Source organism: Anser cygnoides, chromosome 3 (assembly GCF_040182565.1).
Source record: "Anser cygnoides isolate HZ-2024a breed goose chromosome 3, Taihu_goose_T2T_genome, whole genome shotgun sequence".
In the NCBI taxonomy this organism is placed as follows: domain Eukaryota; kingdom Metazoa; phylum Chordata; class Aves; order Anseriformes; family Anatidae; genus Anser; species Anser cygnoides.
In genome coordinates this window covers 29,011,963-29,083,481 of record NC_089875.1, presented here as the reverse complement: position 1 = coordinate 29,083,481, position 71,519 = coordinate 29,011,963, and the positions used below count along the sequence as shown (strand labels likewise).

At 44.6% G+C, this 71,519-nt stretch overlaps 1 protein-coding gene and 1 long non-coding RNA gene across 9 annotated transcripts; one reads left to right on the top strand and one right to left on the bottom strand.

Moving 5' to 3' along the window:
* Positions 1-18,287: 18,287 nt before the first annotated feature.
* On the bottom strand, positions 18,288-23,175 carry SIX3 (SIX homeobox 3). Of its 2 annotated transcripts, XM_066993803.1 has the most exons (3): positions 22,028-23,175; positions 19,643-19,802; positions 18,288-19,218 (listed from the first exon to the last, which is right to left on the bottom strand). In XM_066993803.1, the coding sequence occupies exons 1-3, from the start codon at positions 22,789-22,791 to the stop codon at positions 19,117-19,119; spliced, it is 1,026 nt and encodes a 341-aa protein (XP_066849904.1). In that variant the 5' UTR covers positions 22,792-23,175; the 3' UTR covers positions 18,288-19,116. The 2 variants fall into 2 exon arrangements, with proteins under 2 accessions (XP_066849904.1, XP_047913734.1); XM_048057777.2 differs by having other exon boundaries at positions 18,288-19,802; positions 22,028-23,112.
* Positions 23,176-26,021: 2,846 nt separating this feature from the next.
* LOC106029800 (uncharacterized) lies at positions 26,022-62,512 on the top strand. Of its 7 annotated transcripts, none has more exons than XR_010830158.1 (6): positions 26,022-26,850; positions 41,585-41,669; positions 42,693-42,795; positions 43,419-43,531; positions 54,288-55,321; positions 57,823-62,512. It is a non-coding gene; the product is annotated as an uncharacterized lncRNA (long non-coding RNA). The 7 variants fall into 7 exon arrangements; XR_010830157.1 differs by lacking the exon at positions 26,022-26,850 and adding an exon at positions 29,150-29,271; XR_010830159.1 differs by lacking the exon at positions 26,022-26,850 and adding an exon at positions 29,313-30,541.
* The last annotated feature ends 9,007 nt before the right edge of the window (positions 62,513-71,519 follow it).

Below are 71,519 nucleotides of genomic sequence, written 5' to 3'. Positions count from 1 at the left end.
TTTAGAGCAGAGCCTGGGCTGTAGATCGAGTATGTGTTTTGCTCTTCATGACTCCAGGCACGAATGGAAGAGCCTGGTCCAGCTGCCAGGTTCAAAGGGAAGGGGCTCAAATGTGGTTTTGTATTTTTATCTGGGAAACTGGAGTGGAAGAGTAGCCACTGGGCAGCTATCATTTTATTTAGAAATGCAGACTGTAACAAAGATCCATCTAGGCCAGTAACGTGTCTCTAAGAGAGCAAACTCCCACAACAGACTCCCATAACAGTCTGATAGCTTGCTGCTCAGGGACTTCCAGACCCAAAATTACCTGTATTTAATGGGTTTTAATGGGCTTCTCTTTGATTAATTTGCCCTGTCTCTTCTTGAATTAAGGTCAGGTTTTGCTATTCACAGCATCCTGCAGCAGAAAGTTTCCACAGTTTCCAGACGTTGCGTAAGGGAATAATTTCTTCTCTTTGCTTTGAATCTTCCACCTTCATTTCTTGTACAATATTATTCTGTACACTTGACTGTCTACCATTCTCTGAAACTTTTCCACCTTTGCTGTATCATTTTAGAGTTCAGGGGGCTCAGAACAGCACAGAATATTCATGACAAAGACACACTGTAGGTTTAGGCCACGGCCTTATACATACTGCTTTTTCCCCATAAACATCGCTTCACATTTATTTACATTGAATACCATTCTCTGTCTCATGGCAGATTTATATTACCTGTAGTACATGAAAGAATGTGATACTTGTCAGTCTATGCATGTTCACAGCAACAAGAAGATTGTCCTGAACAGGCAGACACAGCATCATCTGCCATTTTAAGTACGTTAAGAAAACTGGATGGGTGGGCCTCAGACCTCCAGGAATGCTGGATTTCCAGATTGAAAATTTTGCAAAACATGAAAATTGGTACCAAGTTTGTATAGGAAGCTAGGTACACAGGATGATTTTATGGCAAACTGAAGATTAGTTTATCATCTCCTTGGGAGAAAAAGGTGCAATAGTCCATCTAAAATATTGCATGTCCATTGGGATAGATTACCGTGTCTAATAAGTACATTTATCCCTTACTTAAGACAGATAATCACTCTGGCATCCATTTGTAACTTTGCAGACAATATCAGTTGTCAGGCACTGAATAGACAGAAGTCAAGGTCACCTGCACCGCAAACATGGAACATTTGATATCAGTATCACACACCAGAGTTGGTATTATTTACCTCCAAGTCCTTGTTCATTGCAGGCACCCAGGATATCCAGGCACTACAGCTCTGCTCCAATATTAGCTAAATATATTTATTTATCATTTAATATCAAAAGCTTATCAAAGATTGATTTTACTGTTAAGTTAGAGCTGACTTAATATTGTCCATCACAAAAGGCCAGAATTACATCTCAGAAGGCCCTATTCTTCACACTTAACATTGTTTTATCTTCTTGGAAGCCTGAGTACTTCATCTGGTCTTTTTGGAATTATCTAGTAATAACCTGTGCAAGAATTTGAAAAATCAAGGTCTTGCACAAAGCCTGATGAATCACTCCATCCTAGCGTTGCCTGCTAAAATTCTGACAATAGAATATTTTTCCCTGGTGAATCCTGATAACCACATGAGCCTTTTGTTGCAGCTTATATAAAAGAATTCAAGGAGAAACCTAAAGCAATTAATCCAAAGAGTGAGAGCATCTGAACTGTCTGGGAAAGGGTCACAATAATGACAGAGAACAGCACTGTCCAAGTACTCAACGAAAATAGGAAGCCAGACAGACAGACAGACTAATGGAAAATGCAGATGTCAGGATCCAATGGAAAGCAAGAAGGGGAAATGTTCAGCCTATAAGCAATCATGGAAAAAGCAGAGCATTGCAAAAAGAATCATATAATATTCCAGCATCATGATTATCCTGCAGTAATGAGGATCTAGCCTGGGGTTGGTCTTCTGACACAGTATCTTCTGTATAACTGTACCAGCTCTGAAGATACTCTAGATGCACACAGCGTAGGAGAAACGTATTGACCAAATGATTGCACCTCTTCTACTGGATGCACTTATAGCACTTACAGGGTAATGGATCGAGTCAATTCTAGGTGGATGGGAATCCCCTGAAATTCGTTCCCTGAAACACTGCTGAACAACAGTAATAGACTACAAGGAGAATATATATATATAAACAGAGTCAGCAAGGCCCTGGAAAACTGTGAACAATGATTGGCTGTTTTCAACAAACACAATTTAGCTTTCTCACTTGGCACATGTATAACTGAGTCTCTGGAGTACAGTCCATTGCTGGACAGCAGGGCACTGAAAGGCTTAGATCTGATTGCTATATGAGTCTGTATTAGCGTGAAAAGAGAGAAAATCATCATACTCAGCTTTGCCCAGGATGCTAATGCATCCTGGTCACAGCGCATCTCTACAACTTGGACTGAGTCTTCCCAGAGGTTTCAGAGAAGCATCAGCTTCCATCTTCTAGTGTTTCCTGTCTTATGACGGACATGCAATCCTTTTTTGTACTGCCCACTCAGCAGTATATGAACAATGCAGATCATTTTTTTCCAGTGGGCACAAGCTCCCAGAATTTCTCACAGGAAAAATGTATTTCTGCTATTCCCTATTACATGCTTTAGCTACTCTCAGGGTCAATTTTGGTACCAATACCTGTTTCCATGCAAAAAAAATAAATGCATGCACAAAGGCACATTTAGTATTAAGGCAAGGGCAACTGAAATTTAGTTATCAATTTTGATAACATGTTCCAAGCATTTGTTTTCTATGGATTTAAAGCAGGTTGGATAAACACTACTTAAATGTTATAAACTTTAATTTTAAAGAACAGTCTTCCTTTGGGCACCATCAGAGCAATGGAAACAACTACAGAAAATACAGAGGAATCAGGTATCACTTGTAAGAAAGTAACTAGGGATGTAGTATTCCATTACACAGGATGCATTTGTACCATTTTAGCTTGCACAGATGGAAATATAGTTCAATGTTTCAACATCATTTGACTTTCACATGTTAAAATATTGATAAGTGCTGCACAGGATAATGCCCCTATGGTTTCAAGTAGTAACTGGAGCATGATGTTTATTGAAGTGAAATACAGCAAAGCCTTTAACAAGTATTTAAAATTCTGGGAATCATTCTCAACGCTGTCATAGATTATTTCTTTATTTTTTTCCAGCTAATCTTTGTTGATGACTTCCAGTTTGTAGGTATTAAAATAGAGTTCATCTTCTGATCAGCTCAATGCTTCTGTGATACAAGAAGCTCGATAGACAGAAATACAAATATTTCCTACTTGAAAACTAAAATGCTGCAGTCATACATGACATAGAAAACACCAGTAAAGAAAAACAATGCTACATAAAATAGCCATAAATGGGCCATAGACTCCCTATTCTAAATATTTGTGGACCTTTGTGCTGAAGCAAGAACATCTGAAAGCCATAAAACACACAATTATTCAGATTGCTCAACAAGGTCTAACTTGTATCATGTCAAAATTTCTGTTCTAAAATGCACAGTATTTCCTATACCACTTATGATTGCTAGGACTAAATTAGTCCTACCAGAAGCCAATGGAGACCGGAAAATATGTCACTTCAATATATTAGAAGGGGAGATGGGCCATGGAGTATTTTATGAAAGTGCATATCACCAGGGCAAGACTGGCATTCATTCAGAATTAATCTATTCAGTCCGCAGCATCAAATTTAGCACAGATATGCTTTGGTCCCCTATGAAAGGCAGGCTTCATTTTATGCTTCCCACTGGTAAAAGCACAGGAAAAAATCAAAGAGGAAGGTAGCTCACCAGATCTAGTTCAGGTGAATGGACAGAAAAATGTTTAAATTCTACGAGTATAGTTTGGAGGGAATGGTGCAGAAAAGTTTTCAAGCACTTGAGCAGTTATGCATCAGGGTATGCAACTCCACAAGGGGTTTAGAAAGCTGACTTGCAAGCAGATGATTCTTTAGGATGTACTGTTTAACTGCATCTTCTCTGGAACGAGACTCCCAGCTGAACACTGTGTAGGCCAGATCTACATGGGAAGCATTAGTCATTCCTAAATAGACGCTCAATACCAGGAGTAGGGTTTTCAACTTATGTGTGAAGGTGTATGGCAAAGCTGCTGTTTATCCAAATTCACTTTAATTTTAAACACCTAGAAGCATTGTAATACTGTAAACAGGATACTGTTTTCCTCTTTTCAAAACAAAATAAATAAGAGAAATAAATATTGTTGGCTCCATTGTGCTTTATCTGATTGTAGGAATCTCAACTTACACAGGATAATGCTTAAGGAGTTCTTAAGATCTCAATATCTCAATAGTTCTCCTCTGAATACTATTTAAGTTAAATGTAAGTTCCCATTTCATAATTTAAACACAAATTTCAGCACATAAATCATAATGAGTGATCAGTTTCAGTGTAAATGATTATTTTGTAGAACAGTCTCCAATCCTTCTATCCACTTTATTATCTAGTAATTAGAGCTAGTAAAAAATGTTATAATTTGTCAATTTCAAAACTGGTTGCCGAAATTTGCAAAGAATATTGGAATATTTCATTTCTAAGTTGTAGAAGTGCTTCCCTTTGATTTTGTATTTCAGATTAACAGAGTAGAAAATTTAAAATTATTAAGTCAAAAGAAAGCCATAACAGCAAGAAGTGTTCCAGCCTTACTAAAATGGAATATTTTGATAGGTCACATATATATTCCTGGGTATCTAAAATTTCAGAATTTTGCCTTTTTGATGTCATGAGAGAAAAGTTTGAAATGTTAACCTTTCTGTAGAATAAAATCCCTCAGTTTTGAAATCTTCTAATTATGTTGTATTGTAGGCATCAATTGACATAAAAGTACCACTTACATGTTAGCACAAGAAGTACTGCAAACCATCTTGGAAAAAAAGAATTATATTACTATGAATTAGAGATGCAGCAAGATGTTCAGACTGCTCATTATGTTTCACTGTGTCATATGTTGAACATTATTTAAAACAACAATAGCATCCTTTTTTCCACTGGGCTTTTCAGAATCCCTCATGATGTCTTCACTTATACGAAATTCTGGATGATTCCCTTGAATAAAAATAATCTATGTTTAATAAAACTAGACAATGGTCTGAACACAGACCCCATTGCCATGATTTCTGAATCATTCGGATACAAAATTATAAAATGACACAAACCTTTCTCATCTACCCCAGCTCAAGCTGAGAAAATGCCTCAGCTGTGCTCTCCGTCCAGAGACCAAGCTTGCATCTCAGGCACAGAGGACCCATCTGATCATATGTTATAATGCCCAAAAATAGCTTTCTCATGTGCAGAGAGGCATTTAACTAGAGATATCATGTAACATCTACAGCCATCTGTTCCACCTATGAGGCACAGGTATTTGAGAGCAGCACACAGGTTAAATGTGCGCAGCTAGTCTATGCTGCATTACAGCTGTCTATCATAGTGTGTTAGTGCATTTTGCAAGTATAAGTGAAAGTGACTATTGGATTAAAAAACAATGATCATGGATCAGAGCAGTTGTGGATAACACAATGTGGATGTCACGCAAGCAGAATGTACCACAAATATATCACATTTTGTCAGGAGTCCTGCTAAATTCTTTTAAATATAGTGTTCTGTTTGTATAATGATGCTGTTCAAATATGCTGAGAGAGAATCTCCACAGATGTTGAAACTCAGGCTATCAGCAGTAAAAGAAAAGCAGATGTCAAGTACCTTCCCACAGTGGCTAGCTAGACCAAAGTCTCATAGGAGTCGAAAGCTGTCACAGCTGCTTCACACAGGTACGGCTAGCACCATATTGCTTAATCAGAAACAAGCAGCACTTAAAGATGGAGTGACACCCAGAGACCTCAGAGAGAGGGATGTGCCTTTCTGTTGGCTCATGAAGGCCATGTTTTCCTGCTCAGTGCCTCAAATACCTCGCACTGGACCACTCCTCTGCTTATATGTCGTGGACACAATGTACTTGGTACCAAAGGACAGGTGCCACAGGAGCTAGGAGATTGAGCAGGAGGGTGGCTAAACCAGTCAGACAGAATTACGAATAGAGCAGGTCAGGCAACTCAGAAATGCTTCCAAAGAAACCTGTCTCCAAAAGATAAAACCTAAGGCATTACAGACCTTACGTAAGTCACTGCTTAAGACTTAGGTAAGTCACCGCTGTAGGGGGATGCAGCCTGTCCAGTCAATGCTCTCAGTCAGGAATCCTCTCCTTAATTCAGGCTACTGTCACATGGAAATTAAAAGATTTTGAACAGTTAACTCTGGTTATACCCTACCTGGTTTGCAGTAAGAATCAGTTACCCACTTTTCTCATGTCCTAAGAGGCCATGGAGATGGCAGTATTTTTAAGAGGACAAATCAATGTCCCCTGAGTGAGGTTCTGTGGGTAGACTCTGAAAATTGGTGCTTCGCTTGAGGTGTCTGCTGGGCCCAAAGCTGCTTGATTCCCTCAGAACAGAGGCAGTTGCTATACAACGAGCACCTGTGCTATACAGTGAGCACCTGCAGGGTGCTGTGATGGTTTTACTGGAGCTTAGCTCGAACCTCAGTAATTAGTTAATTAACAATTAGTTAACTAGTAATTAGTTACTTAACAGTTAAGGTCTCTGTGGCTCTGACCCGGGCAATCTACAGGTGGAAATGTTAAGTATTACTCTACCCATTTCTCCTAATACACTGTCCTTGAAGGAGTCATTTATGTACACCATGGGATAAAATTACTAGATGGTGTCATTATTTCAAATCAATCAGCAGTCGTTTGGAAACAAACAGACAATAATATGAGATGATACCTCAGGGAAAGCACCTCTGCTATAAAAACAAGGCACTTTACAGAAAGAGTTGACAAAATACAGACTAAGTCACAGTGCTGTTACTTAAGTAGTATGGCACACCTCATGGCATGGTTTGGAGTGGGATTCAGGTGGGAAACTTTGAGAATAGCTGCCGTTAATTATGGCATTGGTAATCATACAGGGTATCTGAAACATGGGGGTTTGTTTGTTAGTTTCTGCAAATCAAACAGTCTACAGGGAATACATTATTGGAATCTCTTGGCATGAAAAATAAAAAAATATCCAGACTTCTTTGCACAAAATCACCTTATATTTAGAGCTGGTGTTTGTAAAGGTTCCTTATAGCTTAGCTCTGGGCAGGGAGTATAGCTCCGGTGAAGAAAAAGGAGCCATTCCTGTGCTTAAAATGAGTGGCGTGGCGACCCCCCAGACCTACTGGCGACATTATCGAGCTGCATTACCCATCGTTTGCCGTAGACCTTTTCCTCTTCTCTCTGAAAATAAGAAAAAGTTTTAAGACACTAGGAAGTCGCTGACAGTTGTGTGACCAGTAGATGGCAGCATGAACACGCCGAAAATGCTCTCCTCGCCCGCCCGTTCCGCCTTATCACTGTACAAGTTTAAATGGATTCAATATTTGTCTTTCATATTTGGAGAGTGAAAAGTATATGTGGCAATTAGAGGGTAAAGCAATATTACAGTGCAAATAAGAGAGTGAAATGACTATGCAACCACTGAACAGTCCCCTGATTTAATTTGTTTGAACTGACCAAACTTCTTTACAATAGCGAGCTCACCTCTGAGAGATTTGAACAGGGGAAGGATGGAGATCTGACTCCTGGCAGTCTCCAGAGCTATGTTGGAAACTTCCCTGGGCCTCCTTGCATCACTTTCTATTCTGAATAGAGGCGAACTAACACTATTTTTAGGCTGAGAAGTTGCAGCAATCTGCTGCAAAAGAAATACCTCCTCATCCATCATGAGTTTATTTGTCCTCCATGGGGGATTCTACTCTCTGCCACAGATACTTCTGAAAAAAATAAAATAAAATAAAACGTGAATCAAATAGATCTGTATATATGTGTACATAGACAAGTATCAATTTTTTTTTTATATAGGAGCTCGAGTCTGGGCTGACAACCCGTGCGTTACAGTAATTAGATGGAATGCAACAGCTCCAGAAAACTGCCAAGAAGCAAGCATAAAATCTAGGCATCCGGGAGGCAGCTGGGCTTCTTAATTATTGGCAAATATATTTATATATAAATATTTTGCCAAGCGTGATTTGGCTTAAGAGTTCCTGTGAAGTGACCTTTTGCTTTCCTTTGTTTTGTGTCTGTACACATGTCCTAGATAGATACATGGAGAGAGAGGCAGAGACGCACAGACGGAGATAAATAAACGGATTTCACACAGCCCTCCAAAATCCCCAACGATGCTTAATTTAAACGAAGAGGGATATGAAGCGAGGCACAAGTGCAAGCACAGATTTTAGAACTGTGAAAATATGTCAGCAGAGCATCATTTTTTTGGTTCAGACTGATAATCACTCCCTGCTCTCATTATAAGATCAGAAGGGCCATCTGTCCTCTCTGGATAATTTGGAGCTCAGATACAGTGAGCACCCTTGTTAGAAAATGACCCTCCCACTCCATGTAATCACAAGCACTTGCAGCCCTGGGATCCGCACGCAGCCAGCCAGGAACAGATTGGTTCCAGATCAGTATTGATTACATATAGATTCGGGCTCTATTTCGTGCTTTATTTTGGTGAGAAGGTTTTTATTCTGGAGGGGAGATGTGGCTTGTTTCCTGTCTGCGTTTTCCAGCCTTCAGTTCTTCGGACTTTCTTCTCCCCTCTCGAGGTGTAACGCTAGCGTGTTGGATGAGACCGAGGAGCATCTCGATTTTGTAATGGGAGAAGTAAGCATCGGTCTGAACAATGCAGCTCGGAAAGCTCTTTCCTAATACGCAGTCCCCATTTGTCTGCAGTGAGCTGTTTCCCCTCTGACACACGGTAATTCTCAGAGTGAGCGCCTGAGTCATTGACAGCCGCAGCAGAGAGATGCAAAATCCGAGGATTCTTCAACATTTGCTCTGGACCTGCAGATAAAAACAAGTCTTAGCGACTTCACTAGTACCAGACAAAGTCATTAGCCGGAGGGAAGAGTCTTGGCAAGAGAGCATGAGCTACCTTCCTCTAGTGACCCAGATTCAGTGAAAAAGTGCCGCGTTCCACCTTCCTCCCCTCTCCTCCCCCCCGAAAACTGCAGTTTCCAGACAAGGAGAAAACTTGCCGCATGTGCGGAGCAGAGCGAGTGTACCCTTTTTCGGGGGAGAGCCCTTGTGGAACTAATTCATCCGGGATCATTCCTGTGCAGATCAATGCGTATTGTATTGCTAATAGCAGAACAAAGATTACAGATAGGACGGACAGTTTCAGGACATCAGGACACGGGGAAGTCGCAAGCGGGAGGAATCCGATTTTAGCGCTAAAAGCCCCGTTGCCTCTGGCGACCCGCTAAAAGAGACTCGCGTTTTCAAGAAGTGCGTTGTTATCATTCTGATGGTAGCGGTGTCTCCTCATTTGTAAGACAATGACATCTAATAGGCACTGCGGAGCGGGGTGCCACAGGAGCCCCCGGAGTGCCCGATCCGCCGGGCGCGTCCCCGCCAGGCGCGCTCCCGGCGCCTCCTGGAGCTGCTGTCCCCCCGTTCCTCTCTGTGCCCCCCGTTCCTCTCTGTACCCCCCCAGCCACGGCATTTACAAAATCAGCCGCTCTGGGAGCCCGGTCCTACAGCAGCCTGCGGGGACGGGCGCTGGCCCCACGGGGAACGGGGGGGAGCACCCCCGAGCTGGGGGCAGGCAGGAGCTCGGCACCCCCGGGGGGAGATTTAGCAAGCATCCCAGGACCGCTTTGTTTTGCGACTGTCATCCACAAAAGATCTATGCTAAAAATCAGAACAAAGCCAACGCCAAAGCGAGCTGAGCCCAGGTAACTCTCGCTGCAAATGCTGGCGGGCGTGGGAACGGGTGCGCTTTGGGGTAATCAAAATAATGTCTCAGTTTATCTCAGTTTATGCCAAATAGGTTTCTTTATCCAGCAGCTAAATCATTTCAAACGCTGCTTTTTTTTTTTTTTTTTTAAAGACTCCATCTCTACCTGGTCTTCCGCCTCCCTCTCTCTCTTTCCATAATTTTCTTCTCTAAGGAGAGCTGTTCGCGTATAACTCAGGCACGTTGTTGCGAAGGAAAGGGAGAGACAGTGAGTGCCGTTACGTGAAAACTAGAACGCAAGGTAGCTCCAAATGTCTGAGGGAGAAGCATATGCCTACCCTCACCGAATATTTCTGCATTTCTGGTAGGTCGGGCTCTGCGCCTGCTTACCTCTGTGTAGTGCTCTGGAAGAAAACCCTGTAAAATCGCTTTACGCCTGCCGGTGTGTGTGGATACCCAGACAGATAGATAGATTGCACTCACGTAATCTGCCCGTGTCTATCTATCTGGGAGGATTAGTTATCTCTGTATCTTTTGAGAATTAACAAGGGCGAGAGATTATGTGTCAATGTACAGGCAAGGGCTATGAATATGAAACCCTCTGTACATCGGCGGGGCGCATTCAGGCAGCCGCTCAGCTGGAAGCTCATCCCCAGGGCTGCTGCGCCTCATCCCCGCCGAGCCTTTGGACAGTTTCCTCCGACTGCCTCCACCGGGGGACGAGGAGGGGACTGCTCGGCGATGCACACCCCTGCTTTTCGCATCCGAAGTCTCCAGAACATGACATATGTCACCGCCGTGCCTGCGCTGCGCTGCAAATTGGCAGCTCCCCCCCCACACCCCGCCGCACACACCTTTTGTTCCAGGAAAAAGAAACGTTGAGGGGGAGCCGGGGAAGGAAAGGCAGGGTGCCGGGCCGGCAGGGGACACAGGGGGCCGGGGGTGCTCCAGGGCCACGGCGGGAGAGATGTGGCGAGGAAGGAGCAGGGTCCGTCGAGCCGGGCCGTGCCGTGCCGGGCCGGGCCCGCCAGGTGCAGGGAACGGACGGGGGCTCCCGGGGAGGCAGGGGATGTGGGAGCCGTGCGGGAAGGACAGCGGCTGGGGCAGGAGAAGAGGCTCCCAGCGAGGTCTCCCCAGCGGCGAAGGACCGCGTTTTGCGGCAGCAACTCTCCTGAGCGCAGACAATGGAGCGGGATGTTTACTGCGGGCGGGGAGACAATTAGCAATTCATCGGGAGAGATGTGTCACCCAAATGTCACGGGGAAGCTAACATGACATCTGTTTTAATGGCTCCGTGCTAATAAACTCCTCTCGGAGGGCGGCTTTGTGGGGACGTCAAAGATTATTTACAGAATGAGTCACTTTCCAAACGGGCTCAGGCGCCGTCGGTGGCGGCGGGAGCGGGGCCCGGCGGGGCCACGGCGCCCGGGCCAAAAGGGAAATGGGAAGGCCCGGCTCGGGAGGGGGCAGAGCCCCGGCACGGCTCGGCACGGCTTGGCTCGGCACGGCAGGGGGGCCCGGAGGCCCCCCGCGCCTCCTGCCCGCCTCCAGGTGTCGCCCGGGGCGGCCCGGGCGCTGCTTCCCTCCGCTCACGGGCTCCCCGCCCGGCACGGCACGGCTTGGCACGGCACGGCACGGCACGGGCCGCCCCGTCGAGGTGAAGGCCCCGGAGACCGGGAGGCCCCAGCGCCGGTGCCGGGCTTGCAGCGAGCGCCCCGGTTATGGAAGGAGAGCCGCTGCAGCAAAACCGGGAGGATCCCTTTGGAGCAGTTACCGCGGTCTGCCTCGCAAGCACACGGCGGGGGAAGACAGTTTAATTTCCCTCAAATCCACGCCGACATGTTATGTTCGGGTTGGTGGTTAGATGGCACGAAAGGGTTCTTGAAAAGAGAAGGAGAAGGAAAAGCCTCTCCAGCCCCCGGCCGCTGGTCTGTGTCCCTGTGCCTCCCTGCTCTGTGCGCTCTGTAATGCCACGCTGGGGGGAAAAGTGGAAAACAAGAACCCGCGTTTGCAAGTACGTGCGTGTGTATAAAGAGGAAATGCGTTTGTGTATTCCTGTGGATATATATACGTGCGTATATCCACAGAAAGGAGAGATAATGCACCTTTTAAAGATAGGCAGAGCGAGCGAGCCAATCCAAAAAGTCTGTACGCGGGCAAAGCTGCCATTGAACGTAATAGCAGGTTATTGCAAACCTGTCTTCGGTACTTATTAATCGTCCGGATCAAATACATTAATGGATAGCGAGAATGAGAACAGGCTGAGAGCAGTCTGTCGTCCTTTCAAGGGCAACGAAAATCCGGCACTGACACCGGGGCTGAGCGCAACAGCGTGCTCCGTAACCTGGAGAGAGGGGGGAGGTGGGCTGGGAAGTGGGTGGGGAAGGAGAAAATTGCCATTGTCAGGGGAAACTAAATGTAATTTTAGGTGGCCCACGTCGGAGATGAGTAAATAAGCACTGGCTCTAGGGAGCCTCACAGTCTGCAGGGCTATTGTATTTGCGAAGCAATGGCGAGGGCAGCGGAGTGCCCGAGCCGCACGTGCAGCCTGACCCGGGGGACAGCGGCGGGGAGGCTCGGGAGGCCCGGCGGAGGCTGAGCCGCGGAGGCTGAACGAGGCCGGGCCGGGCGGCGCCACTTCCCGGCTCCTGGCGGGGCAGGGCAGGGGGCTCGAGGCCGGGAGCCCCTGGCCCGTAGGCTGGCTCCCTTCTTCCTTCCGACGGCGCAGCCCCACGCCTCGACGTGAGCACCCGCACACAGGGACCCGCCGTCACCGGGGGAGAATATGGGGGGGGGGGGGGGGTGTCCCACCAAATCCGCGCCCCTCGCCCGGCTTTGTGCGGCAGCCCCAGCGGACTGCCTGTCTGTGGCTTTTGCGGGGAGCGGGACAGGGGCAGCCCTCGCTGGGGAGCTCCCCCCCGCCTCTGTCCCCGAGGCCCTTTTGGTGGCAGCGGGCCCAGGCTGCCCGCCGCTGCCGGGGGGGAGGACGGCAGGGGGGAGATGCTGCTCCCGACTCCGGCTCTTTCCAGGGGCTGGGAGCCCGGTAAGCAAATCGCTGTCGCTCTCTCTTCTCCCAGATAAGGCAAGAAGTGGCTTTCTTTAATAATATGATTGAAATGTTAGGGGTATGATGCCTCCTCGTTAGTAATATTGGCTTTGCATGCAGAGCACAATCCCATCCCTCTAGACTGCTTAGCCAAAACAGAGCGTAAACTCTGTAATTAGTAACGTGTTCCATCATTAAAGAGCCCTGCTGAGAATTTCTATTTAATAATGGTCTTAAATTAGTTATGATGGTAAATACTCATCTGGAAATTCAACATCTAAAACCATCTACAATCTGGAAATGCTCCAGTGTTGCTGTAATCTCCTGTAACACAGAAATGACTATCACATTCAACCATCGCATTAGAAATCCGCTGTACCGTTTGGTCCACGCATATACAGTACGGATGTGTTAATTAGGTTAACCCATCCACTGTCTGCTTCACAAATATTTAGAAATAAACAATGAAAGCTCCTTTTTAATACGATACAGCCGGGGCGGGGGGGGGGGCGGGGAGGAGGATCTGACTCGCAGTTGGGAAGTCTTTTGTTTTCAGATAAGATGGAACTACACCGGCTTCGGGCCTAAGAGTTGGCCAAAATGCACCCACGGACGGGCACCCACGGAGGTGCCCACGGAGGTGCCCACGGAGGTGCCCACGGAGGTGCCCACGACCCCCGGCCGCGCTCAGCACCCGCGGTTCCCCCTGCAGAGCATCGCTTTTACCGCTCGCCTTCCGGCTAGGGGAGGTCAATTCACAGGGCGCTCTTTTATCCCTTTAAGCTGCAAACAGCTCCTTCCCTTCTGCTGTGCCCGCAGCTCGGCACCGGGCTTGGCTCCGGCACCCCTCTGAAGGAGACGGCTTTAAAAGGAGTCAAACGAGGCGCAGGGGAGAGACAGAGGAAGGGTAAATAAGAAAATAAAGCTGGCTTCCCCCAGGCCGAAAGTGGAATAAAAGTTTCGCAGATGGACCGTGATTCGGGTATAAATAAGTCGTTCAGGTACACTTATCCCCACTGGGGATGTAAAGGAAAGTAATTTGTAATAACAATGGAAAATCGGTAACTGAGATACTTGGGGGTTACTGTAGGAGGGAAGCGACGGGAGGAAAGAATATTTCAGTATTTACCTAGACGTCTAAACGTTTATCCTCTCTTCCACTAACCTTTCATGTTTAATGAATGAATCTGCATTGCAGTTTTTTTGTTTTTTGTTTTTGTTTTTTTTTCTCCTCCATGTGCCGGCTAGTTTTAAATCTGCAAGCACCACAAAGAGGCCGTGATCCCATCTGCCTATGATTCCAAATTAAAGTTCAAACGGACAGCTTACACACTGCTGATCCTGTATCATAGCCTCTCGCGACCCTTCAATTACTATTTAATAGAATTACAGTGTAAAATCCCAATAGTCTTAAAGAATGTTTTATCACAGGCTGAAGAGAGAGAATATACGGGCACCTCCAATGTTATTGAACTACATTACTGACCTATTTAGATATTAAAGGGGAATATGCAGTGTTCTACAAGACATTACAAGAGCTACTTTAATCCGAAAACATGCACATGTCTATGTGTACGTGTGTCCCCATACATATGTGAGCGTGCATGTGTGTATGTTGTACACAAAGACTCCACCTCAGCAGCATGTGCACACAGCCACGCTGCGTGGACGTGGGAGCTCACACGTGTTCGTGCACAGCCACCCACCCACCCAAACACACGCACCCCTCTGGGCCCGTTCACAAACCAGCGTGCTGTGGTACACTGCAGCACTACTTTGTTGTTGCCAGGTATTGCTGGAGAGGTTATTCCAGTAGGAAAGAAATTTTTCCTCCACTCATTGAAAAATACTCTTTAATTGACCTTATTATTAAATGAACTTCCCCTAATGATGTTTCTATGGGGACAGAAAAGCAAATATTTGCTGTAGAGCTAAACCTCCCTCTAATAGCTAGGAGTGGAATTAAAGTCACTCGCAGTCTGGCGTTAGATATTGTAAATCTTGACTTCCAGTGTAGTTTTCTTCTTTCTTTCGACCTGTTCAGCAAAGGACCTGCCTGCCATACGGGGAGCAGATCCTGACACTTCCTCTCGGTTACAGCAAGGCGACTCAAAGCACGCTCTTCCAGATATTTACATCTAGCCTTTATTTATTCATTACTCTTATGCATCTTGCTTCTCTCACCGATCCCGAGGTGCCGAGGCGCTTTGAAGCATACTGCTCAGAAAACACCTCTTTTCCAAATAAAAAAGACCAGCGCCGAAAACAAGCCAGAACAGACTTGCTTCCCCAGACAGAAACCCTTTAGCATCATTTAATCGTAGCTCTGTCCCCACAGCCCGTGCCCTTTGTTATTGCCGTGCCAGAACAGAATACTTAGCCCGGCCATCGGTTGTATCCTCAGTGTTTTTTCTTCCCAACTCTTTCCCTCTCCCCTCCCTTTGCTTTCTCCATCTGCAATTGGATGGTTTGGTTCATTTCCCCCCTTGCTTTTTTATACTCCATCTACAAACTTGTGTGTGTCAGGGCTCTCTCTATAGGGTGGTGATGCAGCTACAGGCCACGGGGGCATTGTGGACTCGCGTGTGTGCACGCCCGTGTGAGTGTGTGTGTGTGTTCGTGTGCTCTAGGAAAAGGCCGTGTTTGTCTATCTTCTCCCTACACACGGAATCCAGGCCAGTGCGATGTGGAGCTCAATAAGAAACTGCATGAATAAACACGAATGGAAAGTTGTGCTCAGCTAACCGAAGAAATCAGAGCAATACCAGGGCACCAACGTCCACATTTTCTTTTCACTTCGGGCCGGGGCAGCAACCTCATCTGGGGATGCTAAAAATTAAGGGCAACGGGCAAGCAGATCGCAGCTCCTCTGCGAGGCAGCTGTAATGGATCGGGGGGAGCTGCCCGTGGGCTGGGGGCTGCCCTTGGGCAGCGAGAGCCGACGGGGGGGTGCGGAGGCAGGAGCCGTCCAAGCACGTCGGAGGTCGCGGGTGGGAGCTCCAGCCCCAGGTCGCTGCCGTCGGGGGGGGGTGGGGGCGGCTGCAGGGCTGCGGCCATCTGCCGCCCGTCCCAGGGCTTTCGCCTCCGCATCGACCAGCCGCACTTGGGCTTCCGAGTAATTTCACCCTAATCACCGGCCGAGAATAAACTCGTGCTGTCGATAACGATCGGCCAGGCGAGGGGAAGAGGCAGGCCCTCCGGTTTCGCGGGGCTCGATAGGCCCTATCTTCCCGGGGCAGGCGGACTTAGTGGGCCAGGAGGCTTAAACGCAGCTTTTCAGAGATTTACACCTCAATCAGCCATTCAGGTTTTTAATGCAAATCCGAAAACAACATCATTTACCCGTTCCGGAGCCCAGCATATCATTAACCTCGCCCTCGGCACCCCCAGCCCGGGTGCGCCCCCCACGCGTGTCGTAGGCTCGGCGGGGAGGGGGGGCTCAAAGATCCCCCCCGTGGGCCTGCTACAACTGCCACGGCCAAACGAGTTTTGGGCTCAGAAGGCTTTTTCCTTTTTTTTTTTTTGGGGGGGGGGGGGGTGGGGGAGCGGTTATGGTAGGGAAGCAACTGCCCTGCTTGGGGGGAGCTGGAGCCCCGGGCCCGGAGGATCCGTAGGGAGGCTAAAGGCGACCTCTGGCCTCCCCCAGCTGCCGCGGCACGACGGGGCGATCTTTTGGGGGCCTGATCGGAGGGGAGAAAAAGCCAGCGGCAGCGGTGTAGGGCTCAGCTGGGGTGGGTTGCTGCTGCCGGCTCGACGCCTTCTAGCTGCAGCCTCCAGACGCGAAAATGAAGGAAGGGAAAGCAAAAAAATAAAAAAAAATCTCAAACTTTCACGCCTCTGAATCCTTTCAGGTATTACAGCCCGTCAAAAATAAAGCAGGATGAGAACGACACTCCTACCAGCGCGGAGCAGAAATATTGTGGCAAAAACCCCAGCGCAGCAGCATCGCGGATCGCCTTCCGACCGAGCCCCGGGGTGACTCTCAGGGCCGGGATCTCTTCGTCTCCAGGCCTTGGCTGCCGGAGGGAGAGAAAGAGCAGCCCGAGCTCACGCGTGCGTGGGTGCCGATCATTTGGGAGCCTTTCCACCCCTCCTGGGTGTTTTTCTCCCCTCTAAGTGCCGCGTGGGGGAGGGGAAGCCCTAAGCCCCCTTCTCCCACCCCAGCGGTACACTGGAGCGCTATTGTTCCCCCACACACAACCCCCCCGCCCCCAGCAATTCCCATCCTGGCACAACCGGGCGTTATTTTCCTCTAAACCACCTCGACCGGCCCCGCCGGTGCCGCCAGGCAGCGAACCCCGACGGGGCGGGCGGCGGCGGGTGCTGCCCCCGGGACGAGCCGGGGCACCGGGGCCCGGAGCAGGGCAGCTCAGGAGACCCCCCCCCTTACACACATACATACACAACACACACACACACACACACACACACACACACACACACACACACGAGGTTCGTGGGCTCCCCTACCGCTCCTCCCGGCCCCGGCCAGGGAGTCCCACGGGGGGCACGTCCCCGCCGTGCCCCGCTGCAAGGGCGTCGCGCACGCACGCGGCATTTCTTCGGGGGCAAAGGGGGGTGCGGGAACATATTTGCATTTCAGCTTATTCCTGAAAATTGTCCATTAGTGACTTGCTAGAAGCTCTCACACCCTAGGGGCTTCCCCCGGCTCCCCAGGTAGCCTCTCGGGGCGGGGGGACGAGAGGGGAAGCCCAGGCGCTTCCTAAGTCTTTTCATAAACCTAGCTTGGACTTCCCAAAAAAGGAGAAGGAGGGAAGAGGGGGAGAGGACTCAGGCAACACAAAGGTAGATCGGAAGTTCGAATTAGTTTGGAAATGGTCAAGAAATTCCAGGCACGTTCCTCCCTAAATCCCTGGTAAGTTTCAAAATTGTATTTTCAAGTAAAAACAAGTTCAGAATTTACCTCTCTTTAATTCACGGCTGAATAATCTGCCCAGGGCAAAGCAAAACTTTAATGAAAAAAAAAAAAAGGAAAAAAAAAAAAGGAAAAAGAGAAAAAGATGCTGAAATGCTGTTAGTCATGCAAATAAAGGCTTCTTTCAGCACATTACAATATACTCCGGGTTCGAGGGGAGGAGCTGCAGCCCGCTTAGGGCGAGGAGTTTATGTTTTTGTTTTCATTTAAAGCTACAAAACAAATCCCGAAATGTCTTAAACGCTCTCTGGAGACACCCGGTCCCGCAGCCGGGCGGCCGGAGGAATCCTTTCAAGCTGGGAGTCCACAGCAAAAGAAAAATGAAAAAGTCCCGCGGGGAAAAACGCCGGAGCCCGCGGTGGCGGAGGGGACCCGAGGGGACACGGCGCAATTCCAGCCCCTGCGTGCCCCCAGAATCCGCTCGGGGGTCCCGGCGAGCCGGGCAGGGCAGGCTTTTCCGTGGCGGACAGAAACACCAACAGCGCTGGGTAGATAAGAAAATGGAATACTGTATTTGATTTAGAAAGTTTGTACATATAGATAAACACGCAGTTAAGGAAACAATAGTTTAAGCGTCCTACGTGGAGTTTAAGAAGAGACCCCCCAAAGCTGCTATGAAATACTCAAAATAGCTTTTGCATAAGATAACTACAGTTGCACCCTAAGCTTTTTTTTTTTTCTTTTTTTTTTTTTTCTATCGCTGAGGTCCCTTTTGAAAACCTAGCACGTCAGATCTTGACAGCTAAGTTTGTGCAAGGAACACCGAGTCAAGGAAAATAAAAAGGAGAGAGAGAGAAAGGGTGGGAGGGAGATAGACTGAGAGAGGGGGGAGAAAGAAAGTGTAGAGCAAATATCATATACAAGCATTTCTACACATATATTACAAACTGGGAAAATGACCGCATCATTAAGATATACATAATTCATATAAAATTTTGAAATAAAAATAAAAATCTGTTACAGTCATAACTATTCTTTTTCCACATTTATAACCAGTACCCACACAGGCAGTGACAGAAGTGTAGAAAAAAAGGTGCTTACGAATAAAATGATTGTCAGCTGAACAAAAAAACAGAAAATTGCATCTTGGCTGGACCATCACTTGGACTTAAAAAAACAAAACAAACAAACAAAAAAAAAACAGAGAGAAAGGGAGAGGGAGATAGAAAGAGAAAGAGGACCAACAAAAAGGCGATAAACATTAGTTATTTCCCTCTTCAAGGAGTTCCTTTTTAATTTTTTTTTTATTTTTGCTTTTTGTACAAATTCGATAGGAGTTTGCATTTGTTTGTCTGTTTTCTGTTTTTTTTTTCCTTTACTATAGAGAATATTTTTTCCCAGATACAAATTTAATCATCATCATCATGCAAGTGGGTGAAATGCGTCCATGGAAAAGCGCAAAGGAGAAATCGTGCTTGTCCTAAAAAGAATACAATTGTCACTTTTGCTTTGTTTTTTTTTTCCTTTTTTTTTCTTTTTATATATATAATAATTATTATTTCCCGCCGCCCCCCCACCCCCCTGCTGCAGCACCAGCGTTTGTGACTGTTGAAGTTTTAGCTCCATCTCTTGGTGGTGGTGTTGGCTGACGGTGGTGGTGGTGGATTCTCTGATCCCTGTCTGTTTGTTTGCTATTATGTTTGGGTCGGGTTTGGCCTTTTCTTCCCTCCTCGTTGTGTGTGTGCGTGCATGCGTGTGTGTGTCCTGATTCTAGGTTGCCTCGTTTTGTTTTGCTCGGGTCGGGGAGAGGGTGCTTGGTTGTTTGGATTTGGATTTTTTTTTTTTCTGATGTGTTTGTTTGTTTTCCGATATCATACATCACATTCCGAGTCGCTGGAGGTTACCGAGAGGATGGAGGTGCCCGTCTCGGCTCTTTCTGTCAAACTGGAGACGCTGGTGGTCGGGCTGGCCGCCGTGGACGGAGACTCGGCCGAGCTGTGTGTCGGGCAGCCGGGCTCTGCCAGCGACCGCATGCCGCTCTGTCCTATCGCCTGGTGCTGGAGCCTGCATCGCGCCGGGAGACAAAACAACAGCACAGCCCCTCTCAGACGCCAGCCGCGCCGAGGGGACGGCGCCCGACCCGCCACGATCCCGACCCGCCTAGGACAGCGGTGTCACGGCTCGGCACGGCTCGGCTCGGCTCAGCTCTGCACTGCTCGGCACGGCCTGCCCCGCTGCTTCCCCGTGCTGCCTCGCCCGCGGAGCCCTCGGCGGCCACGGAGCCCGGGTGGGAGCCGAGCACCGGTCCCCGGCCCCCGGTCCCTTATCCCCGGTCCGGGCGCTAGAGATGCGCTGGTGCCCAGCTCCCTACGAGCAGCGAGGTTGGGGGTTTTAAGGGCCGGCGTGGGGCAGGGAGAGGCGATTTCACAGCCCCGCGGTCCGCAGAAGACGAGCCGCTGCCCCCGGGGCACCCACCCTGCTCCCGCCGGCGGCCCCGAGCCCTGCGGGCCTGGCAGGGACGGGGGCTGCGAGCGGGAGCCGCTGCCCCCAAAGGTGCAAAGGGCCGGGGGGTCCGCCCCGGGCCCGGCTCTGGGTGCTCGGCGAGCATCGGGCCGGGCCAGCAGTTCCCTGCGGGCAGGGGGGCCCCGGGAAGGTCCCGTCCCGGGGAGGCGACGCCACGACTGCAATGAAAAGAGGCGATTGTGGAGCGCAGCGCTTGTCTCCGCTCGAAATTTAAGTCCCTTTGCCATCTGAAAGCCGAAAGGAGCCTTAAAGCGCTGGTCCTTTCAGTCTCAACACTTCAGGGGCACCGCTGTTGAACGTTTATATATTCTTTTAAGAGGCGATAAATAATTTCCAGGTTCGTTATCGTGTTGCGAGCATTGCTCTGTGCCTGCTTATTCTGCTCGAAGCCCAAAGAAAGCCGGATTCGGGGATAAGGGGAAGGGGCTAAAAGTCCAGGACTGAGCAGCCGGCCACAACCTATAATGACTAGCACTGCCAGTGTGAATCAAAATACACTTTTCACTCCACTGATTCTCGCAAGGGTATTTTCTATTTAACTGCCTGTAAAGAACAGAAACGCGTAGCCAGATTATTCTACATTTCTCAATATTTTAAGTTGTCTAATTTCAGCGTCTTTGATTTTTCTCCCATTTACAATTCCTGGTGCATTCATCTGCTGTCAACAGCGTTGAGTCAACAAAAGCATCCGTAGGCAACTTGTGTTTATTTACAGTCCTAAACTGATCTGTTTTCCATTTAATGGAAATTAAATGGCCAGGCACTTTTAGGTTGCATTTCTCCTACAGAATCTTGAATCAATAGCACCAGCGCTATAATTAGGAGGAATTTAAGAGACAGCATTTAAAAGAACAAGAAGTTTTGTTTACACGCTTCCAGTGGTAAGCAAACTTAAATTAAAATAAAAGCAGCGTGGCGAGCCGGATTAAGGGTCCAGTTTCATTTGCAAAATAACTTTTATAGGGGGAGGCAAGAAATTAAAAGCAGGGAGCCTGGCTTTTACCACGGCAAAGCAGCAGTGGTGATAATAATAATAAAAAGACACCGAGGGACGCGCAAACAAATGCCAGCGTAACCGCACGGGAAACACACGGCCACAGAGCCAGGTCGCCAAAGGGAGCCAGCTGGGGGACGGGGATGGGAAAAGAGAGGCTTCCCGATCTCCGCAGGGCTTTTCTCCCTTTTTCTCCCTTTTTCTCTCTGCGACGAGAGGCTGTGGGGCGCGCGTGTGCGCGCAGGTCCCGCGGAGCGCGCAGAGGAATAGGAACAATTGGAGAGGAGCCGCCCGCTCTGCGGCAGCCCGCTCGCGATAGCACGGCTCGGCTCGGCCCTGCAGCGGGTGAGGGGGCCTCGCCAGACCCGTGCCGGCGGCAGGGAAGCCGAAAACCCGAGCAAAGCCTCGGCGGCTCCGGCTGCGCGCAGGGAGGCGGCCAGGGCCGGGCGCTGCCCCCGCCAGAGCCGCTCCGTCCGTTGCTCCCGCGCCCGGGGGGAGCTGCCCACGCCCGGGGGGGGGGGGGGGGGGGGGGGGCGCGCCCTGCCTGCGCCCCGGGAGCCCGTGGGGAGCCCGAGCAGGGAGCGGGGCGCGGCGGCAACTTTGGAGCCGCGCATCCCTGCGGCGGCCGGGGGAGCCCGGGCCGGCCGGTCGCGGGGGCCGGATTCTGCCGGCGGCAGTGAGGAAGAGGAGGGGAAGGAAGGGGAGGCGAAGGCGCGCTGCCCGCACCCCCCGCCCGGCCCCGGCCCGGCGCCGGGCCCGCAGCCCCACTGACCTGTTTTTAGCCGCCGCAGCTCTGTCTCTTTGCCTTCGGTTTTTGAACCAGTTGCCTACTTGCGTGGGGGTGAGCCCCGTGGCCTGAGCCAGTTCCCTTTTCTTGCTGGGGTTGGGGTAAGGGTCCTGCAGGTACCACTCCCTCAGGAGGCTGCGAGTCCTCTCCTTGAAGCAGTGCGTCTTCTGCTCGCCATCCCAAATGGTCCTGGGCAGCGGAAACTTCTTCCTCACCCTGTATTTATCAACCGGACCCAGCGGGCGACCCCTTAGCTTCTCGGCCTCCTGGTAGTGCGCTTCGAGCCACATGGCCTGCAACTTGCCGTGGGACTCCTTGGTGAATTTGTGGTTCTCCAGGATGTGGTAGAGGTCGCGGAAGTTGCCCGTGTGGAAGGCCACCACCGCCCGGGCGCGGAGGATGGACTCGTGCTTGTTGATGGCCTCGCATGCCCCCGGCGCCACCGGCAGCGACCAGAGGAACCTCCCCAGCCTCTCTATGTCTCCGGTCTCCTCCAGCGTCTCGCAGACGCTGGCCACTTGCTCCGGGGAGAAGTTGAGGGTGGGCAGCTGAAACATTGACAACTCTTCGTGGGGTGCCCGGGAGCTGCCGCCTCCGCCGCCGCCGGCCCCGGGGCTGCAGCCCGAGCCGCTGCCGCTGCCGCCGCCGCCGCCGCTGGCGAGAAGGAGGGAGCGGTGGTGCGGGTCGGCGGCGAAGTTTGGCAAGAAGAAATGGGTGGGATAAAGCTCTAGCGGGGACCTGAACACCATGGGATGACCGGGGAGAGGGGGAGATAAATCAAGGAGAAAAGAAAGAAAGGGAGGAAGAAGGGAGGAAAGGGCACACGCACCGCGCACGCATCCACACCCGCACACGCACACACAGCCACATAGAGGCACGGGGGCACACGCACACGCAGGGGCACACACACGCACACGCACACACACACGCACGCACACACACACACGCACTCACACACACCCGGCCCCGCGCCGCCGCCGAGTCAGGATTCAGTGATTCAACAGCAATCGCCCTAATGACAACAGCCTCATAATATCTCCCCTAAATCCACAGTGAGTGCAGCACTGAAACATTTTGTTTCGCTTTTCTATTGGTCTTCTGAGTGTCGTTGTGGCGTTGCCATGGCAGCCCCTGCCAATCACTGTCAGCCCTGCCAATCATTACTGAGTACGTAAGAAAGGTTTTTACCACTTCGCCCAAATGCACGGGGGGGGAGGGAAGCAGGGTGGCTGGTGGAAAAGCGTGGTGTTTTTTTTTTTTTTTTTTAATCTTTGCAACTCCTAATCTCGGCACTTCCCCTTCTCCCCGGCTCTCCCCCCTCCCTCTCCACACCCCTCCTAAATAAGGGATCAAATAATGCGAAAAGCAGTGTGCACATATTTGTTGAATGGGATGAGCAATTAGAGGGTGGAATATTATTGTGATCTTAACGAGCCTCGTTAAAGCTAAAGGAGATATGGGGGGAAAGTAAATGGGCCAGGCTGGGATACACGTTCGGATAAAGGGCTCCTAACTGAGACAATTTACACATGATTTGCACGTAGTTTCACTTCATTCTGCCTATCTGAGCACTAATAGTGCCGGGGAAGAAAAGAAAGATGAGATCATTAGACCCATCCTCATGCCGGTGACCCTCCCCGAAGCAGGCACATACAGTGCGCTCTGGGCTTAGCCCAGCTTCCCCGACGAGCCTCCCTCTCTCTCCTCTCCTCCCTGCCCCTCTCCGCGGAAGGAGGCACCGCGGAGCCCAGCGGACGCTCCGCCGACAGCCGCGCAGGGCGGCGGCCCGCTCCCTGTTCCTGCTTCGCTCCGGCTTCGCTCCGGCTCTGCTCCGCTCCTCGCTCCCGCTCCGCCGGCGCCCCGCTCGCTGCCGCCCCCGTCCCACGGCTTCCCCCGCCCTCCCCGCTCTTCCTCGCCTTCCCTTTTCCTCTCCTTTCCCTCCCCTCTCTCTCCACTTTGTTTTTCTTCCATTCCCCCTCTCCTCCTCCCACTCGCCTCACCTCCTTACTCGCCCCTTCCTTCCTCCGGAGCCCGGCGACCCGGCGAGGCAGGTCCTCTCCCCCAAACCAGCCGTGCTTTTACACCGCACCTCTCCTTTCCCCTGCAATTCGTGCCACACGAACTTCCAGGCATTCAGCGTGCAGGGAAGCAGGCAAGGGAGGCGAGAGAAAGCGCTTTAGAACCCATATTTATTTTCTTTTTTCTTTTTTCTTTTTCCTTTTTTTTTTTTTAAATTGGAATAAAAAAATAAATTCTCTGTGGTGGTTTGAGTCCATCCCTCAGTAAGAACTAGCTGGGTCGCCAGACCTTGCTACCATGCAACTATATTTATTATTAGGTATGTTGCTTTTAAGAAGATTTAATCAGCATCTTGAGCTGGTAACTCTTTTGTTTAGTTTCTGTAGCTATGGAAGTGTGATTTACAGAGATTTGTACGGGTCATGGACATCTTTCCAGACTTACTGTGTATATTTAGACAGGACTTTGCTTGGTGTTAAAAAGTGTATATTTTGAATAGGTTCACACACAGTAGCAAACAATACCGACATTGTAAAGGCATGTACAACGAGTATTGAAACGCAGCATCCAGACTTCAACTAATCTGCCCTCAATAAAGCTGAAATAATTATCCTAAGCCGCCTTTCTAGAAGAAAAATCATTGAGGAATTCAAAACTTTTTTAAAGATCTTTTCTGCATTCCGATGGAGATCGAGGGGTGAGGCTTGGAGCCCAAACTACTTTCAGACATCAATGGAGGGAAGGAGGAGGGGGAAGAGAGATATTACAATTAAAATGTGAAAACATAGCGTGACTTGCCCTATCCGAAGGATAATAATAATACTGCTATGGGTGGTAGAAGTTCTTTAGCAGGGCTCCAAACTGGTTGTGATCCTTTCACAGCGCACTCCTCGTGAAATAATTCCAAGTGGCAGATGAATAGGTCCAGTTGGAAGAGCTGCTGGACTGGAAGAAGCTCGCTGTATTACACATTCATCTGATTTCCACTAAACTGTCATCGGTGCGCTACATGGCTTCATATTCGTAATGGGAATAGTTCCCCTCTTAATTTTTAGTGATCTGCTTAAACACTTCTGTTAACAGACTTGGGGAAAACTTTTTTTTTTTTTCCTCCTTCCCTCCCTGGCTCATATTTCCAGTTACATTGCTAAAGAGGGAAAGAAACTGCTCAGCCCCAATACAAATCGACTTGGAGGTATTAATTGGACAACAATATGTTTAGCCAAAGATTTTAATACGCACACACACACAAAATCTTTTTCTTTGTAATCCTTTCCTTTTATGTAAAGGATTACAGAGAGGAGGGTGGGGGGAATTCCTGCGGGAGTTTCTTAATATTTGATTCCATTTTTCTACAAGCTGCAAATTAAACTACCTTAAAATGCATTTCTAGACTCAAATCCAAATGGGCCTTTATTTTTTTAATCTTCCAGACGATCACAGAGTGATCGTTTTCCTGTAGGTTGCATCCCTCTATTGGGATTCCTGATGAACTTTGCAAGGCTTCAGTGTATTTAATTTCTTTTTCTTTCTTTCTTTCTTTCTTTCTTTCTTTCTTTCTTTCTTTCTTTCTTTCTTTCTTTCTTTCTTTCTTTCTTTCTTTCTTTCTTTCTTTCTTTCTTTCTTTCTTTCTTTCTCTCTCTCTCTCTCTCTCTTTCTTTCTTTCTTTCTTTCTTTCTTTCTTTCTTTTTCTTTTTTTCTCTCTCCTTTCTTCCTCCCTTCCTCCCTTCCTCCCTTCCTCCCTTCCTCCCTTCCTTCCTTCCCTCCTTCCCTCCTTCTCTCTTTCTTCCTTCTCTCTTTCTTCCTTCCTTCCTTCTTTATTTCTTTTCCTTCCTTCCTTCCTTCCTTCCTTCCTTCCTTCCTTCCTTCCTTCCTTCCTTCCTTCCTTCCTTCCTTCCTTCCTTCCTTCCTTCCTTCCTTCCTTCCTTCCTTCCTTCCTTCCTTCCTTCCTTCCTTCTCTCTCTTTCTTCCTTCCTTCTCTCTCTTTCTCTCTTTCTTTCTTCTCTCTTTCCTTCTTTCTTCCTCTCTCTCTCTCTTTCTCTCTCTCTTTCTCTCTTTCTTTCTCTCCCCAGACACACAAGGCACACAAAACCGGCATTTCAGGGGAAAAGGTTTCTTCCAAAATACAGTTCTGGAGGGGATTTCAATGCCTGTCTACTTTGTGTGCATGTGCCTGGGCGCTCGAAGCCAAGCACCCCCGAGCCCTGATGTGCCCACGGCTCGTACCGAGGTCCTAAGGAAGCCCCGCTCTCCCATAGCAGAGTCCTTCCAGCCCCAGGCTCTTGCAGGGACCAAGCCAGCATCCTAAACCGCTTGCGCTTGTACGGGCGGCTCCTCAGAGCGGGTCACCGAGGCACGGTGGACGGCGGACAGACCTCGGGAAGCGGCCCCGGCTCTTTCCCCGCCAGGCCGGCGATTCAGCGCTCCCCTAAGCCTGTTAGGGACACACTCTCATGTCCTGAAATGTGCAAGCAGATAATTGCCGGCGCTCTATCTTTGTGTGAGGAGGCCAGGGTGTAAATGGCTTTTAATGACTGCAGCTGCTGGCTGCAAACTGTCAATGGGATCGCCTACTGCCGAGCCCGGACCCGGCGGGCGCCGCGCCGCAGCCGGGCGGGCGCAGCCGCCGGCCCCCGCCGCCGAAGGCGCTCAGCGGGCGCGCAGCGGGTGCGCGGGGCAGCGCGGAGCGGGAGCGCGCAGCGGGCGCGGCCGGCGGCAGCGGGATCACGCCGGAGGACGGGGCTCGGCGCAGGCTGCCCGCTCGGCTGGGAAAATCCTTTCCGGATCCTGTAAGTTTCCGACGGGCAGGCGGAGGTCCCGCGGGGGAGAGTCCCGGGGTGCGCTGCCCCGGGTCCCCGGCACTTCCCCAAGCCCGGGCTGGGGTCGGGGGGTCTGGGGGGGAGAAGCTGGGGTCCCCCTCGCTACTGCTGGCAGGCTGCTCCGGGATGGGGAACCTGCCGTCCGTTTGCAGTCAGTCTTACTCTCTGTCCCGCTTGATTCATTGTTTTAGCTGCTAGAATGACATGTGGCTCTGCAGGGCAGCATCCCCCCGCCCCCCCCCCCCCCCCCCCCCCAAAAAAAAAAATCACAACAACCTTGCCGCTAAATAAACCAGGACGAGCCGGTGCTCTCTTCTTCTGAAGGGAGCCCTGCGAACTTGTGTGTGGTGTGTGTGGTGTGTGTATGCGTGTGTGTGTGCGTGTGTGTGTGCCGGGCTGCCAACCTGGAGGACTTTTCCGGGGAGAGGAAGGGAAGCAGAGAGGGAAGCTCTTTTATTTCACTGCTTGTTTTGCTGGCAGCTCCCAGGAGGCTGCGATTTTCTGCTGCCTAGTTAGTGCCCCTTAATCCTGACTCGGGAGTGACTCAGTCGACGCTTGCAAGGGCTGATTATTTTTTTTATCGGGGGAGGCAGGGGTTCAGCTGAGGCTGGGGCGTAGCGGTCGAGGCTCCGGCGAGCGGAAAAGGCAGCTCGGCGACCGCGGCGAGGGGGATGGCGAGGGGGTAGAGAGGGAGAGGCCGGGGCAGGTAATGGAGAACCCGCCGCGTTCGCCTTGCTTGATTTTATTATTATTTTTTTTTATGACGATTTAATTGAATTGCTGTCATTCTCCCCTGGCAAGGGCTGACGATTCAGTACAGCTGCCGTCTTTGCAGACATATCTGTCCTCCGCCCTCCTTCCCTCTCTTTCTCTCTCTTTCTTCCTCTCCCTCTCTTTTTAGTCACGATTTCCCGAGATAAATGAATGCGCATTTGATGGGTGCTTTAAGATGTGGCCCATTCGGCTCTCGTAATTCAATCCTCTTGATGCAATGTGTGCCGAACCAGTTGTGCTAAGAAACATGCGGGCAAGTGCTTTTTTTAACGGTTTGGATTGGTTTAAGAAGCCGAGGGGGGTATTTTATTACTGGTCCAAAACAGTGTTCCAGCTCCCAAGCTAAACTTTAGCGACCCACCCCCCCCCCCCCCACACACACACTTCATTTCGCTTGAGCACAGAGGCTGGAGGAGGAAAACGTGAGGTACCCTATTTTTTTTATTTTTGTATTTTTTCCTAAAAAGAGGGAGAAAAGGGGGCAGCTCGCCTCCTGGGCAAGGTGCCGGGCTGGGAAGCAGCAAACTTTCCCGAGGGGGCAACGGAGCCGCCGCCACCCGGCTCCGCTGCTTCCCCGCATCCCCCGGCCGATCTCACAGCTCCCCAAGCCCAAAGTTACCTGCTCTGCAGCTGCAGCAGCCGCAGCCGTGCTGCCGCCTGCTCCTGAATTAAACACAACTCTTAATGATGTAGCATTATCAGCAAGGGACACTTGATTGACTGATCTAGGTATGATATATGTGCCGGGCGTCTAAATTAAATATTAAGTGAAATACTTAGCTCTAATTAGAAATCGTAACCTAGCAATGAAAACTTGAAGAAACAAATTGCGGGGGGAGGAGGGGACAGCCTTTAAACGCGGCAGCGAGGAAAGTAGCAGTGATGTGTACAGAAGCTGACATATTAGCAACAAGCAGCAACTTTGAAATGATTGACGTATCATTAAAGCCATCAGGTTGATTTTAATAATTCTTCTTCTACAAAAAAATAGCGCGGAGCCTCCTAGACAAGTTATTTATTTATCAGAGCAAGAAACCAGGGAGAAACATAATTAGACCGGGGGATAAAAAAAAAAAAAAAAAAAAAAAGGGGGGAAGGCGTGGGTAAATTTGCCGGCGGTTTTAACAAATAAAGGTCCAAAAAAGCAGCGACCATCAAGCCCAGGGCTTCTCTGGGAGATGGAGTTGTCAGGGCTAGATGCCTTCTCGCCCGAGTGTGCCTTCCCAAGGTAAACAACCACACAGTTGCCTCAACTTTCTCCTTTAGTACAAAGTTCCTGGTGCGACGGAAAATTTGAATATTTTATCAGTCTCTTGTAGTGACCCTCATTAGGTGGGCATCCTGCTAAGGCCCCGGCGTTGCAAGAAAGCTGCCCAATCAGAACATTTGCACGCCTTGTTAGCGATGGTTAATGAAGCTTCCCCGTGCACTCAAAGAAAGGCCCCCTCCATGTAGATTTACCTTATGTCAACTCGTTACTTCTAATGAATCGCATCAAAATTCTTCCCTGAATGGGGCCGAGGCGCCCGGACCGGGATCCCCTCCCCTCCCGGAGAAGCCCACCCCTGCCACCGCGGCTCAGCCGCCGTGCACGCTGGCGGAGCAGCCGGGACCGAGGTGACCGGGCGCAGGGTGGCGGCGGCGAGGGGGGCGCGGGGCCGCGGGAGGGGGCGCGGCCGGCGGCGGGGGCTCCCCGGGGGGGCGCAGCCCGGCCCCCGCTCCCCGGTTCCCGGCGAGGGCAGCGGCTGCGGAGGCTTCGCCGCTGGCAGGTAGACGTTTGCTCCTCGCCTGTAATTTCCACCCTCCCCGCCACCCCCACCTCCCTGTCCCTCCGGGCTAGCATTTTAAAATCAATTAGTATTTTCAATTCTTGAGGTGAATTATTCAAACAAATGTTTGGGAGACCCTGAGGGAGAATTTGGCCGTGACAAAAGGTTTGATTAGCTTTATTTCCCCCCAAAAGCAACAAAGGCGCAGGGCTGCGAGAACAATCCGCTACATCAGGGCATGTTCAATTAAATGAAAGTCATTAGCTTCGCCGTGAAAGCACTACCTTTAAAATCAGATGGGGCGGGCGGGGAGGGGGGGGGAGGACTCTGATAATTGTGGCAGGAGGATTTAACACCCCCCTCCCCCTAGACACACAAAGCCCTCCAAAAAGAAGAAGAAGAAGAAGGGGGGGGGGGGGGGGCGACCACGCAACACTTCACCCTTTGGAAATTTGTGCTCAGTCTAAACAATAGGAAGCCCATAATGCAGATTATAACACTCACTGACTCGAATCCATTATCTGCCCTCCACACTGTCTATATATTGATTTCCATATACTTTCTATTGCTCTCAATGACTGAGCAAAGCTCCAGTTAAGAGCCCGCGACACCCAGGAGCGCTGCTTGAACTCCATCTCACCATTACGAGCCGGAGCCGGTTGTAAACACGAAACGTTCCCACTTCCCCGCGGCAGCCGTGAACAAGCACACCACGCACAAACACCCAGCCAAGCGGCCGCTGCCCGGGCCCCCCCCAAAAATCCCCCCTCCCCGCCGCTGCCGGCCGCCGGCCGCCCCTCGGAGAGAGAAACCCTGCGGCCGGTGCCCGGCGTGTGCCCGTCCCGAGCGCGCCCGAGCCTTGGAAGGGATGGGAAAGGATGGGAAGGGAGAGGAGGGGAAGGGAAAGGAGAGAATGGGAAGGGGTCTCCATCCCCCGTGGGGGGGGGGGGGGCAGAGCCAGGGAGCTGGGCTCCCTGCCTGTGGCCCTCCGCCCGCAGCCCCTGTGCCCGGGTGGAGCCGGCAGCCCCGAGGTCTCGGTGAGGGCTGGAGGTCGTTGCTGCAGCTCTGAGAGCCCGCAGAGCTGAACTTTTTTTTCGAGGCAGCATCCTCTCCGGACGGTAAGTCGGATATTTGGCTTAAGATCGCGTCCTCCCCGTCTCTCTCGGTGCGCGTGTGTGTGCGTGAGGGAGAGGGCGAGAGCTCAGCTGAAAGGGATGGGAAAAGAAGAAGAAAGCAGAGCACCCAGAGCTCAAACTGAATTTGGGGAAAGGGCTGTGAGCACGGAGCAGGAGGCCGCGGACCCCAGCCCCGGTGGCGCAGCCCAGGGCTCTGCCTCCCCGCTCCTCCTGCCCGGGCACTGCGCCGGGCTGGGGCCGCTGTCCGGGGGCTGAGCGCGGCCGGAGAAGGGCAGAAATTTGGGAGAAGCTGTGTTTGGGGGAGGCACAGCGGGAGCCCCGCTGCTCTACGGACCCCGCGTAACCCGCTCCGGTCCCGCCTAGATCGGGTAGATCCAGGAGAGCGTCTTGATGTTCACATCTCCCTCCCCCTTCATTTGCTTTAATGAAGGTTGATAATTTGTTTCGAGGCAGTGCACTGGACTGATAAGTCCTCCCCAGCTAATATGCTAAAGTTTAAATACCAGCAGGTGCAAATTCGCTCTGTTAAGGCTACAAAAATAATGCCTAAATTCAAGAGCACGAGAAGTTGGCCTTTGTATTGTGATTTAGAAAAGGCAAATTGCACTATACATGGCCAACTGTTTACAAAAAAAAAAAAAAAAATCCCATCCCCCTCGAAGTACTAAATTCTTCTTAATGATGCCGAAGGTGAAGTTGTTTCATATTGGACAAAATGGGCATTATTCTTTGTCATGTAAATTACCGTTCACTTGACCTCAGGTTAGAGGATAATGCTCTTTCGTAGTTCACACTAAAACTTATTCAAATCAGAGAGCTGAAGAATCATTTCACGAAATCCGCCTAAGATAGTGAAGACGACTTAGAGATCTTCATTCAGAAAACATGAGTTAGGAACATGTACTTAAAAAAAAAAAAAAGTATTTTCTGCGAAACCCCAAGATTAGGAGTTGTTGCTTTTTTTTTTTTTTCTTCCTTAAAAAAGTTATGCTCCCTGGATTTCACGAGAAATGTGTATATAATTTCACATAACAAGATTAAAAGAAAGGAAAAGATATGAATCAAAAGAGCTATAGATACACAAAAGACCTTCAAGTAACAATTACTGTAATACATATTTTAAAATAGGAAAAGAAATGAAAAGATATTTAACAATTGCGTAAAACAGAAATGAAGGTTTGATAAAGAAGATGCAGCTTGCGGTGCTATTTCGTTCGATAAATATACTTTTGGCGTGGAGTGACAGGATATGTTATTTTGACACAAAATGAAAGCGTTACTGCAGATATAGAGACATAGATATACATGAAGACAGCTGTATACACTCATTTATAAATTAGTGGGTGCACGTGGAATGAAATCTGAGTGTCTGTACTTTCCCAAGCAAAGCTGAAAAATATCCCATAGGTGAGGCGCTGGGCTGAGGTAGGTTTAATATTTAAGTGCGAGAGATTATTGGAAATCAAATAAAAATTCGACACGCATTGACCCATTAGAGGATTTAGCGGTGAGGAGGGAGAGATTTTCCAGGGCTTTTGTCGCTAATGTTTCAATGCTGGGCGCTAACTTTAAGAAAAGTGTCAGTAGAATAACAAATTGAGGGCATGAAAGGCCACGGAGAGAAAGCAGGCAAGGATGCTCTTGACTTCTTAGCAGTTGCTTAGAAAGGATCTCGAGCTTAATATGGGGACTCAATCAACGCAGAGCACAAAGCTGGGGAGAGGGGGAGAAGAAAGTTGGGCTCAGCACGTGCAGTTTGGGCAAGTCGCTTGAGTGAGCACTGAAGGAGGGAGGCACTGCGCGGCGCGGAGCCCCGCCGGCTGCACCCTCTGCCTCCCGCTCCCGGCACGGGGACCGGTGGTCCCAGGGTGTCCCGGGGGAGCTGGAGGGGCCGGGGGGAGCGCGCTGCAGCCCCCTTGTCCCCCACCCGCCGCCGCCCCCCGGCCGCCCGCAGCGCCGGTCCCCGCCGGGGGTCCCCGCCCGAAATGGGGCCGGGGGAGCGGTGTTGGGGGGCGCGGGGGCCCCACCGAGAGGCTCAGGTCCTGTGCCCCTGGTGGGCTTCGCAGCAGGGCACGGAGCGGCCGCCCGGCCCGGGATGGGTGCCGGGAGCCTGCACAACGCGCCCCCTCGGCAGAGCGCCAGCAGCAGGGTTTTGTTGGAAGGCTCCGTTATCAAAGTCGGTCTTTTCCCGAGAAACAGCCGATTTTAAAGCCCGGCGGTAAAGATTTTTAACAGCTTAGCGAATATCACAGATAAGGAAAATCTGGAAGATGCTGCTAGGACGTCAGACCTTAATGGGCTTCTTCAGCGGCGAAGGGAACTCCATTCTGTTCCCTGCGCGCATTATACTGCAGACAGAATCCGATATATACTCTATTTAATCTTGCTCTGTGACAGAGCTGTTTAAGTGTATACCATGCCTACATGCTTTGTATCAAGACCAAAAGGATGCATTGTTGAAAGAAAACTATTCAAAATCTTTCATCTGATAGAAACGATCCAGCAACTGTGAGGCAGCTACAGCACAATGGTTCTGTCTACATAATAGGTATCTCATAAAAATACAGTGTGTCATTGCGACAAAAAAGTTAAAAGTCTTAAACGTATCCATCTTATATATTGCATGAAGTCAATAATATTCTAACCTTGCCTGCACCCCGCCATTAAATGGTACACGGCACTTTAAAATCGAGGGCATTGTGATTGAAATCCCAGGCTCTGGCAGAGAAAGAGGGGAGCAAGGTAAGTTAAGCGAGGACCATTACAGATGTAATGACCTCAGGGTAAATATTCATTAGGAAGAAGAGATTCCTCTCCTAATGCCCAGTCTATTTTCTTTGGAATGCAATATCACAGAGACTAATGTAGTATCAAGACCCAAGATTTAAAAGGAGATTATTTCCACGTGTGCTGGGTTGAGCTGGGGGGGGGAGGGGGGATTTTTTCCAGACACTTTCCTCAAGTGGGACGAAAACTCCAAGAATAGGTTTAAAAAAAAATAAGTCACCTTCCTCATTAAGTTCTGGCGGCTAGAGCAGCTTGTTCCTTGCTTTACCCCGAGAGGAGAAAGCAGAGAACATTTAAGCAGCACGGTTAGCAGCCCTGCCTCTCTTTCTTCCCTTGGTAGGTGCACTTAGCCGCTGGAAAGGGAGACTACCCACAACCCCGGGGACAGTTTTCCTCCCGAGCTCCGCTCCTCTTTCTGAAGAAAACTAGCTCCGACCTCCAGCCCAGCTGAGACTGGCGCTCTAAAGTAGCTGCGAACAGCGCTCCGGTGTCTTGGCGGGGTCACAGAGGAGATTTGAGCCTTTTAATTTCCAGACGCAAGGAATGACTCCCTCGGAGCCCTTGCGTTCCCCATCTCCTCCACCCCCCCCCCCCCCCCAATAAAATAAAATAAAATAAAATAAAATAAAATAAAATAAAATAAAATAAAATAAAATAAAATAAAATAAAAAGGGAAGCTAGGTACGATTCCCTTATATACAGGGGGAGGATTTACAGGGGGTATGGGGTAGCGGGAGCGGGGCGCGTCTGGCTGGGGGGAGCATCCCCGCCGCCAGCCGCCCCTGTCCTCGTCGCGTTGTCCCCGCCGCTGCGGCCGCTGTCGCCAGCCCGGTCCCGATCCCGGCTCCGGCCCGCGGGCGGCGCAGCCTTCGCCGTGTGCGGCAGCAAACGGGCACGTCGCCCGGAGTGACCTTCAGGGAGCACATTTCAGCTGCCAAACATCGAGAAAAGTGCTCCTCTCGCTTGCAGGCGCCATGTTAACGCCGGGAGCTGCCGGGCTGGGGCGGGGGGAGGGCGGTTTCGCAGTTTGACACAGTTGGTGATTCAGACTGGACGTGCTCTCGACGGCTCCGCAAGAACAAAAGTGCTTTGGGATTCTGCCCCCCGCCGCGCTCCCCCGAGGGGACTCGCTCTGTAATATCGATGCCTGCTTGGGGACCCTACGGAGCATCCCCCCTCCCTGTGGCTGGGCGGGCTGCCCAGGGGTCCCGGCCCAAAGCCCCAAGTCCTGCCTTGCCCTGGGCCCCCGACATCCCCGGGGAAGCTCCTGCGACCGCCCGGCTGCCCGCGAAGAAAATAAATCTCCCCACCCCCAAAAAGTCCCTCCTTTTAAAATGATTTCCCAAGCAGTGGGTCAACGCTGAGCTGAATTCTCCACTTCCCCATCTCGCACCGAAACCTGCTGGTTAGTCACCGGCGCTGTTTTGCCTTTTCCTAGCGCTTTTTTTTTTTTTTTTTTCTTTGAACATGAAAAAATCCCCAAACTTTTGCAGATGGCCATAAGTCGACGAAGCCACACCGCGAGCCCGGCGGGGACAGAGAGAAGTCACAGACCCGCTCCTCCCCGGGTCTGCAGGTCCGGTGCCGTCCTAATGGTTCAAGTTCCCCTAAGGATTTCAAAACAAAGGCAGCCCAGCCCAGCTTCACCACGAACGGGTCTCCACTGTAATACTGGGCTTTTTCTCTCTCTTTTTTTTTTTTTTTCCCCTCTTTGCCCTGTTTTCCAGCCTGCAGTTACTGAAGGTCAGATGGAGAGGTCATGGCTTTGCATCCCCTATAAATAGATTTTGATATTTAGACAGCTATTGCTACTCAATATTAACTTACAGGATAATGGCGAGAGATACCGTATGCACTGAACCTGTTATTCACGAGTGAGCAGCATCTGTCGAATGCAATTCTCGTCTTTTTGCCCTGTTCGGCTATAGCGCAATCAATAGGGCGAAGGACGTCTTGAGGCTGGGGTGGGGATGGTGAGCGGGGTGACTGTGCGGGGGACTGACTGTTGCGAGTACAGTGCTGAAACCATAAAAGGACTTCAGAGAGCTGAAGTCAAGAGCCAGGTAGGTACAGACCAGCTATAAGTGAGTAGAGGACCAATTCAAGAGCGTCTGGCAGAAAGCTTGCAGAAGAACAGCTCTGATTTTTTTTTCCCCCTTTTTTTTTTCCTTTTTTTTTTTTTTTTTCCTTAGGGCTTCCATCACCTGTAAAACACGATAAATGTTGCCGAGTTGGAAGGGTCTCCCTTCCATACATTAACACCCCGACTTCCCCTAGTTCTGTCTTTAAAAATCGTAGATTCCGGGTAGATTAGAAACAGACTCGGGGTTCACCACGAACCTTCTTGTTGTTTACAGAACGTTCAAGGGAAGGAGAGGTATTGAGCTTTGGGTAGCATTTTGAGGGAGCAATAGGAATTTTTGTTTCCTTTTCAGAGCATCCCCTCTTCCGTCTGAACCCAAATCCTCTTCTGCCTTCCGCCACCTGAAAGGCAGGAGGCTTTTAGACTCCCTAGCGGTCCTGGGTGCCGGCACTTTTTGTTGTGTTTTGTTTTTTACGGTGTAATTAAAATGAAATTCACGCCCGGGACTCCCCTTGAGGCTTTAAAACAAACACACCGCACGCCGGCTGCCCGCCGGGATGTGCTGAGCCGAGCCGGCCAACCCTGTTTAAGCCGCGTTTGCCGTCGGGACCCCCGTGTGTGCCACCTCCGGGGCAGGACGGGGGGAGGATGGGGGGGCAAGAGAGGGGCGGCGGCGAAGCCCCCTTGGGTGGGGGAGAGGAGCCCGAGAGCCCCGCTTTTGGCTATCCCCCCCGGGTGCCGCGCCTCCTGCAAAGCCAAAGCCCCGTGCCACTGGCGAGACCGCGGCTCTGGAAAGTAGTTGCAATCGGGATGGTTTGTGGAAGGAAGGGAAAAGCACACACTTTCGTCCTCCTGCCCCCATCCAGTTATCTGGGCATGGGGAGGGGCGTCGTGAAAGGGACAGATTTTTGCTTGCGTGTGAACTTTGTGGTTAAAAACGGTAGCCTGAGGAAGGGGAAGGAGGAGAGAGGCAGCGAATGATTGAACGTAATCAATAAAGTGTCTGAAAGAGAGCTGGCGAGATTTCATTCTCCCCTTTGCTCGTTTAGCTTGCTCTTTAAGGTTTGTGTGTAACATCTGGCAGCTGTGCGTGTGCGCATCTGTTTTTGGGGGGTGTCCTTCTTTAAGAAAAGGGATTACTGCCAAGGAAGATACACAAAAGAAGCAGTTTTAAGACGTTCCGACTCCCTAAAGCCTTGCGATTTCAAACCCAGCCCGAGCGGCAATGAAAGAAACTTTATGTCAAACTTCCCCGACGCGTCGCGGGGACAAGAGCCGGGGACCCGCGGGCTTCGTTCCGGGGGGGCACGAAGCCACACGGCGGTGTGTGGGGCTGGGTGGAGGGCTGGGGGGCACTGCGGGGAGGGGACAGCCGTCCGGCAGCCCTGGCCTGGCACTGCCCTGCTCTGGGTGCTCCCAGAGGCCACGGTGAACGCCCTTTGAGGAGCGGGAGCGCTGGTGCCAAGAGCCCGACAGAAGGGACAAACGCGGCTTGCCTGGGTGCTTTCTCGGCCGGCCGGGGGGGTGGAAGGTGCCGCGTCCCTCCCCGGCGCTTCTCCTGAGAGCTCCGGAGGGTGCCGGGGGCGCCCGGAGCAGCGCAAGCCCCCGGCTCGGCACTCCGCAGGGGCGGCGCGCGGGGCTCGGCGCAGGACCCCCCCCTGCGGCTGTCCGAGGGTTGCAGGGATAGGATTTTGTGCTCCCCCCCACGTTGGGGCTTTCTTTGACCTGATGTGGCTCGCCCTGCTTAGGGCGAGCTCTTACGGAAGTTGTCCTCGTGAGTGAAATCAGAGTTTTAGTGAGGTGCAGTCCCCATACATTTTTAACCACAGTGATTACTAAATTAATAGCAGGCCCTAAGACAGATGTCAAAACGTCTTGAAAATGTTTATCTGTGAATAAATGAGAAGGTGGTAAGACGCATTATCTGATTGTGTAATGAAATATGTATGAGGAACAGCTGTTTGCAACAGTCACCTCCCGTCGTTTCATTAGCCTAGAGCCTCCTCTTTAGCGAAGCGCTTCCCCGAAGTTGGCCATTCAGCACCGGCCAGGAGCCGCGGTGGGGAAGGGAGAGCCCGGCGATGTCCCGGCCCTACCCGGACCAGGCCAGGCCACGGGCTGTCTTCGTGGCATTTCTCACACCGGTGGTTCGCTCCGAGGAGGCGCGGATGGGGCCTGAAGATGTCTCACCGGTAACCCCAAGCTGAAGAGGATGCCCGGCGAGGAAGGATCCGAGATGCTCACCTCGGAAGCACAGCAAACAGCTGTTTGTTAAGATTTCATGCCGAACAGCGACAGCCTCCTCGACTGCTTAGTGTTGACATAAACTTCCAGACGTCGAGCATATGTTGTTGTACAGCATTGTTTATGTGTGCTACCAGATGTTGCTTTGCATCCTATTGTCTGGAGTCAGTGTTTAGTTCAGGTTAAAATATCTTTACTTAAACTGCTCAGTTGGCCATTGTGTGAGCATTAGTGAAGTGTCATGGAGAGGTAATGGGAAGTCCGGGGAGGTTAGCTCTCCGATCGTGGCCAGGAGGTCCCTGGTTCATGGTGGGGTTACAGCCACCACTGTCATCTTTTGTTTTCCCTCCTCAGAGAACCCTTGTCCTTCCTTTAAAAGGATGTGCCCAGCTCTCTTTCCCTTCGGAGCTTTCTCCGCCGGTTTCATGAAACGGCCCGATGTTTGTTTTTCTATTCCCCTAAATCGCCCGAAAGAGGAAAGGAAAACGCTTTTCTGCGTCACCGCCACCCCGGGCAGGGCGGAGCGGGGTGGCCCCACGTCCCTGTACGGGGGCTGCCGGCGCCGGGGGGAAGTCGGCCGCGACGAAAGAGTTCACACTTACAGCGGGGCAGCGGCCCTCTCCCGAAAAAATGCCCGCCGTCCCTGCCCGCGGCCTGGCCGAGCCTCGCAGGCCGGGCGGGCGGAGGGGGCGGCCGGCCGCACCCCGGCGGGGCGAGTCGTTCGGGGCAGCCGCCGCCCGTGGGGGCGGCCTGCGTGGAGACTTTTCTTGCCCTTAACCCCTCAGCCCGGGCCAGCCGCGGCAGCTGACCTGCGGCCAGACTTTTGCTCCGGGAGAAGGGGGGGGGCGGGGAAGCTATAGACCTTAATCGGATTTCTCCCCAAACACTTCTGGTATGTTGTTGTTATGCATCTATATGGAGATCATTATTTATAAATGAGCGAGTACGATCAGTCCCAAAGACTTTAAGAGCCCGGATTTGTGTTATTAAGTTGAAGGCAGGGTAGAGTGATTTAGCGGGAGGACGGAGGTGCTGGCCGGGGCTGGCCGCCCGCCTTGGCCAGAGGAAGGTCACCTGCCGCTCCGCTTTCCCTCTGCCCACCCTCTCGGACGATCCCCGGCCTCTGCTCAGGGCTGTGGTGCTGTGGGTCACGCAGCCGCTAACTCTTATCTTCTTTCACTGCAGTCCTGCCTCACACAATGGAGTCATATTTTCCTGTAAACTAGGTGCTCCACTAAGAGTGGAGACTATGTGAGAACATTTACAGCAGCAGAGGTTTTATAGGTCGAGATAAACCCTACCCCCTCTGCTCTGACATTTGTAAAACCACTTCAGGATACAGTTAACATCTCTCTAAATGCCCGAATTAAACAAAAAGCCGCATTGTGTATTTCAGCATCGAGAGCAGAGGTTTTGAGATGCGACGCACTGTATAATGTAGATGTATTTGTGTTATTTCTAGCATTTTTGCTTGTGCATAATCCCTTATGCCTTTTATTATAATCCTACACATTACAGTTAATCTGTAATGATACTGCTTCAGAGGGACCTGTTGCACACAGTGATGGTAATTTGTAACCTTGGTAACAGTTTTAAATAAAGATTATAACAATGATGTCAACTGTTTTTATTCACCATACCGTAAATGGGGTCTCAATATTATTATGCCTGTAAAGGACAGAGTTTAAGAAACAGTTATGAGGTTCCATTTTACTTATTATAGTGTGAGCTATCACTTTTTAGCTTGTCCTTAGTAAACATGATCATGGTTCTAAATAGTATAAAGATTTTCAGACTGCTGAGGACTCTGTAAACTTTAATTTTCTGAATGAGGGGGATATTATTATGAATTAGGGTTATCAGGATCCAAGTACCCTTACCAAGAACATTTTAGTCTTCCAGAGAAATATCTCAGAATAAGTACTACTTAGACACCCTAATGAATAATGCTAACACCGACTCTACCATTAGCCTTCTGCACAAGCTCTCCCCTCTATTAAAGCTTGCAGAAAATGCTCACAAGCTGAAAGCAAAATTAAATGTAATTGCTTTTATTTACCTATTGCTTTTATATCATTAAAATATTTTTAGTTACATTTATTAAATAGCAGCCACTTCGATTATTACCTTCCATATCTATTAATCCATTTTTGCTTATTAACTACACCAGCATTAGCTATTAAAATATGTATATATACATACATATATGTATATATTACATATACTGTATTTGCCAAGATATGTTTCAGTTCTCATTAACAAAAATATTCTTGTGGAAGATTCTCTGAAGCATATTTTTCATGCACAATTATTAATAATCAGAGTTGTCAAGAATTAGATATGCACAGATTGCAAATGGAAAGGAAATATTAGATGCAAAATGAAATATACAGTAGAATTGAAGCATAACTATTTTTTCTCCTTAAATAAAAAAATTTACAGAGTGAAAAACTGAGCTATTAAGCTTACTTAAAAGATGGCTTTGTTGGTTTAATTATACTGTAGTTATTTTATAAATATGTTTCAAAGGAAGCTTGCCATATTGAATGTCAATGAAGCCTGTAAAGAAAAGACTTACAAAAGCTAATGCATACCAAATACCAAATTTTAGTCATTAGCATTCCTATTTATTACAAACTAAAGGAACCTATTAACAGACAAGAATTTCTATTTAGCTAGCATTACAGTGTTTAGCCATTAAAATAAAAAAGGACAAGAAGAAAAAAAAAAGACCTCCCCACTTAGAACTATATGTTCTTTCTACTTGGAAAGACAAAAAAAAAACCACAAAACAAACAAACAAACAAAACAAATGACAACAACCCTCACAACAGAAAATATGATTCTTTGGTATTACTGTCTGTACACAACCAAATTTTGCACAGCTTTATTTAGGTAAAAGTTCCACTCGTTCCAAAGGAAAAGATCTGTCTGAGTAAGAGTTTCAAATATTTTGTGCATACATTAACAGCTGCATTTCATGGACTTTTGATTACAGTAAAATGTAGGTTGACTTTGGGCTGATACAGGTCTACAGGATCAAGCCTGGAGGCTGGAGGCCCCTATACAAAGCCTTTGGATGCTTTCCTATTGCATTCAGTAGTTTACATCAAGTCTGGGGTGTGGATAGCAGCTTTCATGCTTAGGATGAGGAAGGAAGGACTAAAGGACTACACCGTTCATTAGGTTAGGCAGACTTCTAACCAGAAGTTTCTTTTCTTTTCTAAATCAGCATATTTATTCACGTGCTGCCTGTTTATTCAATAATAATATCCTCTCAGCATAGAATGCATACTTTCCAAATACCCTTTAATAAACTATACTTTTGAAGATGAAAGTGTATGTATGTAATACACCTTGGAGTTTCTTAAAAGCATTAACCATGTTATTGTGTAACTTATATTAAATTTCACATATAAAAGGTAAATAAGCTTTCTTGTATTTTTGGCTGAACTGCACACTTTTATGTAAAAGGAGAAGCTTTTGGAGACTCTTATATTTATGACAAGGTAACAAATTGATATATCTTTTCCCCTTTGTTGCATCTGACACGGTCGATGTCTTCTCAGCTTGTGAGTATCACTCCTTGAGACTCTGTTGTGTCTATTCAAATTGACAGAGAAATTCAAAACAAGACCAGAGAAGCAGCACAACTGCTACAGAGCTTCGGTATGACAGATGCTGTCAAATGTCTGTTATGCCTCAAACATTGCTTCAGTTTCAAAGAATTGGGGGGAGGGTGGCGGGAAGCAGTTTGAGAAAGTTCATGCAGTGCTGAGCGCAACCCAATGGTTTAATCTTTGTTTTCTGATTTTCATTGTTGATTTATAAAACAGGCTTTACATTTAATTTAATAAAAGGTTCAGCTTTACTAATAGGGATCACATTTGATTTTGATTTTGCAAGAATAGAGTGAAGACTCTTACAAAGACAATTTGCTGTATAAACATCCTGCCCAAGAAAGGAAAGTTCATCCTTACTCCATCTACACGATCTGTAAGTACAAGAAATTTATTCTGTTCATAGAATTGAAGTCCTAGGCATTAGGATGTCACTGTAGGACTGGATGCTTACAGCTTTCACATGAACATTAAACTTCATGAAGTTTAATGGAAATTGTTCTACAATCATTATATCTTAATGTGTATGAAATATTTTGATTAAAGGAATCCCTGTGTGACCCCATTTACATGATCCATGTTGCAGCTTTTTACTAATGAAAACAAAACTGATCTGAAATTTGCATGAGTGTGGTCTCTGGGGATAACAGTCGCAATGAAATCAAAATGATGCAGGCTGTCTCTGTTTTTACTAAAATGAATTAGAATTTAGGATGAAGTCTCGTGGAAAATTAAATACAAAAGTAGAGTTTCTGAAATTTTAAGAACTCTCACTTTTCCTTGGAGATATTTTCTGAGTCAAAGATCTTCACTTTACCTTATTATCAAGAAGAGCAGTGGTTTGAGAGGCTGCAAACAAACAAACAGATTAAAAATAAGCCTGAAGGAGTCTTTGTGTTGTCTCTCACACATTGAAGCATTCACAGGGAGAGTTTCTTCCATGTCAACATGTCTAAAACCAAAATGAAGCTGATCTATCCACAAATCAGATACTCCTGAAAAGACAGAAGACATCCCAAAGGTCTTTTGCTTACACCTAGGTAGCATGCTGGATAGATACCAATGGAAGTTTTCCAACAGATATGCTTTTGTTGTGAAAAATGTATCTGCCTAGCAAACAAACTGATCTAACTCAAAGTCCTCTTGCTAGAATGGCAAACACATTTAAAGGAGAAATGATAATAATGCAATAGACTGAATCTCAAATGAAGTTCAGACAAAAAATAAAAAATAAAAGCAGCCCTATGGAAGAAAAAGTGGTGTGATGAATCATTCCTTTGTTCAAACCGTCCCTTTAATACAAAGCAGAATACAAGTGTTTGAACAAAAATGCTTAAATCGCAGTGTTCTCAGCAATGCTTTCTCTTTTTCTCTTTAAACCATCCGTACTCTTTTGTAGCCATATACTGTATGAGACAGAGCAATTTTGAAAAGATTCATCTATCAAGTTTAACAACTTTCTGGTGTAACTTCAGAGAGGTTTATTGCTTATTCATGTGGAAGTGAGTACACCCAACTTGTTTTGCCTGGTTTTGCTACTTTTGCTGGGTTGCAAGGCTGTTCTGGTAGCTGCAAATGGCTTCTCAAGTGACATTTGCTGACATTCAGTGGTGTATATTTATCAGTATTCTTCACTTCACTTCTATACATGTAATCCATTTTATTTTGTTCTTCATAGCAGCCTCCTTTTCACTGTCCATGCCCTGAAAATGATAAATGGCAAAGTGGCGTATTTCCCTAGCTGCACTAAAATGTCACTGTGAAAAATCTTTAATGGACTAAGTGTAGCTTTCAGGTTATAACTTGTCAAGTTACGGAGAAATTCTAGAGTTTCTCCTTAATCCACAGTTCTTTGGAACCACAACACTGCAGGCAGAGACTAATTATAAGTTACACCAGTCAGAGCAGGACAAAAATAAATGAAGTAGAAACCATTTGATTAAGACTAATTTTATACTTTCTTTCTGTCTTTGTGCTTTGTTACCTGATTTCCTCTATTTAGGCTAATGTTATGTGTGCCTTATTATTTACATATTAATATGTGTATATGCTGAGTTCTATGCTATTTTAAAGACTTTGCTTATAACTGTAACACTGACTATATTTATAATATTCCTACGTCTAGGAGTGCCAAGAGAAACAGGAACCCCTTCGTGCTGGCCAAAGTAATGATATACATTAAGAAACAGTCTCTGATGGCACCTGTGATTAAAATGAACGGTAACTGAAAATTGATAGGTGAGAGGAAATTCTATTAGTACCCTCTTTCAGATTAGATTCGAAAATGGGGAAAGAATGACTGACTCAGACTTTAAGGCAGACTCAGAAATACAATGTGCCTGCCCCAGACCTGGAGTCTGGCTCCAGAAGACTATCCTGCTTTCATGTTTCTATTTCTTTTTAAGTAGACCACAATCATCTTTTCCAACATAACTCTCAAAACCACAAAGTATATGTGCAAGAGAAAACAGTTTTTGAAAACAGTCACTCCAAATCTCACTGTGGATGCTCCTTTTGAGTCACTTTTCCTTATTTTTCCTTGACTTTACAATGAAGAAATAACTTAGTTCTTGGAACTAGACAGGTTTAAAAAGAAACCTACTTCCCCCTATTATCTTTAAGCATCACCCTCAGATTCTTGCTCATTTTAGAGCTAGAGAGTGCAAAAGGAATAAAATGCTAGAGCAACAAGAGCATACAGTTTGAAGTGAATGGTACATTTTATCTGAGAAAGCATTTTTTTTTTTTTTAAGGCTGAGGAGCACAGCACCAGTTTAGTTTTTTCTGTGGAGTAGGAAGTAGCTGAAATTATTTTTATTTGATTTCTCTGTTGCTTGTGTGTCAGTGTTGTTTTCTTTATCAGTGAGGAAAAAAGGTCATAAATCTTGGAGTACCATGCAGCATAAAATACTTACTTGACTTCTTACCAAGAGCCAGTGTGCGAGTGCTTAAGGTTAGAATTTGCTTTCCTCTTCTCCCATTCTCTATACCAACATCTACCCTATTAAAAATATACTGTTCCAAGGCCTATGCACTCTTATAACCATACCAGCTCCATAGGACCCATATTTCACCTTTAGGAGTTAAGTGATCAGATACTTTGCAATGAGACTTTAAATCACTATACCTACAAAATATACCCACTGAGGAAAAAAAATCTTTTTCAACTAACATTAAAATCATGTCAGTCTTAAGAAAAAGTGTGTTGCTTGTTCATCATCTGTCCCAATAAACACTATCAAGACTAAATTACTGGGTAAGCTTAGATCACCCAATATTTATCAATGGAGCAGAGTTCAGATCTCACTTCAGAGGCAAAGTTACAGGAAAAGAAACATCTTCCACTAGAATAGCTGATACCTATAACAGGAGGAAGGTTTTTGCATACAAAAGAGGACTTGTGTCTGCAAGACTTTTTCTTCCCCTGGTTAAAACAATTGGCCTAAAAGAAAATACTGCCTCTCCCTGAAATTCTTATCCTATCCTTAGACCATCAGAGCTACAACAGCAGTAGTATTATCATACTTTTTCCTGCAGGTGTGGGTAAAATAAGGCTTTCAAGATTAATTCTTGTCATCCCTTTGGGACTTGCACTGATATTTAACTGCAGTTGATGCTTTCCCAAAAGTCAGAGGAGGCTCTGTGCTTGGACCTACAGCTTTACAGGCTTTCCCATAACACTATCCCTAGAAGACAAACAAGAACCCTTCTTCAGTTCACTCTGCAGCCCTCAGAAGTTAGTTAATCCTGAGTTAAGTTTACTAAGTTTTCATAGTGAGAGCTAGATGAGCATGTTCTGCTACCACTTGAGCATCTGAGGAGCTCTAAAGATCGTTGAGACCCTCTCCTGCCTTCGAGACTCTTTCTCACCACTAACAGGAGTGTAAATTCAGCCACTGACTAGGGTCAGGACACAGCTCTGAGAGGTTATCTTCTACTGTCTTGGCCCTGCCTGCTCTGCATGTGTGAGGTCAGTCCAACCTCCATCTTACTTTTCAGAGACACTCTGAAAGGCCTCTGGGTCTGAGGAAGCAAATCAGCATCTAGCATTCATGAAGAAGTTGCCAGGGTTGCACCTTTTTTATAGCATGATGTTGCAAGGACTTCAGCTATTCTCAACCATTTATTTATTTTGATGGTTTATGGCCTTTCAAACCATCTTCTGGGTGCCCAAATGCCACAGGAGATGGTTCAGTTTTGCAAAAAGACAGGGAAAAGTGGGAATGAATTAGATTCTCAGAAGGCTTATTTATAAGAAACATTGCTGCTTATGGCTTATTTCCCATAGAGGACATGATTTATACTGGTGTTTGATACATATGAAGATACAAACCCTCTTCTTTCCTAGCATCAAAAAGGGAAGGTGTATTCCAAGATCTACAGTTTGAGTTGAATGCAGTTTGTCAGATGCTTTAGATTAAGCAATCTATCATTACTGGGACCAAACTGGATATCATACTATGCTTTTTATCATCCTTTTTATTCTTGTATGTATATACAACAGTTCACCTGAAAAAACAAAACATAGAAACAGAAACAGCACACATCTTCCTGCTGCTGTGGTCTACCTCATAATAAGATACAAGTGCTTCTTTCTAAACAATATTTCAGAAAGGGTCAGAGCTTCATCAGAAAATGAAAGATTCAGTCTGGCCTTTTCAAGAACACTCGGCTGGGGCCTAATTTTACTCTATTTCAATGACAACAAAGCTAAGACATCAACAGAGCATAGTCCAAAACGATTTCACAATTGAATGTGGGTAGTGTTCTGGGTGAACATTTAAGGGTGTTGCAGCCACTTTTCTGCCTCCTCCCTAGGTCACAGGCTAAACCATGGCCAGCCCTCTGCTCCACTCCCTACGCACATTATAGGTGCAACCACCTCTGTGTAAATCCCTTAGTGGATCTGGGCTTGAGTGTTTTTGAAAATCCCACCCACATAGGACACCCGTAGGTCAAATGAAAAATTGCATAAGCTATTAACTAAAGCTATAGCTTATAAAAGTTATCCACAAGAAAGGTACACAGGTTAGTGCTGCTCCAGGGCATCCTTAAATCACACTTCAGCAAGTTATAAAGTTATCTTTGGAGAGCAATCATACCAAGTTGTCAGCCCTATAAGATGGATTTGTGTGTCTTTGACACATCAGTTGTCATCTTTGCCACTTCATTGCAGTTATGATATTTCAGCAAGAGGTAACCACTTCTGTTCCACTGCCTGAAAATTCACATAACTTTCCTCTGTAAACATTTCTTCAGTGCTTATGCTGGGTATTTCCCCACCACAGGACAGCATCTCTGAATTCATCTATGTGTTTGCTTAACTCACAGGTCAGTGCTTGTTTGTCTCAATTTTTTCTTTTTAATCTCAATTTATGAAGCAGAAGGATTCACGGGCAAACCTTTTGTCCGCAACAGACTCCGTAGTTCATTCTTTTTACACTAGTCATACTATTTAAAAGAAACAGATTTGTTTGTTTCTTTCTTTCTTTCTGAAGAAGTAATACAGGTCATCATCCTGCACAGGAAGGTTTACTGTCTTCATAGAGAAGGAACCTAATTTAATGCTTTTGTTGGTGGTCTGTACTGTTTATATATTTTATTGAGATTTCTTCAAGGGTTTGACTCATTTCTCTGTATATTCTCCTAGAATGATGTTTTGGAGTTTTGAAAAATTATTTTCTCTGAGTGAACAGTTAGAGTGGAAACTCATGGAGTAAGCTTAAGCAAAGTTAGCTCCCCAAGAAAGACATCTTAATCTTACTGAAAGGTGAGCACAGTGGCAATGCTAATGACAGACATCAGCTTGTGCCTTGATTACACTACAGCTAACCCAGCGCAATTCCAGTGCCTGAACTCTAACCCCAGGTTCTCAGTCACGTGCATACTTTTGTTACCATTCCCTTTGGTTTACATGTCCCTTTGCCCACACCGACATACTGCAATCTCCTTCCTCACATTTCATAGAATCACAGAATGGTCTGTGTTGAAGGGGATCTTAAAAATCATCTGATTCCAACCTCCCATGCCATGGAAGGGACACCTCCCACCAGACCAGGCTGCCCAAAGCCCCATCCAGCCTGGCCTTGAATGCTTCCAGGGATGGGGCATCCACAGCTTCTCTGGGCAGCCTGTGCCAGTGCCCCACCACCCTCATAGTAAAGAATTTCTTTCTAATACCTAATCTAAATCTACCCTCTTTTAGTTTAAAGCCATTCCCCCTCGTCTTATTGCTACACCCCCTGATGAAGAGTCCCTCCCCAGCTTTTCCATAGGCCCTCTTTAGGTATAATAAGTCCATATCCTTCTATTGCTGGGAGCCCCAGAGATGAATGCAGTACTCCAGGTGTCCCAGGTTTGGGACAGTTTGTTTTTAATAATCATCAGATCTCCAGTATTCCATCTTTAGTTCTCCTCAGGTATTTGGTCATGATTTACTCTGAACTTGTCTGTCTCCTTTAGACTATATATATTTCATGAAAGAAGATATGTCTGATCTCATAGTTAAAAGTTTGTGAGGTTCGGAGTAGAACCAAGTGAGATCAAGTAAACCCAGTCCATAAAACATCCCAACATTTCCTTGTTGCTCCAGTTCTTTCCTGTAGCAAACCCAGTGCTTTTAGAATGTTTCACAAAACAAACCAGCACCAAAAAGGAAAAAAAAAAGAGAGAGAGAGAGAGAGAGAGAGAGAGAGAGAGAACACACCATCTCACCTAGCATACAGGTTACTCATTTTCAAATTCCTGACCCGTTGTCTCTCCAGCTAGAGATGACTGTGTCAATTCACCCACAGACTGATAGTTATCCTAGGGCAAGCTGCACTCCGCAGCTCCTTCTACGGATGATCTACTTCCTATAAAAACATATTATTCAGAGTTGTTATTTGAATTTGCATTCCCCCGTATTGGGTAAGCATCCTCACTACTGCGCTACAGATCTACACTGAAACAAAGCTACATTTTCTAATGAAAATTCATTTTGTTGAAAAATTCCCAATCAGCTCTAATTTGAAAACTCCAGCTGAGCTCCTGCTGTGAGACACATATCGTAAGAGACAGATCTTGCTGTGAAGGGCTGGCGGGTTGGAGAGAGGAAGGCTGAGAAGAAAATCACAATAGAAAGGTGAAATGACTTCCTCAGAATCATGCAATGGGTCAGTGGCAGTTTTAGATCTTCCCAGTGCCAACCACAGCCCATGCTTACCCTTCACATCCCAAGCTTACAGAAAGGCTACGCTTTCCCCTGGCCATCTTTTCATTAACTAGATTATTCATGCATGTAGGGTAATGCATGGGTGCACAAGTTCAGCAATTTTGAACCTTACTGCTTATGAGGCATCACGTACATACACAGCACCATCAAAAACTTTGAGGTAGCAGATAACAAGGATGTAATGGCAAAATACTAAAAAGGCAGTCTGTGGTGCACTGGAGCAATCAAGGGACAAGGCAAAATCAAGTATTGTTCAAACTAAAGTGTGTCAGATGCTCTGAGCAAGGTAAGAATTACCACTCATGTTTCACAGTCAGGAAAATCTCGTACGAACTGACATATCTGAGCCTATTATCTAATTTCTTATTTAAAATCTAGCTTTTTCCTTCAGAAGTTTCCCTATATCCCTAAGATTGTTGATTTTTATTCTAAGAGCAATATTTCTGTCTTCTAATCTTGCACTGATTAGTAAGAACAGATTAGAGACAACTTGTCATATTTTACTTCTAGTGTAACAGTGTATTTTGTATATTTTTCCCAAGAGCTTTCTGAAACTAAAATTTCTCTTTGAGGACAGTTGGTTCATGCCCCTGAGGAAAAAGATGCTTATGGCAAGGCTGAGGTTAATGATTTTAATTTACAGTTTTTGTGGGAATATCATTTTGCTTCTGCAGAAATCTCTCTCTCTATTGTTTTAAAAAGCAAAGATACTTAAATAAGACTTTACATTTTATTACCCCAAAACACATTTAATTTTGTTTGTCTAGATCATGTCAGTATGTTAATAAAATAATTGTTATTCGAAACATGCTTTGTGAACTTGAATAGCAAAGTGAAGTTTATATATTTAATCAAATCTATTCAGTAATTCCAGTGGAAGATGCAGAAGTGTTTTCCATCAATATTTCCTTTACTTTTGAAATGAATATACATTGCTCAAGTTCTTATTCTTGTGGGTCCATTTTATGCCAATATCCAAGCATTTGATTTTTTTTTTTGTCTGAATGTTTGTGAAGGTCAAAACAAACAAACAAACAAACAAAAACCACAAGGTCACACAGGCATTTCTTCTTGCTAGAAGAGCTTTTGCAGATATCTGATCAAGGGGAGAAAAAGTTTTACAGCTTATCAAGACATGAGTTGTAAGATGCCTCATAAGACCAGTCATAATTTCCAGAACCATGTAGTGTTTTCTCAGGAATATTTGGATGTATTCAGAAATGGCAGCCGCTTCTGATCTTTACCCCTTATGCAACACTTGTTCCTTTCTTCTGCATTAGATTGTTTGGTTCCTTCAGAGAGTTTCATAAGGAAAAAAGGTATATGAAATATAAAATAAATTTAAAAAAAACGTAAAAAGTTTCTCCATAGTGCTATGTTTGAAAACCTGTCTGGTTTGAAAACCTGATAGGAAATTGTGATGTGAGACCTGACCCTGAACTGTGAATATGGAGGCATGGGAAGGCTGTGGGACACCGTGTTATGAACAAGAACAGCAGCCTTGGGGAGCAGTGGAGATAATGAGGGGACACTTGGAGAGACAGCACAGAGACAGGATGCGAAATGAAAGGAGCTGAGGAAGATCTGTGGGGAGGACACAGGAACAAACATGCAATTGCAAAGAGCCTGTAGGACAAAGCAGGAATTAAAAGAGCATGCAAGGCTCCTTGTTGTTTCTAACCCAGCTAATTCTCCAGATACCATTCTGGGAAGATGCTCAAGGGGAATATGTAGAGTGTAGTTCATATTCTTTCTGTATATTTGTCACTAAAATCTACACATTTTCTTTAAGTAACTTTCTCCAGTAGTTGCTGCTCAGGGATGTGGCCAGGATAGAACAATTGCAGATGGGCTTTTGGTAGGTAGTGTGGCTGCCAAAGAGAAGGTAAAGGCACTGCCCCAGATTTCAAGAGCGTTGTGTCTGTAAATTGTATCAGGAGTGACCCTGAACTCCACACCCCTTGGAAGATTTGCTGTCCCTGGGAATGTAGGTAAGAGTGGAGTCCAAAGGGGAGACTTGAAGGATGTCTCCAAGAAGAAAAGATCCAGATACGTATATTGTCATTTGTTGGCAGACATTTTTTACCAAGTTGTTGGTAAATGGAATAGTTTTATTACAGCTAATAGTAGAAAAATTGAAAAGAAAATGTAAAGTCACCCAAGAGACACAGTGTTTTGATACATTTGCTCAGATGATCTTACCTGGAAATCTCATTTGAAATAAGACATTCTCTTTTTCAGTAGTTTGGCTCCTGTTAGGTAATTATAAAAATAGGAATATGATAATTTTACTCTTAAGAAATCTGTCCTTGTAAAATGTAATCAAACAGCTGCACCATATTTTAAAAATGCTGTAGAATTGATGATGGAAGCATGATATTCCCACTATGACATATTGATCATAAAATACACACATTTAATACAGATATCACCATTCCCAGTATATTTATTTCCAACCTCTACAGTATGTTCACAGTATCTCATGTAGCTTCTCTGCTTTGAAAAGTCCATGGGCAAAGATACATGGATACATCTTTTTTTTCAGGGGAAAGTGACAACAGAACAAAGCCTGTTCTCCCTACCAAGCAGCAAAGCAGCAGTACACAGCCAGAACTGGTAGCCCTTGTGCTCTAAATCCACATCAATTCAACTAAGGCCAAACACTTATGAGTACTAAATTCACAGTAGTGTAACTGAGGGTAGGAATGGGCCTTTCTTTTTGAACACCCTGCAGTCTGAACTGAAAAAAATATAGCAGCAGGGTTTAACCTTTAAACTTTTCACTGACCTTTAAACAGTACTTTGGATTATATCTGCCCTTGTTAATCTAAAGCCACTTGCAAACATATCTGGCATTCCTTTTTTTTTTTTTTTTTTTTTTTTAAGTATACCTTACACACATTATAGAACAGGTTAACAATTTAAAAGTTTGGCTCATGTTCATCGTGTCTTTACCACCTTTTCAAATGATGTTCATCTTTGCAAACAATATTTTATAATTAGCAGCAATACCAACATCTCTTTGTGTCAAAGTGCATTACTTAGGTGATTGCCATATGCAGATCTAAACTCTCTGAAGTACAAACCCAGACATTGATTGAAACTTCAAACTTTACACAAGTCCTGTGATAATGTAGAGCCCTATGAAAAAAGGTATTTTAGTAACAGTTTCCAGGTGAGTAGAAGGTCTTCCACCAACATCACTAGCTAATCAAACCATTATTTTTTCTTCTTCGACTTTTTTTTTTCCCCCCCACTATTCACATCACCGTTTTGCGCACACTTTCCTTCACATACCTTCCACATACATATATTCAGTTTGATCTATTCTGTCTAAACTACAGGTGCAAATGACATAAAATGACCCAACAGTTTCTCTTGGACAACATTTCACTGCTCAGGTACTTGGAAGAGTTTAATTAACACTAGAAACACCTATTGTTTGGTATAAATAAAATAGTCTAAAATTGATGATTGGCATTTCCCCTTTTGGTTCACACAATAATTGCAAAGTGTCTTGCCATTCACATGGAAATTTGTCTTCTAAGCGCATCTATCCCTAATGGAAGTACGTATATTTTTAAGAACTATACCATATTTTATGTTCATCATTTGGATCAAGAATTTTCCTGCTGGAATGTTACAGCACCACAGAGACACTCATGCACCACCTCTCACATTCAAGCTACCCTCCTGGTACAAAAGTACTGGATTTAAGAATAATCACAAATTTCCAAAAAAAAATTTTACATCAAAATATCAAATTCTGGAAATTACTGACACAGCCAAACACAACAGAAGCAGTCAGGTTGAGTCAGTGTGAGAAAATTAAATGTCTGGGATTTGTTTCCCTGCATAGTTTTGGCAGGACCTGACAGTGTATAGATATTCTCATAGGCTTTTAAAGAAATAGAGGGTTCAAAAGCAGAGAACTGACATTGAAAGGTCTTGTGATGAAGCTGGTGAAAAACATCTGTATTTCAATTTGGATACTTATTTATTTAATAATTTGGAAAGTGCTATACTTTTTTATTTTTTTTAACATCTCCTCATCTCCTGCTGTTCCTTGTTGGAGAATGACTAAATCTCTCAAGTAGGGTCAGATTTGTAAAAATTGTCAGTTGTTTAAGATGATTTAAGATGATTTAAGTTGTTTAAGTTGTTTAAGATTCAGTGAATAAATGAATTACTGTACTGAAGTCCTTTGTTGCATATTCCTGTGGCACTGCTTTAGTCAAATATCAAGAGCATAAACATTTAACAATGTTACTTGAATTTCAAAATGCCTTGAAAGGATTGAGATTGAATTTGCAAATATAATCGAGAATAAAACATGTGCCTTGGATTACATGTCACTCTTTCGGATGTTTTGACATAACACATTTAGAAAATACTTTCCTGGGACTGAAATGATTAAAATAGATTTCATTTATCTATGGCTTAAAACAGTCAGTCCAGTTCTTGTTTAATTTCTTCTCTGCATCACAGTAAGCACTAGCTGACATGCTCACTTTTATATGAGCGTGGAGGCCAGCTGCTTAAGGCTAAAGTGCTATTGTGTTACTTGTGTGAGTAATCCTATTAGCAGCATGGGAATATAGGCATAGATAAATTGTAGAATGGTCAGAAGTGAGAAAATAGCCTAACTTCCTTCTCATTTCTAAACACAATCCATGCAGCTATTTTAGGCAGACCTCTTGCATGATGGTACCAACATCTTCAAAGCCTCCATCCTCTTATGTCCTCTCACAGGTACCAAAATTACATCAGCTTTTCCAAATGTATTCAGACAAGCACACTCAAAAAATTATTGCATGCATACTAAAATCTATTTGAAAATCCTCCCTCTTTGTTTCCAAAATACTGGTGCTGAATAAACAAATATAAGGGTACACAAGAAGTTGCTTGTCTTTGTCTCCAGGACCCAAAAGTAGTTGTTAAAGAAATTCAATATAAATTAGGACCACAAAGCACTGTTCCCAAAAAGTAACCATGTTCATAATGGAAAACACACATTAAAAATTAGTATTAAATCAACATTATTAAACTTATATAAAATAATTATATTAAATTTATTACTAAATTTACTTCTTAGTATTAATTTTCAGTATTAAATGTAGTGTTAAATTTAAAAAAGGATTTGATCCAAGTAGCCAAATCCTACCACTGAGCTATATGCTCAGATTTGCTACTGATGTTTGTGAAAAGTGCAGATGTCCAAGAATGGCAGTGTTGGGTTTCCAGGCAAAATGCTGCAAGGCAAAAACACTAACTCACCCATTATCCACGAGGCAGGTAAGACTGCCTGTTAATAGCAGAAGTTTCGCTTTCTTAGAAAAGTATTGTTATTTTGCTGACCAAATAATCTGCCTGTTCATCTAGGCAAGGCAAACACCAGAAACAAGAAGATTATCACTTTCTGCAATGCACCTGTTCTTACTGCTTCATGGGAGGATTGCACAGACAGTGAGGGACAGTGACAGAACATTGATCAAGAACATGTTGTTTCATGCTCTGTGACAAACTTGATGTAATAGGGATGGGACTGAGAGAAGGAATTTGGTAGTTGCAGTTATGAAATTCGGAGCCTGCTTATATACCCTGATGATGACATTGCCGTGTTGCCACTTGGCAATGATTATGTTTTTACCCTGTTAATTAATGATTATGGATGGTTCGCTATTACACGAAGTTGCACTCTATCCACCCTATCTGAAATTAAAATGAGCACTGACATGTCAAGGAGTCAGCTAAAAGCTGTTTTGATTTCTCTCTCCTTAGTTCTGGATCTCACTGTTGATCTGTTACCATCTTAGCTTCATCAGATGAAAGAGTAAGATGGTCAAAAGCAGGAGCTCCTTCACACAGCAACCTGGGAATGGTACCAGCTGCAAAAGGTAACAGACAAGAAATTAGGTAAGGATAGAAATACATTAAGACAATATGAAAAGAAGAAAACTTAACCTTTGTTAGATTAAAACTTGGGAAAATAGATGCTATTCTCTAACTACACAGATATTCACAAATACTAGAAATCTGTGAGGTGGGATGACATTCCCCTTTTTACCTTCTAGCTTAATTTAAATTAAAGATGTCCCTAAAACACCTATTATAGTCAAAAGAAGGCCTTCTAATGACTCCAGTGAAAGCAAGATTATACTTTCTTTAGCTAATAAGAGAACACATTTCATCACTTGGTGGAAAACTGGCTGTTAAGCTGTGCTGAAATAATTTCTGTACAAAAACATGATCACATTTTGCGTCTCAGAGTAGAGGTTCCTCACATCCTCTTGCTATCTTAACACTTTTGCAGAGCAAAGAGTAGTATTATGGACCAGATCCACCAAGAAATTCAGGTGCTCAAGTATTGATGCATTGTGCATTTGAAAGCTTTATGTGGGAAAAGAAATTAGAGCCTGAAAAACTCATAACCCAGGTAAAATCCAGTGACGCTGTTGCAGGTGAGTATGCTGGAGTGAAGAACACCATCACCAAATTTTGTCAGAAAGCAATACTTGCTAGAGTTTTTATGTTGACCCTGAACTGAGAAGCGTGGTCTGAGAACAGCATTTTGGTACCAGCTTCCCAGATAAGGCAGATTGACTGGTATCCTCTGTGTAGGTCATGGTTTGAGGGAGGCCTGAAGGAAGAGATGAAGGAAAAGAACTGCCCTGCCCTGCCCTGTCCTGGCAAGCAAGAGGTCTTCTCCACCAAGATGGGAATAGTCAAGTTGAAAACTGAGGACCTTTATCCTGCTTAAATCTCTGGTACATCTTCGTCTTTATGTCTGCTTCTACACAGATGAAGAACATAAGGTATGCTGTACAAAAGACAGATACCAATAATACTGAGGTTTGGTAACCAGTTTCTGTCTTCTCCTATGCTCTTCTGAAAAAGAATAAAGGAAAGGAAAATCAAGAATAAGACCCACAATTTAACAGTGATAGGAGACTTGGCTTCATCCACTTATAAATATTGAAAACCAGGTACATCCACTTGTAAACATTGAAATCCAAGTACATTCCAGGAAAAAGGCTTCCGGAGACACTATTCAATACATAAAAAGCTACACAAGTAAATTTCAAATGGGGAATCTTATAGCTTGGAATTTAAAACTGCAAAGTGCACAGCAATAAAGCCCTTATGGAGATACTAAAGTGTCTAATTCATTATTATTTCAGAAAAAAAAAAGATTAAAAAATAATTTCTTAACATTAAAGTGCCATCAAGCACTGAAGAAATTATTTAAACTTTCCATAGGGAAAAAAAAAAAAAAAACAACAAAAAAAACCCACCACACACTCTAAAATGCTGCAAGGGTATTGATGGCTATTAAATATTTACTTTTCTCTCTAGCTCACACTAGAAAGAGTAATTTGTATTTGGCAGAAACTGGCTGCAATTACATTAGTCAATCCAAAAGCCCAACTTGCTCATACAAAATGCAAACAAATTAGTTAAAATGGTCTAATTAGCAGACTGTAAAAATGCAAAGCAAGGCTGGCATAAAAATGTGTGCTAGACAAGTATACTTTTACAAAATAAACAGAAAGGTAAATATGAAATAGTCTAATAAATCTTAACCAAAGGACCAAAGAGCAAAATGACATTTAGGGATTGCATACTCTCAAGAAAAGTTTTTATGGATTGTTAAACATTTTCTTGCAACCCACATTCGGTCATGAAAACATGACTGCTACCATAGCTGAAGTTCTACTGGGATTTCTGTTCAGTGCTGTGGAGCTGTGTGAGGCCACGTTATATATGTATTCATTTCTTGTGGGTATGCACATAAATATTACTCCTAGTGAAGTTAATTGGAGTGCAAAGTAGGCAAGGTAGTGCAAAGAAGACAAGGAATATAGAATGTGGCCTATGGAAGTACAAGCCATTTCTTAACATGTCGTGTATATAATTTTCTTTCCACAATTAAAATAAATATTTGGAAGTAAATGAAACATGGAAACAGTTAAGGTAAATGATAATACACCTTTGTTTTAACATGAAGAATGAACTATGTGCATTGTTTATGAGGACTCAGCTTACTGGTTAAAAAGAGTCACTACAACAACTGTACTGTTAACATCATTGATATATTAGACCAAAAAGGGCTTTAGTGTTTCTTGCTTCAAAACATTGTTGCAATTTCGTAATCTGTGGGTTTTTAACTCCCTATTTTATATACTATAGATATAATAGCCTATTATGATTTGCAGGCTATCATATAAAAGAAGCTATTGTGAGGTGTTTGTCTGAATTTGTCTCCATACTCTTCTCACCTCACCACATGTTCTTCTGTCCTTCAAAATGTCTAGCTGTCTGGAGTCATATTCTTTCTTCTTGCCACCTGACAGATGGCAGAAGGCGGGTGGCTTTGGCAAAATTAATTAGGGATGTTTTGAAGAAAAAATAACTATGAACACCCTCCAGCAAAAGTATGATGTTATTTGGCACAAAGAACCTTTGTGTGTAAGCATTGCAACAGCAGAAATATCCTGACTGTGTTGAAGAAGTCACCCAACAGGAAAAAATCATTGGCAAAAGGAGAGCAGCATGGCCACAAGGTGTGGTCATTACCACAGTTATGACTTGTAACACATAAGAGCTGACTCATTTAGTTATTTTCACTGAAATAGTTGATTGTGGCACCTTTGCTCCACCATGCTGTCCCCAGTTCTGCTGACTGCCTTACTGTGCTGAATATGTTCAGTCCACCCCTCTTACTTATGGAGAGTATTAATTTGATGGAGGAATATCTCACTCTGCAAAAAATCCCTGTTGATTTCAGTGCCATTGAAGGATATTTGTGAATGTAAGAACAAAGTCTATAGCAGATATCTGAAAAATATGGATGCTTCACTGTGAAGATTAAAGAATTAGGTCCTGTTATCTGTTGTTTGACTTGGTGCTTGACAAATTACTTTCAGAATGGTGAAAATAATAAACCACATGACAGAAATTATTATTTCTTCCACTTTCTGATCTATCACCACATATTCACACCTCAAAAAATATTGTCTTTGCTGGGAATTTTGAATGCCACACAGCTCCCTGATGATGATTGGATAAACCAAGTATTCTGCATACATGAGGAAGAAAAGGAATTACTAGTATCAAAAAAAGCTGGTTAAGAGAATCTAGGTTTAAGGTGTGATGAAAGAAGTCCCACCATGTGGGAAAGAAGTTCCACCATTGTGCCCCACCATGATTTGCTCCACAGAGGTCATTGGTTTCAGATGGGAGACAGGATGGCTGCTCCAATTCCTCTAAGATCATACCAACACACCTAAAGTACTGTGGTTGCTCTTCTTTGCAGGATTTACAGGACCAAAGAGAAAAATTCAACACAGATCTCCAAGCTGGTCATTTCAGCATTGTGTCCCATGTTTTGCTGTTGTTTCTTCTACAGGCAGCCTCAGCAAGCCTAGGTGAGTTAATCAACTTCCTTCCTGACACACAGGTTTGTTCATTCTTCTCTATAACTGTTTACAGCCCTTGTTATTCTTTTGTCTATCAGTAAACCAGCCTCATACACAAGACAAGCTGCTTTCACAGAAAACTTGATTCCAAATCTACTTGCTCCCATGGAGAGATTTCTATTGGTTTCAATGACTTTGACTCATACATCAATTGCATCTGGTTGGCTCTATTTTCAGTGAAAGAGGGATGGATAGGGTAAGGAGAAAAATAATACACATGCAGTTATTCTAGCTCCAAGTCAGCATAAAGACATGTGAGTAATGAGGAGAGAGTTGGGACAGTGCAGGAAAGATGAACAGGAGTGTTGGATGGGAAAGTTGATGGATGAAAAAGTGAACGAAACAACACAGGGAGGGAAAGTGATGGAGAGATAGAAAACAAACAAAAACAAACAAACAAAAAGAACTACATCAAGAAAGAAAACGGTAAGGAAGACTAAATTCATATTTCATTGCCTAAACCAGTGCTTGTAGTTTCAATATGACAGCACATACCAGGTGTGATTTTATAGATAAATATGGAGTGTTCACATTTGAGAGAAGCACGAGAGAAACAAATAAGGAAGAAAGAATAAACGGTCAGTTTTCAACAGGAAAGGAGGTTACTGCTGGAGACCCACAGGAATCTGGGCTGAAATCTATATTAACACAGAATTACTCAGTGTAGGAAACTAAAACTTACTGTGAAGAATTTTTTTAAAAAATCTCTTGATACTGAGTATCTGGGTAATAAAATAGAAGTCAATAAATTCTAAGTCAATAATGTAAGTGCATGTAGGGAAAACAAGTACATCTAAATGGCGCTGAGCTCTAAATTAGCTATTTCTTCTTAGGAAACAGATCTTGGAGAGTCTCATAAAAATGTGAGCCCTGTGCTCAGCAGCAGCAAAAACAATTAAGAATTGTTAGGAAAATACTAGAGAACAAATCAGAAACTATTCTGCTGACATGTAACCTGTGGTGTACAGTCATTTCACCTTGAAACCAATATAGATAAGACAAGAAAAATATGCTGGAAGACAGAAAGAACAGTCAGCTGCATTGAATAGCTTCCAAATGAGGACTTTTTAAATAGAATAAGAATTCTGTGTGGAAAAGAAATGACCAAGGACTAACATGGGGGATTATTACTTCAGGAGACACAGAGAAGGTAAGTAGGAAAGATTATTAACTATTTCTCACAGCACAGGAACAAGTGGTACACAAGAAATTATCTGGAAACATGCCAACACAAACAAAAGTAAGTATTTTTTCACAGACTGAGTAGCTGAACTGTGAAACTCATTTCCACAAAGTATTACAAAGGCTTAAAAATAAGTAAACTCAAAAGAGACTCAATAAATTCATGGAAGCCCTGCCATAGTTATTGAATGCAGTGTCCAGATGCAATATCTGGATATACAATAGTACCAAGTGATGAACTATTGTATAGTTGCTCTATTTATTTTGGTCATCTTTGTAAACACCCACTACTGGCCACTGTCAGAAACTGAATATTGGGAACTTGTATTTTGTTTTGTTTTGTTTTGTTTTGTTTTGGGGGGGGAGGAGGAGAGGTGGAAGGTGTTGGTTGAGTTTGTATAGTCTTTTCAATAGCCTATTAGATACAAACAATAAAAGAAAGCACAGTGCTTGTATCTGTGCAGGAGATACAGAGTAGATTTAAGGGACCTGAATTAAGTAGGGTGCTGTTGGAGAAAAAGGTTGATTTTTTTTTTCTTTTCTGAAGAGAAAGTGGCTGCTTCAGCTCTGATGTACCTCAGAGAACCTGTTGTACTAGGCCAGTCTCAAATCATTTCACATCCTACTAATCATAAGTCCTCTTTTCTTTGTTAGTTTCATTAGCTTTATGCTATTTAGAAAAAATCATTGATAAAATACACAGACTTATACAGGATGGTTAAATAATCTTTCATTCCCTAACTCTAAAAAGATATTTTTGTTTTCTTTTGCTACTGTGTGAATCAAGCAACTCTAGAGCTTGTGAAGTGCATGTAATTTATTCCAGACTCATGCTGGAATAATTTATTTTCTTGAACCTTTGCAGTTGTATCGGCACTAGAAAGCTGTCAGCTTACAGTTTTTACACGTATTTCATCTAAAACAGTGCTCCAAATGCAACGTTTAAGATGTAGGGAATTTGTGTGGATTTGTAGCACTCCCTGGAGGACTCTACGTCTAAAAACCAATAAACATTTCACAGTTCTCAGTAAGTGAAGATTTTCATCATTTCTGATGCATGCAATATTGACCGGGCTTCTTATTTTAATTTCAGTAATGTTCCACAGGTAAGTAATTGGAAAATAACTTATTGCGAGTGAATGATGAAAGTGAAAATTAAGCTTTCTGTACTTATTTGCTGCTGTTTATTTATTATAAACCAATGCAGCAAAAGAGAATATGCATTTATAACAAAATGAATTTCATATTGGTTGAAAAATACAGCAAGATACAGATATTTAGTGATCAAAACATTTAAAAAGAAGGCAGGAAGAAATATTTTTCTATTTACTGCATAGATTTTTTTGGGTGAGTTTGTACACCTAGATGGAGCATCACAGGTTCAGCTGAAAATTGTTCATTCTTCATAAAATTAGTTGTCACAACCTGTAAACCTGCGTGGAGATTATAATTCCTAATTATTACCCTGAAGTCAGTTGATATGAAGGACTGACTGAATATGGGCTGAAGGTCTCAGATTTATTGCTTAATGAAGTGACTACAAAATGTTTTCTGAAACAGTTAGAATCCATCACTGCATATGTAGAACTGCAAACATACCAGCAGCATGTATTGCCAGTGTTTACAGAGGTCTATGAATAATAAATAATCTAGATAAGTAACCATAGTTAGAGCTATACAAACAAGAGAGCAAATAAATCAAGGCTTCCTGCTCATGCATAGATACCAAACACAGCACTTCATTTTTTTTTAAATTTGTTTTGTTTGTTTAAATAGGAAGCAGTGGTCACAATTGAAATCAGTCAAAAAATTTGAAGTTAGTAAGAAATGTTTTGGAGGAAGATCACAAAGTGGATTAATCCCTCTATCAGAGACCTGGTACTCAGTCAGCAGGGGCAAGCAGGTTACATCTACATACCAGATGCATCTGCATGCCCAACCATTTAGACTGCAACAGCTTACTTCTGCAACTGTCATAAAGTGTGGTCCAGACAGAAAAGACTGAAAAGACTTTTTTTTTTCTTATGGGAATTCAAACTTTTTTTAAATATAAAGTTAAATAAATAGGTAAAAGGCATTATTTTAAATTGATACTGTTATGTTTGATATTTTAAGAAGGAAAAGAAGACAAGTATTCTCTTCATTGTTTGTGTAATTGTCTATGTATGCAAAATTCCATGTCAAAAGGATGTAAATGGATTACTTATCAAGTGCAGTGTCTGCTTCCTCAGGTTATCGTATCCAACAATAATACTGGTTCTATGCTGACAAACTGGTTGGAAAATGGTTAGTTACGTACCTGGTTAAGTGAAATACAGTTATTTCATAATTCTTTATTTTCTTTCTGGGAATTTCTGTAATATAAATCACTGTAGTTGACTATCCAGTTGATATTTAAATATGAGTCTATCCTTTTGCATTTTGAGACTCTTGACATTTCCATGAATATCAGTATGTGTGTAGAGTGAATCAGATGCAGTTTAGCATGGAAGAAGTACCACCCTGTCCCCTGCTCTACACAGGAGACTTTCCATGCAGTGTTTTACACCAAGGTGCAAAAAAGAAGATTTAAGGGATTCTTATGTGCAAACTAGGCACAGGAAAGCAAAACTTTAACGTGACACATGGCTTTCTATTTTTGTGCTATAGATTTAAACATGAGGCAACACACAAATAAATAATATGTAGGATTTATCAATGTGTGTTTTCACAACAGCTAATTGAGCACGTCAGGGCTATCTATGCATTTGTTGGTTATTTTTAATGAGAACATACAGCTGTGCGAATGGTCATAAGTTGTGGCTTCTGCGTATTTGCAAACGTCCCATCATTTTTAGTGAACAAAGCTACCTACAGCAAGCTGTCCTCTCATTGGCCAGCAAAAGGTGTGTCCCTGTCTGGCTATCATTTGATGGTTTTTATCATGAGGGGATGCGGAACGAATTCCCAATCTTCTGCTGGATGGCACCAAAGGAGAAGAATGGAGATCTTGATGTAACGGAGGACAACATGACAGCATTGGACTCCTTGCAAACCCAGGATCCTCCTGGAGGTACGTGAGCCATAGTCTGCAGACTATGATGTGGCAGGTTCCAGGGGGAAGGACTGCTGCTAGAATAAGAATCACGCCTCTTCTTCCCCTCCTTTTCCTACCCTTGAAGCTTTTGATTTACGTCAAGGGACCCAAAACTATACCTGCACAAAGCTCACCAACCAACCACCCATGCAGTATCTGCCCCTGTCCAAAGCTAGCTCTGATCAGTGCTAACAGCATTGGAAATGGGAAGAACCATTGGGAAATTTGAGTGAGTCCTGATGGAAATTATACAGTTACTGTAGGGAAAGTATCATGTGGGATCCACCTGGTGCCTGGAGAGGATGCCTGAGGAAGATGCTCACCACAGGCTGCTTCCCATCACTTTTTTTCCCAGCTTGCCACTGGGGACAGCTTTCTTTTCCCTCCCTGCCTCCCATCCCTTTCTTTTTCTCTATCTTCTCTTCCCCACCCCCACTACCCTGCCCCTCCAATAATTTTCCCTGTCGTTGCTGATGTATGCCATCAGCTATGGATCCTGCTAATAAATTTTCATGCATGTGAATTTGTCTCAACATCCTTTTTGCAACACACAAATTCAAACACACCTACTCTGAGCTATTCAAATAATTAGATGAATTAAACACCACTTTTGGGCCAGAACTGAAAGGGAATGCTAAGATTCTGAGCCACTAGGTGACATTTAGCTGTGTACAGAGATATATTCATGAAACACAGTAAGCAGCAAGATATTATCTGGCTAGGAAAATGGGTCTGAACCAAGTGCTCACAGTGAACACTAATGTTAAAAATCCTCTGTCAATACTAATGTAAATGCATGTTGAGGTTCCAGCACCCCCGAAATCATTCTTTTGTCAACATCTATGCATTTCAACCTATCCCTACAAAACTTGCTGTTCATGTCACTACAAGCTCTGCTGCTATTACAGCTCTTCTCAAGACACACAGCACTAGTGGGGCCTTCAACAATGAAAGCAGCAAAAGTGCCAGTATTATGTTCTTTGATACACTTCTCATAATTAGGGAAAAAGTTATCCAATGACCTCCTAATAGATTAGCTCTGTTGCATGATTAACAACTTGCCACAGGGAATATAGTACATTTTAAAAACTGAAAATGCATGTTCTGCCAAGCAGTTGCAGGTCTGGGATGCAGTACCACCAATAAGATCTGGAAAACTGGCATCTAAGCCACACCAGTCATTGAGAGTTTTCCCACTTACTCCAAGTGGGACAAAATCCTGTTGATGACAAACTTTTTGTCCTATCTTAGAAGCATTGGAAAACTGATATGCAATTTGTTGTTTTCTATGCAGGCTTTAAAGTACACTAGTTACCAGTCTATTTCTTCTTAGATATAGGTACAGAATTTGCACAAAAACAACTCACAAGAAATGTTTTAAGATGTTTGAATATAAATTACATAGAAACATAGAACCATAGAATTATAGAATATCCTGAGTTGAAAGGGACCCACAAGGCTCATGAAGACCAACTCCACACAGGACCACCCTAAAACTAGAACATATATCTGGGAGCCTTGTCCAAATGTTTCTTGAACTCCAGCAGGCTCGGTGCCATGATCACTGCCCTGGGGAGCCTGTTACAGTGCCCAACAACCCTCTTGGTGAAGAACCTTCTCCCAACACCCAGCTTAACACAGCTCCATGCCATTCCCTCGGGTCCTGTCACTGTCCCCAGAGAGCAGAGCTCAGTGCCTGCCCCTCCACTCCCCTCATGAGGAAGCTGCAGGCTGTCATGAGGCCTCCCCTCAGCCTGCTCTGCTCTAGGCTGAAAAAAAAACAAGGGACCTCAGCTGCTCCTCATACATCTTCCCCTACAGACCCTTCACCATCTTTGTGTCCTCCTTTGGACACTCTCTAATAGTTTTACGTTCTTTTTACCCTGTAGCACCGAAAATTGCACATAGTACACAAGGTGAGGCCGCACCAGTGCAGAGCAGAGCAGAACAATCCCTTCCCTCAACAGGCTAGCAATGCCAGGCTTGATGCACCAAAGGGTATGGTTGGCCCTCCTGGCCGCCAGGGCACACTGCTGGCTGGTGTTCAATTTGATGTCAACCAAAATCCCCAAGATCCCTTTCTGTGGGGCTGCTCTCCAGCCGCTTGTCCCCCAGTCTGTACATATAGCCAGGGTTGCCCCTTCCCAGGTGCAGAATCCATCACTTGCTCTTGTTAAACTTCATGGGATTTTTCACCTGTGTTTTTTCATCTTCTCCCTTTCCTTTGAAAGTGAGTATAGCAGTTCAGCAGCTGAGAATGAAAGGTAGAAACAGAAGCTCTGATACCTAACAAACATTATTCCAAATTGCTGCTAAAGATAGTAGATGCTCAGAAATCCCTTCTGAAGTCAAATATAATTTTGTGAACATCTGTCACGGGAGGATGAGACTCTCTCCTCCAGTTCTTCCCTTCTGTCCCTGTGGAGGCTCTGCCTGGCAAGGCTGAGGGTAGGAAGCATGTGGTTGCAAATTACTGTCAATGAGTAAAAAGAAAAGTATCACTCCACACATATTCAGTATTCAGGTTAACTCACCAGTTTGGAAGGTGGTGATACAACCTGAAATGTAAAATGAAGGTGTGATGCACAAAAAAAAAGTGTTGGTATCTGTTTATTAGTTTGCCCTACTTCCCTCACTGGATTCAGTGTTACAGAAGGTTAGTTCTTCTGGCATCATGCCTTTGCAGACCACTTTTTGTATTAATAGCATATTTCACACTTGGCTACTTTATCTTCATTGGCAGAATTCCTGCTTGTCCATAGCAAGCCATCTCAGGCTTATCAACAACAAGACCTAAGCCTATATTTAACAGTGAAAGAGTATTTTTGCAACTTTGTTCTCATGTAGGAAGTCTACATAGTACTTTGCACAGTAGTTCTTTATTACAGTTTCCAGCTGATTTCCACTCCCAAGTATATTTCAGGAGCCACTTGCAAACAGAGGCAACTGCCAGCATTTATTGTGCAATCTAAATTTTCTCATGTATTTTAGAAACAGATGCTAGTGAGCTTTTCTTCTGCATAAAGACCTCATTTTAGGTTCTCTACTGATCTCAGCTTTATCTATGGTTAATGTATCTGTATGACAATAAGGGTTTTTAATTCTCCAGAACTCTTGTTAATCATTCCAGTACCTCTTGGTACTGCTTTTAAATTAAGACAGATAAGGCAATTTTGGCATGACTCCGCACAGTGACATCTTTATACAAGATTTTCTCTGAGTCCCAACTCCATGTTATGAATATAGGTTCATAATACACCTACACACAAACTCAGAATCAAAACTTTATATTTGAGCTACAAACAGGGATCAAAGTTATGATGGCGTTATACATCAAAAAATACCTGTGTGGTTACTGCCAGGGACCTGTGATTAATCTTTTCCAGCACCTTACTCTTGTGTCTCATTTTAAGTGAAAGATTGTGTTTTGGAATTGGAGCTGGAAGTCAATACCAGAAGTCTTATGCTTTGGTGCCTTGTAACTCATATTTCATCCAGTGTTCTCCCAAAACTAGACTTGCATAAGGAATAATTTTGGTCTATTATGGCTAAAGTAGCTCTGAGAAATTTAAGATCCTCTTGTTTGATGGTCTTGATACTGGTACCATCAGCTCCAACCGGCTACACCCTTTGCCAAAATCAAACCTCTACCCCATCCTTCCTCTGCTCCTCTCTTGTGAAATGCTGACCATTGTAAAGTCTAGTGAATAGTTTTATCAAATATTTTTACCCCAAATTGGCAGATCATCAACAGTTACTGCCTAAAAAATCTTGGAAGCTAGGAGTCATAATGCCATGGAACCTTTCCCTGTTGAGCTATGTAAAAAGAAAACTTTGAATATAGTTATAAAGCAGGGAGTTAAGGGAAGCAAATTGTGTGCTGTCTATGCCAAGGTAGACCTCTGAAGCTCTTGCTTCATCGTTCCAGGTTATAATTTATTTCAGAGAAGGGTCCATTCTCATTTATTCTAGTATCTTGAGATGAATCTGTGGAAGGACATTTGAGGCATACTCAGAGCTTTTATTTTAATCTGAAACAGAACTGTGGCCTCATTCCAAGGGAATTACTTTAATTAAACACTGAAACTTAAGGGTAGGGCCCTGGTTGGATTCAGAGAAGTTACCTCAACTGAAGCAGAAACAACACAAGAGGGAATCAGGCCCCCAGCTGCATGAAGGTTTACTAATCAGCCCATCTGTTGCTTTTCTTTCTTTTTCTTTTTCTTTTTTTTCTTTTTCTTTTTCTTTTTCTTTTTCTTTTTCTTTTTCTTTTTCTTTTTCTTTTTCTTTTTCTTTTTCTTTTTCTTTTTCTTTTTCTTTTTCTTTTTCTTTTTCTTTTTCTTTTTCTTTTTCTTTTTCTTTTTCTTTTTCTTTTTCTTTTTCTTTTTCTTTTTCTTTTTCTTTTTCTTTTTCTTTTTCTTTTTCTTTTTCTTTTTCTTTTTCTTTTTCTTTTTCTTTTTCTTTTTCTTTTTCTTTTTCTTTTTCTTTTTCTTTTTCTTTTTCTTTTTCTTTTTCTTTTTCTTTTTCTTTTTCTTTTTCTTTTTCTTTTTCTTTTTCTTTTTCTTTTTCTTTTTCTTTTTCTTTTTCTTTTTCTTTTTCTTTTTCTTTTTCTTTTTCTTTTTCTTTTTCTTTTTCTTTTTCTTTTTCCTTTTCCAACACTGTGAAATTTAACAATGAAGTAACAATGAAATAAGAATAGAAAAAGCTCTTCTCTTTGCAAATTATATGACACAATTTTCAGTGGTAAGAGAAAAATAGAGTGAAACATGGAGTAGTTAGTAGTCCCAGTTCTCTGCTCATTCAATACATCCTCTATTTGAGAATGTGGAGGTGCAGGCCAGCTGCTAAATGATAATATGCAGGAACAGCCAGCTTGGACTTCATTTGGACTTCATACCGCTGGGATATTTTGTACACTGTTGTGTTAGCTGTGATGCAAATTTTTATTATGTTATTTGTTCCACCAAGATCTTAGTTTTTGCTCTGTGCATAGTGGTCAATAAGAAAGAAAGAAACAAATGTACAAAAAATAGCCCCCCCCCCTCCTTTTTCCCAATGTTTTTGTCATCCATATAACTAATTTTTTAGTAAAAGCTTCTTTTATCACCTCAGTTAGCTTGTTTACATATAATAGGCACTGCTGAGTAGTACATTTGGTTAATGATTATCTTTTACATATTGATATTAGTACCTGAAGTGGGAACATCTCATTTCCTGAATATGATTACCATTTTGAAATCTTATGCACAGGGGAAAAAAACCAATTCTATAAATTAAACAAGAAGTTCTGAGAACTTATATCCCCCAGTTCACATCCAGATACTAATGCATCTCATTTACTTTGTTGCTATTCCCTTGAGTTATCTGTGTCATGCAGACCAGTCTTGCATGTCATGTTAACTATCCACTGAAAAAAAGCTAGAAGTGTACTTGTAACAGTGCCCTAAGCTAGCATACAAGGTAGGTAGAACATAAAAAATTCATCACTGTTACATTTCAAGTTGCTGGGATATTTTAATTCCAATAGGACCGAGCCTATGTCAGCTAAAGATGGAGTTATAATTAAACTGATACAGCATTCACAATTGCCTCAAAACCTGTAGTAGTTGTCATATGTTTCTTTTCCCCATCTTTAAACTATATGGAAATCAATTATCTCAACAAACCAGCTGTAAGGACTGTATGCCAACCACTTACACTTGAAGTGAATAAATTATTTGAAATTCATTATTGATGTGAACAACTCTCCAAGATTTAAAGCACCAGTCCATTTTCTGTGCTGAGATTCATATGGAATTTTAACAAGTTCAGCATTATCCTCCGTCATAAATTCATATAGCAAACTGTTATGCAAATAGCTAGAGTTCAGGGATTGGCGAGCTGTGCACATAAAATTATGCTTCAGATGACAAAGTGCCCATGAGTTAATGGTTCTTTACATTTAGTGACAAATTTGTTCCTGATTTACCCCAGAGTGACAGACACAGGGTAAAAGGGGGACATCAGAGACTGAAAATACCATTTGTGTGTCAAGGATGTTAGCAACCTGGAGTGGTGATAGGCACTGGTGTCTACAGGATATGAAATTGAGTTGATGTGATGTCATTTTGGCTCTACTGTAACCTGGTTATCTCTTGCCAAGACTTCATGTATGATTAGTCAGCTCGGAGAGGACAGCAAGCCTTATCAGGCACACTTCCTGACATTCCTGTCAACTTAAGAAATGTGGTTAAGGAATTTAAGATGAGGTGTCACATCTTCATATCAAATCCCATTGAGTCAAAACCTACAAGTTTGAAGACTCCTTCTAAAAGTATTAATGAAAACTAAAAATGAAGTTTAGGCTGGATTTGACCTTGTAATGCATTTTACATGTTATATCCCTCTATGTTAGTGTCTTTAATTTGCATGCATTTTCTCTGTATACATAGAAATAATTGTTATTCAGGCTGTGAAAAAGTAATATTCATTAATACTAATGCAAAAGCATGTTCTGAGTTAACTGACTTCTAGTCTGTAGAATAAGGCAACCTTTTATGTGCCTGAGTAATTTTAAAAGAAACTCCTGTGTAAAAAGCTTGCAATCCCATATATTTAACGAGAACTATATTTGGAATGGTTAATAGACAGATGAAAATACTAAGCATAACAATATTTATTCATCTCTTTAAAGGAAAAGCTTGTACAATGTAATATTCACACTGTATACAGACTCTTTCAAGTTTCTTTTCAAAAGCAAGTTAGCAGCATGCTATTTTTATGCCATTACATTTGTCCAACTGCACAATTTGTATTAATAAAGGCAGTTGCATTTGCTTCCTTACAGTGGGGCTCGAAGTTAAAATTCATTGCTAAGCCAAAAAGATTCCTTATATGCTTCAGACCAAAGCACTGCATAAACAAGACACAGTAAAGAGTCTGTCTATAGACTGATATCTGGAAGATTGAACGTACATAAATACCCAGTTTTTCAGCCATTACTATGTTATTCTTCCAGGTATTTAAGAGCCTGGTAGGCTCCAGGGTCTTCTCAGGCAGCATACAACTGCCTCACAAACCTTGAAGAGAAGCTTGCACAGTTCCAAGTTCTGACACACTTTAATATCATTTTTCCCAGTTAATAAATGTATATCTGTACTGAGTAAGCAGACATTGGAGAAATAATTCTACATAGCACAAACATTCATGGCCTCTTCATACAGGGATGATACTGGTGTTTGTGATGCAGGTCCAGAAGACACATGGACTTTGTAAGCATGTCTGGGAGCAGCTACAGAAGACGGTAACCATCTGCAAGAGCCTTACTGAAAGGCACATAATGCTTTTATTATATGATAACCTTAGCTCTTACGTCACTAGCAGAGCACCAATAAACATTTTTCTACAACTTGTCTAATTTATTTTGTTGATTTTGCCTTTCACAAACTATTTGGTTGAATAGTTCTACAAGTGATTTTTGCTTTACCAAAGTCAGTTTGTGATGCTTGAGGATATGTCCCCTGAAATCTTGGTCCCAAATTCAAATGCATTACTTGTCTAATCTTAACAAGATACAAACAGGAAGAACCTGTGGGAACACTTTACACAGAGCTAGTTTACAGCCCTAAATCTGAAACTATGTAAACCTTAATCTATCCGACTACAAAAATTATGAGTCTTTTCTGAAAGAAAGTCTCTCCTCCTGTAGAACAAAAATTTAACTTTGTAAATCTGTCACTCTATAAGCAAGTATGAGAAGAGAGGAGTGAATTTGTATTTTAGACAAGAACAACATTTCCAGATTCTTCAAGCTAAATGGGTCAAAGACTATTACCAGATCTTGCATACTTGGAACTGAGAGCTGGGTTGATTTCAGCTGATATACCCTGATTTTTCTGGGAATACATATTTACCTTTATAGATGATGAGGCCTAGTATTTATATGCCAATATTATCCTTGAAATTGCTACTCAGCTGCAACCTACCTCTACAGTTCCTTATCATGTACAATACCAATAGTTTTGTGAAAGAGAGGGATGTGCACAAAACTCTTAACTGCTAGTGCCTCGTAGTCCCACAGGCTCTTGAACAAGGTTGCAAAATAAGTTTCCTCACTTGTTTCACCAGTGAGACTCTAAGCATGCTTAAGCCATCTACATTTATCAAGGAATAACCATAGCCATTATTCCATACACATATCAGAAATGCCCCCCACTCTGAAAAAGTCTTCTGGTAAGGATACTCATAACCCTACTATAAACCTGCTTTATGAACATAACTCCCAAGTTTTCATGCCTAAGGAAGCAATTAAACAAACAGATAGTCGGCTAGTAAATGATGGAAAACCTTCTTGCTGGAATTGTCCTACTGTGTGTAGATGATTAATAGCAATGGAGAAAGGAGTGAAGCATGTGCATGTGGGAGAGAGAGGATTGGACAGGGAGAGAGAAAGCTAGAGTGGGAAAAGGTAAGAGTGGGGGAAGAGAGAGAGGAGCTTCATGAGACAACAAAAATGATAGGACAGTGATTAAGATGTGGAAGGTTGTAAATATGGGAGATGGAGGATCATGGTAGTGAACTTCAGTTCAGGGTAAGATGCACTTCATTTGAATGTGAGTGCCTAAATTTGACTTCTAGCCTGTGCATTGCCTAGGCTTCCTTTGCAGTCGAGCAAGTGAGATAGGCATCCCCAAAGGGCAAAGTAACTCACAAGAAACTTACCCAATACAGGAGGAAGAGAGTCTGTCCCTGGGATGAGTATTTCTTTTCTTTGACAATGGAACATGTTGAAAGGTGCCAGGACAAGCTATTACCTTCTGATATTTTCCTGTAAGCTTTAGGGGGCAATTTTTATATCTGAACATCTTGTTTGGGTTTATCTCCAGCTCTTAAATCAAATGACTCATTAGAAATGATATTTCTTAATGTTTGCATTTTAAAAGTACATTTATAGGATAAAGGAGTAGCTGATAATCAGTGCATAATGCAAGGCACTTTGCTTGCTGGAGACAATATTAAGAACTTATATAGAATTTATCTAACCCTTATGGAGGTCAATGAAAGTTTTACTGATGACTTAGTGAAAGAAAGCTCAGTATACTGCCTGTTGAGTCTTTGTCATTGTCTCAAGGGAAGAGACAATTGCCTTGCAGCATGTGTGATGTTTCTCTCAATTTTAAAGCTTTTTGCCTTTATCATTAGAGATTTTACTAAGTCACCCTTCAAAATATTCTGAAAAATCTCCCTCCTATATTTAGTCCAGGTTTATTTATGCACTTTATTATGTCTTCAAATGAC

Bases quoted from the DNA above. Each gene is read 5' to 3' on its own strand.
- SIX3 (XM_066993803.1), bottom strand. From the start codon at position 22,791: ATGGTGTTCAGGTCCCCGCTAGAGCTTTATCCCACCCATTTCTTCTTG. The intron at 19,803-22,027 runs GTCAGTGGGGCT...GGCGCGATGCAG, and splicing joins GCTGCGGCGGCTAAAAACAG to GCTCCAGCACCAGGCGATAG. The intron at 19,219-19,642 runs GTAACCTCCAGC...TATTCTTTTTAG, and splicing joins CGGGCACCTCCATCCTCTCG to GACAAGCACGATTTCTCCTT.